The sequence below is a fragment of the Nicotiana tomentosiformis genome, chromosome 8 (assembly GCF_000390325.3).
Source record: "Nicotiana tomentosiformis chromosome 8, ASM39032v3, whole genome shotgun sequence".
NCBI lineage: Eukaryota > Viridiplantae > Streptophyta > Magnoliopsida > Solanales > Solanaceae > Nicotiana > Nicotiana tomentosiformis.
The window spans coordinates 12,469,046-12,541,134 of record NC_090819.1 but is presented as its reverse complement, the minus strand read 5'-3'; the positions used below and the strand labels follow the sequence as shown (position 1 = coordinate 12,541,134).

Below are 72,089 nucleotides of genomic sequence, written 5' to 3'. Positions count from 1 at the left end.
TTGGAATCAAGTTTCGAGTTAAAAGCCCAAACAAAAGGAATAAAAAATAAATAGAAAAGTCCATGCCCCAAAAGTACAAACTAGGGCAACTCTTAGAAAGTTCAAGTGAAAAAAAAAAGAAAAAAAATCAGTAAAAGGTCCATGCCCCTAGAAAATAAAAGTTGGGGCACTTGTTTTGAAAAATAACAAAGAAACAGAAAGAGATAAAAAAAATAGTTAGGTCAGATATTTGAATTACGTTTGACCTGATTCCTTACAAAAGGGATACGTAGACAGCCTTACGCGGTTCGGTCCAACCAAATAAGAATTCCAAAAAACAAATCCAGTATCTAAAACTGGGGCATGACTTTGTTTTAGTTTTTTTTTTTGAAAGAGTCGATTTCAAAAGTTGTGAGTGTAAAATCCATCATTTTTAGTCTACCTTGAGCATTTATGCCGTCCTTTATCTCTAACCATATCCAAAAGTCTTTCAAACAAAACCTCCTGATCAGTTTTGAGAATGCCAAGGGAAATCCGCAATAAGTAATGGTTGTCATATGGAGGACATGGTCATGGTTCTCACTCAAGGAATTAAGAAAAAAAATGGAAAAAAATGAGAGAGTCTTACTAGTGAAAACCCTCACAGACACTGTAAGACGACGGTAAATAGAGATAAATAAATGAGAGAGACTTGTTGGTGAAAACCTCTCGGGGCACCACTGGTCAAAAGTAAGTCGTGAAACTGATGCAAAGAATTAACACAAACAAGTCCGACTTCAAGGCCTGAAGGAATAACGAAAGGAATGATTAGATCAGTTTGATAGATCAGGCCGTTGAGTCCAAAATTCATATCATGATCATTAAGGCTAGTTAACTCATTAAAAAAAAAAAGCCTCTTCCTTCTTTATATATATAATAATAAAAAAAACCTTTCCTTCTCTCCTTCCTGATGAAGGCATCTCTTGTAAATATTATTTCTTCCCATCATTATATCCTTTGCTTTGAGTCAGTCCTTGTCAAAACAAGTAAGAAAGGATTTCAAAATCTGCTACCAGCTTTTCAGTTGCACAAAGCAAATTCTGGCCAGAACATTCAAGATAACATTATCAGAGAGGTAACATGCATACATAGTTGTTACTGTCGACAGGTCTTGAGGATTCGTGCAATACAAAGGTTCCCCCGAAAGAATATTTCTGTCTACCTACTTGTCAAAAACAAGCAAAGAAAAGATCGCAAGATTGATTACGGGTTCCCTGTAGTACTCAATAGAGACTATGAAGTGTGCACATCATGCAAAAGGCACATACCCAGTTGCGATTCTCTCTGACAAACAAATTTCTCGAAAAGCAAAAAGTCATTCAAGATATCAGAAAAGATCACCTAAGCAAAGATCTCCAGTTGGGATAAGGCTAATTGAGCCACAAACACAATCAGGGTTGGTACAGAGAGCGAAAGTCTCTTGAAAGCAACAACAGAGTCTACCAGCACTGTAGTCAACTACCAATACAGTCGGTCTTCCTGAAGCGAATGGGCACAAAGCCAAGCTGCCAAAGTCATCAAGAGCACAAACCGACCACCACTTTTAAAACTCACAATTTTTCTTTGTTTGAAGCAGGAACAAAGCAGTGCAGAATGGCGATTCTTAAAGGACGAATATCACCAAAGGTAAGTTTCTGCAAAATCTCCATTTTCTTTTATGTAGCTTAACTCAGGTAGAACATTTTTACTTAGGGGGTCCAGCTCATATTTCTAGGTAGAAGTACTCTTAGCTCAGGCTGTTTTACGTAGCTTAACCCAGGTAAAACCTTTTTCGCCTAGGGGATCCAACTCATATTTTCGAGGTAGAAGTACTCTTCGTGCAGGTTGCTTTACGTAGCTTAACCCAGGTAAAACTTTTTTCACCTAGGGGGATCCAACTCATATTTCCGGGTAGAAGTACTCTTCGCTTAGGCCGTTTTATGTAGCTTAACCCAGATAGAACCTATTCGCATAGGGCGATCCAGCTCATATTTTCGTGTAGAAGTACTGTTCGTGCAGGTTTGTTTTACGTAGCTTAACCCAGGTAGAACATTTTCGCCTAGGGGGAGTTTTGGGTAGAAGTACTCTTCACCCAGACTTGCTTTTCGTAGCTTAACCCAGGTAGAACCTTTTCTCTTAGTGGGATCTAGCTCATAGTTCTGGGTAGAAGTACTCTTCGCTCAGGATGTTTTACGTAGCTTAACCCAGGTAGAACCTTTTCGTCTAGGGGGATCCAGCTTATAGTTCCGGGTAGAAGTACTCTTCGCTTAGGATGTTTTACATAGCTTAACCCAGGTAGAACCTTTTCGCCTAGGGGGATCCAGCTTATAGTTCCGGGTAGAAGTACTCTTCGCTCAGGATGTTTTACGTAGCTTAAGCCAGGTAGAACCTTTTCGCCTAGGGGATCCAGCTCATAGTTTCGGGTAGAAACACTCTTTGCTCTGGATATTTTTCATAGCTTAACCTAGGTAGAACCTTTTCGCCTAGAGGGATCCAGCTCATAGTTCTGGGTAGAAATTCTCTTCGCTTATGATGCTTTTCATAGCTTAACCCAAGTAGAACCTTTTCGCCTAGGAGGATTCAGCTCATAGTTCCAGGTAGAAGTACTCTTCGCCCATGCTTGTTTTTTATAGCTTAACCCAGGTAGAACCTTTTTCGCCTAGGGGATCTAGCATATATTTTCGGGTAGAAGTACTCTTCGCCCAAGCTGATTTTCGTAGCTTAAGCCAGGTAGAACATTTTCGCCTAGGGGAATCCAGCTCATATTTCCGGGTAGAAGTACTCTTCGCCTAGGCTTATTTTTCGTAGCTTAACCCAGGTAGAACATTTTCGCCTAGGGGGATCCAGCTCATATTTTCGGGTAGAAGTACTCTTCGCCCAGGCTTGCTTTTCATAGCTTAACCCAAGTAGAACCTTTTCGCGTAGGTGGATTCAGCTCATATTTTCGAGTAGAAGTACTTTTCATCCAGGCTTGCTTTTCATAGTTTAACCTAAGTAGAACCTTTTCACCTAGGGGGATTCAACTCATATTTCCAGGTAGAAGTACTCTTCGCCCAGGCTTGATTTTTGTAGTTTAACCCAGGTAGAACCTTTTCGCCAAAGGGGATTCAACATTTTATCAATAATAAAGGGTACCAACCTATGGTTACATTTCCTTTTCAATAATACAGGGTACCAACCCCTAGTTACATTTCCTTTTCAGTAATACAGGACGCTAACCCCTGGTTACATTTCCTTATCAGTAATATAGGGCGCCAACCCCTGGTTATATTTCCTTTTCAGTATTACAGGGCGCCAACCCCTAGTTACATTTTCTTTTCAATAATACAGGTTGGCAACCCCTGGTTACATTTCATATCAGTAATATAGGGTATTAACCCCTAGTTACATTCTTTCTCAGTAATATTAGATGCCAACCCCTGGTTACATTTCCTTTTAGTAACATAGGGAACATCACTCCCTAGTTGATTTGAGCTTAAATGCAGGGTACATGACTCCCTAATATCTTTATTAATATAGGGTACACTATTCTTTAGTCGCATTTCTCTAACATAAGGTACACAAATTCTTAGTTGAGACATCATTTTGACAAGAAGGGTACACCATTCCAAAAACCAAAAATCATCTTCATGTTTTTCCAGGGTATACCATTCCCGATATTTTAGTGTTTTTAATAAAGAAGTAGTTTAGAATTTTGTTACAATAACTCACAAAATTTTTCTAGTGAAAATTGTGGCAGAAAAATTTCGTTCGTTCATTTTTTTATGTCTGAGCAGGTTTTACCTCTAGGCACAGGGTTCAAGATGACCAAAAGAAGAATTCTCAATCCAGAATAAAGAAAAAAAAGGAAAATAAGTGAATCCAAATGCAGAAGCAGATGAAAGGATGTGGACTACTCAAGACAGGACTGAAGTCACGAGCATTGCATTTTCTGTTTTGATCAGAAGAAGCCATAGAAAAATGAACTAGCACATGCAGCTAGCAAGCATCAAGGTTCAGATCAGTGTCTGCGTGAAGAACCAGTCAAGACTCAAGATCAAGTTTTAGAAGACTTATAGATATGAATCTAGTAACTCATAGCTGATAGGATTGTTTAGTTTCTTTTGATTTTGATGTAATAATAGGAATACAGACCTGAGCCTCGACGGAACCTCACTCGACTCTCCAACTCAACATTCCATCATTTTCCTTAAACTACACGCGATCTGATTCCCTTATAACCCGGGATATGTAGGTTGTCCAAAACCAGGACTCGGTTGCACTCTTTTCTCTTATCTCTTCCATTTTGAATAATGGTATAGCATAAAATTAGCCATATCGCTCATCTTTTCTTTGCTTGAAAACTCTTCATGTTTTCAAGCAAAGAGGGGCATGCTGTGAGCACCTAATTTTTCACCATACTTGAATTTTCCCCACTCATCTCCCCAATACCTAACTTCCCACTTCCCCCACCCTTACACTTTAACAACTCACACTCCCACTCTCTTTTACTAATATAAACGCACACAACAAAAAGTCAAAAAAGGGAGGAGGAAAGAGGGAGACAACAAGGGAAAAGGGGCGTGAAAAGATGAGGAAGGCATCATCTTACACCCTCAAAAATAAGCCTCTAAAACTCATGAAAAGCTGGTCACTTTCAGCTATAAAAAAATAGTCCATAAACCAGCTCCAGAGGACCCCAAAATCATCTCAAAAATGCTGCCAAAAACACATCAGTTTTCTCCCAAAAACACCCAACAACAGCCACGAAATCTGCTCGAAATCACCCCCTCCCAAAATAGCTCCAAAACAAAACCATTATTTTTTGAGAATTTTTGAAAAGAAAGACTTCTAAAGAAGAAATAAAATATATTTTTTTCAATTTCATTTTGTTTTTTTGGAATTTGAAAGAAGAAACTTCTAAAGAGGAAATGAAATATTTTTGAATTTTTAAAATTTTATTTTGAATTTATGAAAGAAAGACTTCTAAAGAAAAAAGGAAATATTTTTGAATTTTGAATTTTCTTTTCAATTTTCGAAACAAAAACTTCTGAAAAAGAATGGAAATATTTTTGGATTTTGAGAAGAAATTAAAAGAAAATATTTTTGGATATTTTTAAAAATTTGTGTCTCAAAGAAAGACTTTTCTAAAGAAGGAAGTAAAGGAAAATATTTTTGAATTTTGAAAATTGGGGCCGGAACCAATGAGGTTTGCCTACGTATCTCACATCCAGTGAGAATCAGACCCGTGTAGTTCGGTCCAAGGCTTGATATATTTTGACCACTTTTTATTTTTTTTATTTATTTATAGTAAAACGGATTATTTGTACAAAACTGGGGAAATAATTTATTTTTTTTAATTTTCTAAAGCCAGTCCACAATGCAAGCAAGCCTTCCAAATGATGCAGCAAGTAGCACATAAGTGAACATGATGGTCTCAAAAATGATACATGTCTTATACAGACCCGACCCCTGTATCGAGTTTTGCTAAGTGAAATGCACATGATGCAACAAAACGATCCTATTAGGGATAACCAGGAATGTGGCTTGTTGTTATAGGTTTTAAAAATTTTAGGGGATGAGGTGTATCTAGACTGGTCATAAAATGAGCGGACAACTCGAGTTGGGAAGGGGTAGCGTACCGGGAGCAATAATCCTCCCCGTTCTTAAATATGGGTGACTAATAATCCTTCACCGGGAACCCAGGTCCATCGGTTTTATCTCAAAAATGAATGGGGCGTGTATCCGCGATTCCCAGGGTTATATTCAGAAGACTCAGAGGGGGTATGTGAGAAGACAATTTATATGTACAATTCAACAATATCGAAGCGGTAAAAAGTGGACAAGTTACACATTAGACCCAAATAAATCACAATATCTACAAAAATTAATAAAGCCAAATAAATTCAATGTACAAGCTCGAATTCTTGAATTCTCCAGCGAAGTCGCCAGAGCTGTCACGCCTATTTGTACTTCAAAGTCAGACAAAACAGAAAATTGACTAATGATCGGAGCTTGAAACCTCGTCGTTCAACTAATTTCGTAAAAAGTAACTCGACAACAGCAAACCCAGACCAAATATAGGTCAAAACTCTAGGGTGGAACTCAAATACTCGAATGGAGATAAGCAGCCATTAGTTTGGATTCCACAACTCTTTTGAAAAAACGGGAAATAGAATTAGCTTTCAAATCTTAATACAAAAATTAAAAATTTACAAGAGTAAAGAAAGAGAAGGGGGCGGCTAGGGTTTTTTGTCTAATGGGGATCAGTTGTCTTATATAATGTGTGTGAGTGTAAAAATCTTGGATAGAAGGAAATAAACTGGAAGAAGCCATGTGGTCCCACCAGAGGAACATTTTGTGATAGAGAAGAATAAATTTTTATTAGGGAAAGAGGGCCCATGATTTTTTGAGTGGAAATATGGAGAAAAATCAATTTAAGGGGTTCCCAATTGAACCTTCTTTTCTCTCCTCTTTGACTTTTCTTTTGCTTTTTCACGTTTTTCTTTCTGTTTTCTTCTTCTTCTTCTTCTTTTTGTTTGTTTTCAATTCTATTCTTCTGAAGATGAAACAAAATTATGAATTATCTAAACTAATGGGACATTAAAAGAAAGAAATTTATTTAAAAATCTAACTACTATTCAGTTAGCAAAAAATGTAAAATACTTTTGTGATTTTCAATTTTGTCAACTAAACCTACTAAAAAGTAAAATAAAATAAAGGCTAAAATATGTAGATTAAATTCGAAAAATATTTACATACTAAAACGTGATAAAAAATTCAAGCATAGTCAAAAATTAGGTGCTCACAGCATGCCCCTCTTTGCTTGAAAACATGAAGAGTTATTAGGCAAAGATAAAATGAGCCATGTGACTAATTTTTTACCAAACCATTATTTGAAAAGGGAAAGAAACAAAAGAAATAAAAAAGAAGAATGCAACCAGTATATTTATGTTTAGAATTAGCGGTATATATTTATAACAAAATTCTAAACTACCTTTAATTCCATTTCCTTTGGTAACACAGGGTACTACCTCGTGGTTACATATCTTCGCATAGCTAGTTTATACTATTGTTTTGTCTTTCTTTCAGTAAATTAGATAGTTTATAGCTTATCTAATAACTCACAAAATTTTCTTATTGCCAGACTGGGGCAGAAAAATTTTGTTCGTTTTGTTCGTCTTTGATGGCTTTTGCAGGCTTCGCCATATAGCACAAGCGACGATTAAAGCTTGCAGTTTCAGTTTCTCATTAGAAGAGAGAAGTCTTTCGATCACAAGATAGTTGGAGTTAGCTTTGATAATGTGTCAGCAGCCCAGCTTCTCAAGATTCATTTTCTCAAATTTTGATCCGGAAAGCAAGCAATCGAGAATGAGCCATAATATTTTCTTCAAATAGCATCAAGATCTAATCTAAGGTCAACACAAGCGAGTAGGTCAAGAATCAAGATTTGACTTCAGAAGACACATAGATAGGAATTTTGTAACTCTTAGCTTGCAGGCATATGTAGTTCTCTTATCTTTTCCTTTTGATGTAAGCAGCAGTAACAGTAACAACAACAACAATAGCAAGCAGTAGCAGTCTTAACTCTAGTGTCCCAGCTACCAAAAGTTTTCCAGAACTATACTGACCTGATTCCTTTATAGCCAAGGATATGTAGGCAATTTCAGAAGCAAGGTTCGGTCAACTTTTTAAAAAAAACATACTTTCATTAGAGTCATATGTGAGCAAAATTAGTCATGACACTCACTATCTTTGTACGAAAACTCTTCATGTTCTCGAGCAAAGAGGGGCAGCTGTAAATGCCTAATTTTTGCTCTTGTTTTTTTCTTCTACATTATAATTTTTAGGATTATTATGTGTGTATTTTTAGGCTTCTAAAGTTAGATTATGTTAAAAATTTTGATACGGGGGTTAGAGGATTGGGTTTTATCATTTTTAAAGCCAAAATTGGCCCAAATATTGGACCAAAATCAGCGGCCCAACAGCCCAAGACCTGGTCCATATGCTTTGGCCTGGAAGGCTTCAAAACTATGTAGTTTTGTGTTGTTCACTAACATTAAATCCCACCCATCCATTCCCTCATGATCCAACGGTTCTCATTCACTCCCTATCCCCAGTATTTAAAGCCTAGAATAGTCAAAATTTTGCCTCATTTCCCTTATTACTCTCCTCCCTCTCTTCTTCCTCTCTCTTCTCTTTCTCCTCTATGTCACACCACCCACTGTCGTTGTCCTCCGCCGTTGAAAATCGCCCAACGGTGGCGGCCGTTGTCAAAATCACACCAAAATTTCACCGCTTCTTCCTCTCAACCTCTTCTTCATGAATCCAAGCCTCAAATCCTTCAAATCTCTACCAATCTCCACAGATCTACCTAAATCTGGAAAAAACCTTAGCCGTTGCTGCCTCAAAATTCCTCGAGTTTTAACCTTCCACACCCTGTAATACATACATAAACGGATAGATCTCATTGATATCTATTATTTCCTACCTATTTTAACCCTAAAATCCTCGTCGACGCCGGCCAGCCACCCTCACCGCCGACCCGCCACTACTGCCGCACCACTCCTCCTCTGTTTTAGCCTAATTCCGAGCCAAGAACATTCATTTCCTTATGGTATGACACCAAGTTCATTGGATTTGGTGTCTACCGAAATAAAATAAGTGTTCCATGGTCGGGCAGCCACTTCTTGGTAAGTTGAATACTTCCTTTTCCTATTAGTGTATGTGAATCCAATTGTCATTGGCAAATACCAAGCAGCACCTATCAAGCTCTCACCAGGCGCCAGGGTATATTGTCCATAGGCTAAAATGAATTCCAAACATCTCCACCGCAGAGTTGAAGTCTGCATCGTCCTCCAAGTGTCGCTACTATATGATCTCCATATGTAGTGAACTGATTTTGTTCAAGTATTAATCATGTGCTCACTCATCAAGATTAATATGTGGAAGAGGAGCCTGGCTTTAGGCAGGCTTTGCAAGGCAAAAGCCAGGCTTGAGCTGGCTTTAGGAAGGCTTTACAAGGCAAAGGCCAGGCATGCGCTGGCTTTAGGCAGGCTTTGCAAGGCAAAAGCCAGGCTTGAGCTGGCTTTAGGCAGGCTTTGCAAGCCAAAGGCCAGGCGTGAGCTGGCTTTAGACAGGCTTTACAAGGCAAAAGCCAGGCATGGGCTGGCTTTAGCCAGGCTTTACAAGGCAAAAGCCAGGCATGATCTGACTTTAGGCTGGCTTTACAAGGCAAAAGCCAGGAATGATCTGGATTTATGAAGACTTTGCAAGGCAAAGGCCAGCCTTTGAGAATGTGCCTTTTTGTGATCTTGTAATCTCAGATCCTTCCCTACTAGAACCTTTAATGTAGTCATCATTCAAAACATTGCTAAACCATCCTCAGATTGAGCTTGAAAGCATGCTAATACCACTGAGAAATGATTCAACAATCTCCAAAAATACCATATGATGGGTTCAGCATTTTCCTTAGCATTTGGACATATCAGTTTGTACAGAGTCCAATCTTGTGAAGCCATCAGTCTGGGGTTCTTCTCTTTGCTATCCTAATCCTAAGGTTAGGTGATTGAGATTTGTCTAGATTGATCAACCTTCTCCCTGCACTAGGCAGTTCAGAGAATGAATGAAACTCAGATGTACCTGCAAAAGAGAACGCAATGTTAGCTATAAAATCCGCCACTGAGTTGCCTTCTCTGAACACATGTTGAAAGATCACATTGAAGTTGTCCTTCATCTCTATAATTTTCTTCACATCCTGTGTAATTACCCAAGGAGGATCCCATTACCCTTCTATCACCTTCTTCATCACCAATGAATCAGTCTCCAGTATGAGAGGGTAAAAATCATGCTCCACACAATATTCCAACCCTTGAAGAATAGCCTTAGCTTCAGCCACCACATTAGTTGTCACTCCCAGGTCTACTGCCCTAGCATACACCACATCACCTTCATCATCCCTCACACAAAAGCCTAAGGAGCTAGGTCCAAGATTGCCCTTTGAAGCTCCATCAGTATTACATTTGTACCAGCCATGACAAGGAAGCTGCCATGTTACTCTTGTAGTGATCAATATAGGTTTATATCCTTCAAACTATTGAATCATGTCTGGCCATAACAATGGAATATTAGGGATCCAATCATACCTCACCCTTGCTAATTGATGAAATGTCCTATTTATCTCATGAATCACCCTATTTGTGGACATTGAACCACCATGTTTACCTGTATTTCTTCTCTTCCGAAGCTCCCAAGTGATGATAGCTGGTACTGCTTGAAATAGTGGCTTTAATTTCGGACAACACTGAACATACCACCAATGCCTTATAATCTGCTTCAATTAAATCAATTGCATAGAAATTCCAGCAGCCCCCATGAACAAGTTCCATACCTTAGAGGCAGTAGGACTTGTGACAAATATATGCTTAATAGATTCTTCTTGGGGCTGCTGACAACACCAACACCTAGACATCACCATTTGCCCGTGCCTCCTCCACATGTCATCGGTGGCTATTTTCTGCCTCCACAATCTCCACAAGAAGAAGGATATCTTGAATGGCAAACCTTTAATCCACGTTAACTTGAATTCCTGATTAGGATCTGTCCTATGCCTTAATATTTGCCAAGCACTGCTAACACTGAACTTGCATGAAGGAGTTGGCATCCAGTATGGCTTATCCCAATATCCCTCACTGCCTTCATAGTGCACATTTAGCCTTATATGTTCTGCAATTTCCTCATTGAAAGTTTGATCTAGCAGCTGATCATCCCATGTTTCCCCTTGCCGCAGTTCTGCCACCTCCTGAAGACCTTCATTGATTGGAAAGTCTTAGGGTAATACATGATAAAGTGCACTCAATCCAGTCCAATTTTCATGCCAAATATTAGTTGTTCCACTCTTCAATTCCCATACGATCTCATGTTCTACTTCTTCCCTAGCATTCAGCATTTGTCTCCAAACATGAAACCCTTCCCTAAAATGCACCACAGATGGTGGCTCCTTCTTGCAATACTTATTCCACATGAAATTAGACTACAAAGATTTTATGGCTCTATTTAGTTAAGTTGTTTGTTAGACTGTTATTGATTAAACATGATCTTTAGTGTATTAGTTAAATCGTTCACTTAGTTAGTCGATTATTTAGTTGTTGATCGTCGTCGTCCGATTGTTAATGTGCTTGTCTAATTTATATTTTGAGCATTAGCTTATGAATTCAGTTGTTTGTTCTATGTTTAGTTTGCACAAATCAATTTGTTTTAATCTAGTTAGTTTGAGTTTTAGTTCCATTTGAAGTCTTGTTTCTATTTTGTCAATTCTTAGTTGTTTGAGTTTGTTTGGTTCAAAATCAATAGGGTGGTATTTATGTTGTTAAAATCTGAAGTTTAGATGGGTTTGATCATGACTTAGGGTACTAGTGGCTTATATTTTACTAGTAAGGTGGCTAGAATGATATATTTTCTAGAACTACGGGACTCGGAGAATGCCTTATATCTTCTCTCCGGTCAACAGAATTCCTAACCCGAACTTTATTTTTGCGGACCGATAAAAATATAGTCAAACCTTCCTTTGACTAGGGATTCAAATAAAAGGTGACTTGGAACAACGAAAAATTAACTCCAAGTGGTGACTCTGTAAATAAAATAATCCCTACTCAAATTTGTCACTTCAATTGAAAAAACTCTTTAACCCACAATCCATAACATATATATATATATATATATATATATATATATATATATATATATATATATATATATATATATATATATCTTATTTTTGGGGGTAAAAAGGGGTGTGACAACTATTATGCACAAGAATAAAGAGAAATCTCTTCCTTGCAAACATCTTGTCTTTTAAAATGTTTTCCTTTGCATTTCTTAAGGAGTTCCCTGCTTCCGATCCCCTAAAGGAAACGAGCCCAAGGGCTTCCTTAACCTGAGTATGAATAATCACTCTCTCACTCGGGGATTGCTGTCCGAAAAATAAACTCGAACGATATTAGACCTTGGGGGTATAAGATCTATTAGGCAACCCCTGAATTTTATAGGCTAAGGCCACCCCCACTAGGGGACTGCCATCTAAGGAAAACTCGGATAACTGGGGATAATGATATTAACACGGGACAACACCCAAACTATAAAGGCTACGACCACATAAACATGGCTCGGAGACGTCCGAAGCCCGTAAAAAATAAGGCCTTGAAATTTCTTAACCGATTCCAAATGCTACCCTCGACAAACTATGACTTAAAAAAAAGGTCTAAGTACTTTGGGGAAAGAAAATTTTCGGTCACACCGAACCCCCACGATGCCTTAAAACGAAATAGTTGAAGGTAAGGTTTCTTCGAGTCTATAAACAAAAACCAATTGTTTCATGCCAAGGCATTTAGATCTTTGCAAATAAAAATAAACAAGGCAAAGAGAAAATTTGAAAGCTATTGAAATGAAAAGGCCTTATATTCATAATAAGAAATTTCTTTTTACAAGGGTCGAATGGCCCCGATATAAAACTTTACAACGGCCAAATCAGCCTAAAAAAAACAAAAGACAAAAAAATGCTTAAAAAGATCCTAAGTGGCCTAGTCTTTGCCGGGGGCCGCATCATTACCTTTGGGGTCTCCGCTACCTTCGGACTCATCCGAATCGTCAGATCCCTCGAAATCCTCATCCTCAGGATAAGCCAGCTTCCTGGACTTGGCTTCGGACACCTTGGCATTCTTGATTTTGGCCAACAGGTCAAAACCCTGAGCTCGAACTCCCTCGAGGGCCTCCCTTCAGGATTGCCACTTTATATGCTCCACCAAGTTACTCACTTGATCCTGAGCCGCCTCGGCATCGGCCTTATGATGGGCCACCCTCTCATCAGCCTCGGTCTTAACCACAACAATCTCCGACTTGGCCACCTCAAGTTCCTTGGCCAGAATTTCTTCGCCGGAGATCGCCGAGCTCAGTTGAGACTGGAGCTCCTCGATATTTTTGGCTTGTACCAAGGCTTTTTCTTTTGCAGCCAGGAGCTAGAACTCAGTCGAAGCCAGTTGTTCTCGGGCAGTCTTCTTTTATGAGGCCAGACGGTCCATGTTTTTCTTCCATTCTTCGGCCTCAACTTTCACCGTGTCCACCTCCGCCTGGAGCTGCTCGATCTAGTAAAGTTTCTTTTGAACCTGCAAGTTCGGGTCGTTAGCCACTGCGTCTGAATCATCATCACTAACTTCAAATACTCATCTTACCTGATCGACCAGGTTGACATGTTCCTTCCGAGCCGCTTCTAACCCGCCCTGGAGCTTCTCACTAAGTAGCTTGTAAGCATCCCTCTTCTCAGTAAGATCCCGGGTTTCAGCCTCGTGTTTGTTTAACTCTTTCCAATATCGGAGAAAAGTTTCGTGATGAAGCACCGATGCCTGCGACCACAAAGAAGAATGTTACGATTATTTGCAATTTAATCTAAGTACATAATAAAAAGGCATTCGAATTTACCCGATTCAATGCATGTTGAGCTTCATTGAAAATACATAGGGCCTCCACCTCATCCATTTTGGCCTGATCCTTTTCGGTCACCAGGCAACGAAGATAGCTGGCAACCCCCACGGGAGCGAAGAGAACCCGGGCATCCTCCTGTATGGATATGATGATTGATCGCTTCCGGTCAGGATCTGCACTCGGGGCTGGGAACCGGTCTACTAATCTCGGAATCGAAGAAGATCCGCTGGCTCCCAAAGATGACATGTTCTTTGGTACCGGTAAGTCACCTAACCCGGTGACATCCTCCGAGGCGGTAGAATCTAAGCCATCGAAGAAGTTGTTGAAAGAATCTGCCGCCCCTTGAGGCCCATCATTTGTGCGTCCTTTCAGCATCTGGGCCTTGTTTATCATGGAGTCGGTGAATGATGGTGACCTGAAAAGATCTATCACCCCAGGCGTATCATTCGGGGCATTTCCCTCAGCCCGAGGAATACCAGGCGTGGTCTCCTTGTCGACCTCCACAGCTCAGGGAAAAATGGCCTCGTCCTTCCCTGGTTCGGAGGCCTCGGCCACTGCCACCTCATCGGTTATCCTGGTTTGAGGCAACTCGGTATCGCTTCTCAATCGGGTCATCAGCTATGAGGCTTCTTCTTCTTCTTCGGACTAGTCCCTCAGTCGACTGAGCGAATCTGATGGGGCTTCCCGAGCGCTGGCACTTTCCTTGGATTTGCACACCAGCCTCCTTTTTTGTTTTTTCTTCTCCAAGTTCGGAGAACTCGGAGCCCTTTTTCTCTTCTTCCCTTTATCCTGCCTCGGAATAGATGGTTCGGGGATGACGTATTCGTCACCGAACGGGGGACTCATTTCGACATCTTTGGGAAGACCTACAAAGGAAGAAAAAGTGAGAATGAATATAGCTAAGAAAACTAAGTGTTAATTCACTCAGTAGAGAAATCTCACCGTGAGCACGGGCCTCCCACCGTCCCTTCTAAAGTTCGTGCCACGCGCGCTTGGAATATGGTTTTTATGACACGATGCCCTCGACCCACTCCTTGAGTCGAGGAACGGCATCCGGCATCCGAGCAATAGTTGCATCACAAAGAATCAATAAGAAGAAGGGCAAAAGAAAAATGATAAACAAAATCTTAAAGTCAAGGTTATACTTACGCTTCATGTTCCATTTCTCAGGAAATGGCATGTCCTCGACGGGGATTAAGTCTGAGCTCTTCACTCGAACGAATCAGCCCAACCAGCCTCGGTCCCAATCCTCATCGATACTCGAGAATGTGGCCTTACTGGCCCGACGGACATGTTTTATTAGCCCCCCTCGATAGAGTCGGGGACTGTACAGACGTATGAGGTGATCGATGGTGAAGGGACACCCCTCAATCTTGTTTACAAAGAAGCGGAGGAGAATGACTATCCTCCAAAAGGATGGATGAATTTGGCCTAGGGTCACCTCGTACCTCTTACAAAAGGCGATGATGACCGGGTCCAAGGGGCCCAACATGAAGGGATAAGTGTAAACACTCAGGAAACCCACCACGTGGGTAGTGATCGCCTCCTCGGGCGTAGGCACAACCACATGCTTACCAACCCAGTTGCAATCCTCCTTGACCTTGGAGAGGAAGTTGTCGGTGACCGAGCATATATATCTCGAGACTGGCTCGCACCGACCTGGGACTGATGAAGTTTTCTCGACCTTAAAATCAGCACCAGTCGGGCACCCCGCAGGAACGAACATCTTCAAGGGAGGCTCCGGTGTCGTTTCCTTAGTAGCAGCAGAAATATTTTTCTCTTCAGTCGGTCGCGAGGCAGAAGGAGTTTCATTTTGGGGAACAGACTTAGAAGTCTTCGCCATTTTTTTATGAAGATTAAGAAGAAGGAGTTAAAAGGGTACGCTTGAATAGTTCAGACAAAGGAGAAACCCTTACAAAGCTCTCAAGAAATTGGGGAAAACACTAGAAAATGCAAAGTTTCTTTAAGAACAAGAGTAGAAAAAGATTGGATGTAAAGTTTGAATGAATGAAGGAGGAAGTATTTATAGTTTGCAAACGACGGTTCAAAACCTATAGTGGCCGACCAGCAACTGACGAATATTTAATGCCATTTAGATGTGACTGATGAGACGTTTCGCCCATTTTGTCGTTTCTAGCGCAAAGTATAGAGACAAGGATCGGGGGCTCATATCGTTTCTCGTTGTTTACTCTCCGAAAAATGAGGGGATTATCTGTATACAGTAGAAACCGAGCTCATCTATTGCATGATAGATCGGGGATGAAATATAATGGATTGAAGATCGACCTTAGGTTCCACCGAACCTAGGCACGAGGTTAGAATATGCGTCTTCAAGATTATCAAGTTTGTAACCCCGGAACTGACCACGACTTCGAATTAATTCGAGAAAACATTATCGACGGCCGAAATATCTGTAACCAGTCGGATATCACGACGGGAATCTCGGCATGTATCAATGAAACCGATTAATTAGCGAATCATGAGATTTTTTGCCTTATATGGAATTGTACCTAAAGTAGGACTCCTCTACTATATAAAGGGGTATGATTATTTGTAAAGAACATGGTAACACGCATCCCAAAGCAATAAACTGTTATTTCTAGTCATCTCATCACTCTGTTCCGGCACCGATTGCAGCATCTTTGACTCGAGGGTGATCAATCTTCAAGGCCAAGATTACTCAACATGTGAGGTTTGCATTTACTTGTTTATCATTAATTTCAATTTAAATCTGATTTCTCATTTTGTATCAAGTTAGATCATGTATCCTTAAAACCGCGTACAAATTCAATTGCTATCCGATTTTGAGGGTAAACAATATTTATTATACAGATTAATTTAAGGAATACAATATATATATATATATATATATATATATATATATATATATATATATATATATATATGTACAATTATGAAGCAAGACATCAATATGACAGAAGTTACTTCTATAAGTATTGTCACACAAACAAAAGGTGATCGCATTGAATAAAGAAAAGAAAATATTCTTACAATGAATATCCCAAAAGGGTCTTTTCTCTTTTTGTTAGAGATCATTTCTACAATCGGCTAGTAATTAAAGGTGACCAAAGTGGAAAAGTGAGGACAACGATAAGCAGAATGATAAGGAGAATGGCAATGCAAGTACATTTTCTTGAGCTTTTCTGCAACACCCTAGCCTCTTGGAGTTGATCAGTTCCTCTTCTAACAAATGAACTTGCATGTGCCACATGACTCTCTATATCATTTAATTGTTGTCCCTGTGCTTCCACTAGTGCAGCCATGTCTAGGAAAATTTGATGTAGCTCAATCAAGTTCTTCTCAATTTCCTTCACAGCATCATGTCGTTCTTGAATTTCTGATATGGTGTCCATAATCTGTCCCCTTCCTTGTTCTTGAATCGCCTTTTGGAGAAATGACTCGCTCTCTCCACTTGATATCAAATTCTCTATTAGTTCATCGTCTGCTTTCTCTCCTGTCACGGTGAAGTACCTATTGAAGATATAAATAAGTAAACAAATAGTTCGATTGAGAATGGATATTGATCTAGTTTCAGGATCTATGAACAAGAGATTCCAAAATGTCTATTTGAGAAAATAGAAAGGTAGGGTGAAGCAACTTGAATTAAGGTTGAAAGCTAAGCTGCTCGTACTCGGGTACGGGTATCCGATACGGGTGCAGATGTAGAGGTTGGATCATTCATGATCTAAATTTTAGAATCCGGGTACAAATTCAAGTAAGGATACAAGTGCGAGGTTTCGGCTAAAAATAATTCAAATATAAGAATATGTCTAAATTATGAGATATTATATGACAAACATATATGGTAGATGAGAAAGAGAAAATATTAATTAAAATGAGAATTCGAAAAGGAGATTAAAAAAAAAAAGAACTGACATAGAAATTTCTATATACAAGGTATTCCATTTTCTTTAGTTTCACCCTATCTTTTGTTTTGATTTAACAAATTATTGTATCTGTCCTGAATTTCTCCGTCGATTTTGGTCAAAGTATCCAAAATTGGTTGACTAGATCTGGTAAGGATCTCTTACCCACACTCACACCCACATCGTGTCGACATGGGTACGACACCGAAAGTGAAAAGTGCGAGCAACTTAGGTTGCAAGGCCCCTTATTTCACTAAACTAGAAAGAGAGAAAGTTGACTTTGATATAAAACACCGTTTCTATTAGATTAGTTTCTTAGTGAAAAATAAGACATGAAGCAAGGGCGTAGTGCATTTATTTTCTTGCTCGATAACGCCCCTATCCCTGTTATTTATATTAGAGTTATAAAGGATCTAGCAGAGAGCCTTTTGACAACCTTACTAATAGATAGGGAATATGCTCGAGGATAAGAGCTTGCTCTCTCTAATAATTTAAACTTTTAGATAAGATTGTTACACCATTTACTAGTACCTTCTTGCCACCGTTTCCTTGTATTCTGAATTCATTCTTGCTCTCAATGCTTGGAAATCATCCATGAGAACTTTTAATTTCTTTCCTAAACCGCTAACTACAGAAGTCCTCGTTCGATCAGCAGAGGATCCTGGACCACAACCTGGCATTTTCCTATTAGCTGCATTGGATCTTTCCAAAGCTTCAAGCTTTCCTTTGATGATCTTAACTCGTTTCAAGACCTGTGTCACATCATTATCCATTCGAGACCTTATTTCCTTTACAGTTTTAGCACTATGCACGGTTTTGCTCTCTTCATTTGATTCTTGCAATCTTTTATAAAGCTTCTCAACATCCTTCATATCTTCTTTCACATTCTCTACATCTTCAAAGAATTTAGCAAGATCAATGCTTTCATTCTGGGAAGGGTCGGGGCCGGACCTTCCGGCCCCGGCTTCCAGATCATCCATCTGGACTTGTTGTTTCAGGTCCTGATATTTTTTTAACGAAGGAGAAAACAAGTCATTCATCTTTTCGCCACCTTAAATAATTTCCTTTCCTCTATTTTTTTCAAAGTGTAATCTAAACTAAAGTTGGTTTTATCTTGTCTAAGCCTTCTCTCTTCAATCCTTATAATATTTGCAATTAGAATGATAGGCTTGTGGCCATGTCCAAAGGGGTTATGAATTGGTAGAGGAAAAAGAAGAAGAGAAGGTGACAAGAGAAAAGCCTTCATTAAGAGACAATAACAAACCAAATTCATTTGTTTGGTGAAGATTTGAAAGTCATATTATTAGAGGTGAACCAGTCACTTGTTAGTATTAAAATTCCAACAAAACAAACATGAGGACGGTCGATAAAACAGGAAGAATTTTTTTTTTTTTTTTGGGCCACTTGGTTTGTGACCTCTGCCTCATATTAACATAGCCGAAGAAATTGCCTTGACCTGGTCTTTATATATTTGACCAAATAGGAAATTAAAGTCATTAAACAAAAGATATTTATGGACTTCTGTTTGACCAAATAGGATATTTATGGACTTCTGTTTGGACATTTCAGGTATGACAGTACACTTTCATGGTTGAGTCTAAGCTTGATGCAGTAATTACACCTGAAAAATTCTTACATAATTATGTCATTTATATAGTAATTATTGATAAAACTCTTATGATAAACATTAATTGATAACCTGATAAAAATGATAACCAACCTATTATAATTGGTTACACTAAATTTGTAAAGACTCCGCGGATTAGAGGCAGATGTAGCATATTGCTGGCGAGTTCATCTGAACTCGGTATTTTTACTGCGAACCATAAATTTATGTGTAAAAATTCACTAAAATTGTAACAAACAGTTGATATGAACCCATAACTTTAAAAATACAATGGTTTCAACACTAAAAAGGGCAGCCCAATACACTAAGCTCCCGCTATGCGCGGGGTCCGGGGAAGTGCTGGACCACAAGGGTCTATTGTACGCAGCCTTACCCTGCATTTTTGTAAGAGGCTGTTTCCACGGCTCGAACCAGTGACTGCCTGGTTACATGTCAGCAACTTTACCAGTTGCGCCAAGACTCCCCTTCAACACTAATAACTTTAAAGGGTAAACAACTTTAAATTCTGAATCCAGCTCTGACCACCCATGTTATACAAAATCTTGATGGTGTGTAACACGGTATTGGAGTTAATATATACTCCCTCCGTTTTAATTTATGTGAACTTGTTTGACTAGGCACGGAGTATAAGAAAAAATGAAGACTTTTGGAATTTGTGGTCCTAAATAATTCAAAAAGAGTCCCGGAGTATTTGTGTGGTTATAAAAGTTTCTCATTAAGGATAGAATTATAAGTTTAAATAAAATTATTTTTAAATTTAAAAACGGGTCATTCTTTTTAGAACGCACCAAAATGAAATGGAACGGAGGTAGTATTATGTTACCATAGGCACAGACTATGCGTCACTTGGCGATTTAGAAAATTTCTGGCTAATCATTTTTTTCTAATATAAAAGCACCAACAAATGTAGGGGAGGCTCTAATTTTTTTTTTTCAAAAAAAACGACTCAACGGCTGATTCTTCCTCAGCAGTGTCTGTCATGTTCTTGAAACTATTTATCCAACGCCATTACAGCTCTATTACTTCCCTCACAAATCCACCCTCTAAAGAATCCGAAACAATCCAACTTTGCAGGTCAGGATTACTTTCCCAAGCTCTAAACCTTCTCAACACCATAAGCTCTGCTAATAGAATCTCCTCAAAACCAATACTATACGCCACATTAATACAAGCATGTACGAAAGCCCATTCATTCAATCACGGGCTTCAATTCCACTGTCACGTCATCAAAACGGGCCTCGAAAATGACCGTTTTGTCGGGAACAGCTTGCTTGCTTTGTATTTCAAATTGGGTCCCACTTTTGCGGATACTCGTAGGTTCTTTGATGGAATGTTGTACAAGGATGTTGTTGCTTGGTCTTCGATGATAACTGGGTATGTTAAAATAGGAAAGCCTAATGTTTCTTTGAAATTGTATGGAGAAATGATTGGTTTGGGTTTTGAGCCAAATGGGTTCACTTTATCTGCTGTGATTAAAGCTTGTTCTGAAATTGGGCTTTTGAAATTGGGCCGTGGGTTTCATGGTGTTGTGATTATCCGTGGATTTGATGAGAATAATGTGATTGTGAGCGCATTGATTGATATGTATGGAAAGAATTGTGAATCAGGTGATGCAGTTAAGATGTTTGATGAATTGCCTGAACCAGATGCTGTTTGTTGGACTTCGGTTATTTCGGGTCTCACGAGGTGTGAATTGCATGAGGAGGCTTTGAGGTTGTTTTATTTAATGCATAGGAAGAATGGGTTGTTGCCCGATTTGTTTACGTTTGGAAGTGTGCTGACTGCACTGGGTAATTCGGGTAGGCCGAGGCAAGGTAGAGAAGTTCATGCTAAGATTGTAACAAGTGGACTTTGTGGGAATGTTGTTGTGGATAGTAGTTTAGTGGATATGTATGCGAAATGTGGGCTGGTTAGTGATTCTCAGCGTGTTTTTGACCGAATGGCTAAGACGAATTTTGTGTCGTGGTGTGCGTTGATGGGCGGATACTGTCAAAAGGGTGACTTTGACGCTGTTATCGAGCTTTTTAGGATGATGGGGAAAGTTGATCTTTATAGCTTTGGGACTGTTCTTCGTGCCTGTGCCGGGTTGGCAGCTTTGAAGTCGGGGAAGGAAGTTCACTGCCAGTATTTAAGGAGAGGTGGCTGGAGTGATGTTATTGTGGAATCAGCTCTAGTTGATCTATATGCAAAATGTGGCTTTGATAGTTACGCCTATGTTATTTTTCGCCAAATGAAGGTTACGAATTCCGTTACCTGGAACTCAATGATATCTGGATTTGCTCAGAATGGGAAAGGCACGGAAGCCATTGCAGTATTCGAGGAGATGATTAGTGAAGAGGTCAAACCGGATTACATCAGCTTTATCGCAGTTCTTTTTGCTTGTAGTCACAGTGGTATGGTTGATGAAGGGCGAAAGTATTTTCTCTCAATGATTAATGAGTATGGTATCAAACCTCATATTGAGCATTATAGTTGCATGGTCGATCTTCTTGGTCGGGTTGGAGAGATAGAAGAAGCTGAAAGCTTGATTCTAGGTGCAGAATGCAGAAACGATTCTTCCCTTTGGGCTACCCTACTTGGCGCTTGTACTAGCAGTACAAATCCTACTGTTGCGGAGCGTATTGCAAAGAAAATGATGGAACTAAAACCTGATTATCATTTGAGTTATGTTCTTCTAGCAAATGTGTACAGAGCAGTAGGCCGGTGGGCCGATGCTCTTGAGATTCGGAGGCAGATGCAAGAAAAAAGAGTGAATAAGATAACTGGGAAGAGCTGGATTTAAACGAATACTAACAGCTTATAGCCTTTTCAGTGAAAAGAAGTACCGGTATATGCCCCTACGAAGAAACATTTCTGAAAGTGCTCAAGATGATAATGCAGATACATAGCACAGTTATCATGTATTCCTCGTTTACATGGCAAGTTGTTGTCTGAGTATCCAGCATTATAAACGCGTGCACGGACCCGGCACATGATATAGAAACTTCTCAACCCATAATTATGTCCGTGCACGCGTTTTCTAATGGCTCAAAGTGTATTATCCGGAACATCTTGGTCTTAGTCTTATAGGAAAGGAGATTTACTAGCGACACAAGCCTTCCAACGACATGTCATGAGAATGTTTTCAGCAATGTGCAACATTGTAGAAATAGAATTATCGAATTCTTTGAGATTATTAATAAACTTTGACAGCAGAAAAACAGATTTTTTCAAAGCTTTCTTCCTTTTTTATTCCGCTGGTTTAGGACGATAGATTTAGTTGAAGTAATGAGCACTGAAAATCACCTGTTGCATCTCTATCTTTCTCTGTATTAACTGAAAATGAATCTCTTGTTCAACCAAGAGCAAGCTAAATGTAATGAGCACTCTGTTCTAGAAGGACTAAATAGAGCAAATTGCAGAGCTCGTTGTAAACTTCTACTAACTTTTTATTACTAGATGCTGACGTAAATGGAATATATAGCCTGACATTTGCACAACTCGAACAGAAAACATTAGCACTTGATTTGGTAGGGTGCGCCAGGCCCAAGCAATAGTGCAAGACCAGGGCGACGCGCAAAGATCCAGATAGCAAGCTACCTTGATGGACCTTTCCCCTTAAAAAATTAAGTTAATATCGTGTGAGCCGATGGCCCACATATCAGATATTAAACTGATAAGAACAGATACTACACTTGATCTTAGCCAAAAGGCCGAGAAAGGTATGCTTTACTTTGTTCATGGGCTTCATTTTTGTACTGCCTTTCAACTCTTTGTTTTCCATTTTCTATCGATGTGGGATTGACAAATCTTATTATATATTATTCTTTTAAGTTCCCAGAAAGGAACTTCTCTGCTTTCTTGGAAGGTTACCAAAGGGCAAACTGCAGCTTGTTGAGAAGCGGAGAAAAAACCTAAAATCATACATATTCTTTCCCATGGAGCACCAATAGTCCATTTGCTTCAACAAAATAGTGCAATTTTAGTCATAACCCTACACACAGCTTTTTTAACGGATTTATTCCGTACAAACGATTAGCTATCAGTCTCTCTGTCTTACATCGTTTTTTGCAAAGAGAGTAATACCAAGAGTAGCTGAGTTTTTTGAAAACCAAATTGGCTTTTGGAACATCCGAGATATTGCCGAGGTTTTCCTCACGAAGTTTTCTTCACCTTTCAATGACGGTTCTCACCTGATTTTCGAGCTCTTTGACGGCTGCAATAATCAACCTTCTTTTAATTATATTTTTCTCTACGTGCAGAAGAGCTTATCAAGATTGATAGATATCCTCAACTTTGTATACTACAGTCAGACATTTATATAACAACATCGTCATATAACAACCATTCACTATAAAAGTCAAGTTGAATCAATTTCTATGTTAATGTTATAATATATGTTCTATAATAGCACTACGTTATAACAACTAAAAATATATTGAACAAACGAGACTATTATAAAGAGGTTTGACTGCATATTAATACGAGTTTTTCTGACAAACTTTTTCCAGTGTTGTTGCTTTGAGTTTTCACAGCATCCTCTATAGCTAGGAAAGCATTGAGGTTTTTAATTTTTTTTCACCAGATGTTCAAGCTGTCCCTTTGCACCAGCAATTAGCTTCACATTTTTACTTATTGTTTGCAATAGGTTCTTCAATAAAAGATTGAGCACTGCACCTGTTATCTTTCTTTCTTTTGGGTAAGCAAGAATATAAATTAAACAGATAGTTTCTCAGCTCTTAGACTTTCTTTATTTTCAGAATTCTTCTAATTGTTTCCTTACAGATGAGTTGCTTGGCATTACTCTCTTCGCAAAAATGATCGAAGACAGAGAGACATCAGACATAGTAGCTATTCGTTTGGAGGGAACAAATTAAAAATTATGTGACAGGCACAGGCACGTGAGGAGGCCAAAGATAAAGTATAATTTTGAGCTTTTTTGTGCAGTTATATCTTTATTAGTAGGTGCTGATGTAAATAGAAGAGAAAAGATCCAACATAGTCCATTAACATTGAGGGTAGACTTATTGGGCGTTTGGACATAAGAATTGTGAAATTTTGAAAAAAGTAAAAATCAAGTGAAAATGGTATTTGAAAATTAGAGTTGTGTTTGAGACATGAATACAACTTGGAGCTGTTTTTGAATTTTTCTGAGTGACTTGAAGTAAATTTTGAAAAATAATTTTTTAGAGTTTTTTAAATTTTCGAAGAATTCCGAAATTCAACTTCAAGTGAAATTTAAAATTTTCATAGCCAAACATTGATTTTGAAAAAATTAAAATTTAACGAAAAAAGTGATTTTTTTTTAATCTATGGCCAAACGGGCCCTTAAAATGATCCCTTGTATATTATATGGAGCACATTTAGCACTCTCAAACATAAATCATGATATCTTTCTTAACGGCAAGTGAGGTGCAAAAGCCAAAAGTGGAGCATACCTGCAAAACCACAAGCTTCCATTTTGAGGAACTGAAGAACTTAGTACACTTCTAATGACTATATTTAATTTCTTGGAAAGCTCATTCTTCCTGATCATATATAGTCGAAAGCACTTCCTCGTGCTTTTCCCGTAAGTTTACTCGAGATAAATGTTGCAGCACCACAAACTCTCAATATTAGAGTTCTTGCGCGATCTAAACCTTGCAAATTGTATCAGATCGGTAAGCATCTCCGGTATCGTATGCTTGAAATTCCTGGGAGTGCTGCTTATAATATGCTGGATCCAGGGGCGGATTTACGTTGGGCGAAGCGGTGTCTCGGAAAATTTTACTAAATACTTATAATAATTAAAATGCAGAAGCTAAAACATGTATAAATTGATTGAAGTGATCCCGCTTGACATAACAAGGTAAGTAGTTCGTTTGGTCAAGCGCCCTAGTTTTCTAGGATATATCATGGGTTCGAAAGGATGTTGCTGCGAGTTCTAATTATTTAAAAGCTTCGAGTTCTAAAGGATGTTGCTGCTTCCATAAGTTGGTCTGTTTATTTTTATTTTTTCCCTTCATTTTCTCCTTGACGATGATACCGATTAAGAACGATTTCGCAGATTAATTATGAGTTTTTGAGTGATTGTTTGGTGCCTTTTATAGAACAGAAAGTACATTTAGTATATTTCTAGTGGGGGTTATTTTGAATACATTTCAAAAAGTAAATTTTTTTTGAAGACGAGTTGTAATATGATTAAGTTGTGCTTTATTCATATAATTTGAGTTATACTTTTTTTCTTTCTTTAATATAGAGATTGACATCGCTTGTGAAAAGTCCTGCGTACGGCACTGGCTGGATCCTTTGTAAATCCCAGATAAACCTTGTAAAATGTGTTGTAACTGTGAATTTGACCAAGCCGCCGTAAAAACCGGTTTTCTGTTTCAGAATACCAAATGTTCTCCACTTACACATCAGAGAGAACCATTTCGTTCGTTCCTGATATTAAATTGTGTAATGATTCCTTTGATCACTTAAACATCAGAATGAAGACATGCTGCACATTTACAGCTCTAACAAAAAGCCACAGCATGCGTCTTCGCTGTTTTGCAACAATTTGTACCATATATGTGAACATTTGCCTCAACGGCAGGTAAATTCCACCAAAATAGCTTGGAACATGTCTTGACAAACATAGAACATTTAAACTTGATTTGGTGGGGTGCGCCAGGCCCAAGCAATAGTGCAAGACCAAGGCAACGCGCAAAGGCCCAAGATGCAAGCTACCTTGACGAGCCTTTCCCTTCAAAAATTGAGTTAATATCGTGGCTCACATATCAGATATTAAACTGATAAGAACAAATACTACACTTGATCTTAGCCAAAAGGCCGAGAAAGGTATGCTTTAATTTGTGCATGGGCCTCTTCTTTTATAGTGCCTCTCAACTTTCTGTTTATCAGTGTCTATCGATGTGGTTGGGGGGAGGCCTCGGTTTTGCAGGATAGAGGATTTCCACAGCTTAAAGCATTTTGCTCCTGATATTTATTGTATAAAGATTCCTTTGCTCACTTACACATGAGAATGAAGAAATGGAATTGTCCCAACATCCACTATCATTTTCATCTTGGCAGCACATCTACAGCTCTGCTATGAGATGCTTTAATCATTGAGCTCGAGATTATTTGATTAGCTCATAACAGGATTTTTCCATGATATGGATATTGGGATCGAAAAATAACATGGTGGTTGCATAAGCTAACAATAAATCAGATAACAAAAGAAAAATATATTAAATTAGACATAATAATTTATAATTATTTGGTCAATCGATCTACATGTGATTTTTTTACTAATATAAAAAAGAGAAAAATAAAAATTATGAGAGAATAGCCTTCCTTAAACAAAATTCTCTAAAAGACTACAGTGCATTGTGGATATTATTTTTGTTGTTGGGTGACAAGGAAGCCTCAATTTATAAAAGTACAAAACTTGCAAGAAAATGATAAAGACATATGAATGAGATTTAATCCTTTTAGGGTCTTTCCCTTTCTTCAAGAAAGAAAATACTAATAGATTAGAGATTCAGAGATAATTAAAGATCAATAAACATTTCCTTACTTTCATTTTAAATGTTTGTTCCTTCTACACAATAAGTCATAGCATACGTGGATTGCCCTTCTTTTATGTGCATTACACAATCACAATCCTTCTGAACTACTAATATTATGTTTGAAGAACTGTCATAAGCCCAACACGAACAAAAAATATTTAAACTTGATTTGGTGGAGTGCGCCAGGCATTGGCCATAGTGCAACACCAAAACAACGTGCAAAGGCCCGGATAGCAAGTTACCCTGAAGGGCCTTCCCCCTTAAAAAATTGAATTAATATCGTATGGACCAATGACCCACATATCAGATATTAAACTGATAAGTACAGATACTACACTTGATCTTAGCCAAAAGGCCGAGAAAGGTATGTTTTACTTGACATATGGGCCTATTCTTTTATAATGCCTCTCAAGTCTCAACTCTCTGTTTTCCAATTTATGTCGATATGCCTTACTATACTACTCCTACTATGACTCTTATTAGTTCCAAGAAAGGAACTCGTTTGATTTCTTTGTAGTGTAAACCATCCTATCTCTTTCCTAAATAACTTACCCCATAAAAGAAAAGGCAAAAATACAAAATTAGTCGGTCAGCCGAATTTAATTGTATTTTGCTAACCAAAAAGTATATTATATATATATATATATATATATATACCAAAAAAAAAAAAAAATCGTCGCCTATTATTTTTGGGAGCGGCTAAAAATATACATTTCTCAAAAAAATGGGGGTTGAAACCGTGTAACTATGAGTTAGTCAAGAATATTTTGCGGCTCAGAGCATGGGGTCTTATCGAAGCATTTTACTTCATTTGATTAATCGTGCTTATTCCACAACATTACACAATAACAGGAAGAGGGTGCTCATCCATATATTTGCCGTCTTTCCCTAGATTTCAATTTCATAATCATAATTCCATCCTTCCAAAGAAATATAAACCTTTGGAATTTCATAAACTCCCGATTTACATGTTCGAATTTCTCAAGTACGCAAAGAGAAGAGAAAAAGGTGTCAAAGGTAAGAACACTAATGACGGTATATATAAAGTTCAGAGATTTATTTAACATGACGAGCTTAACAAACTATTAGGCCAAGTAATCAAATTAAAACGAAGGTTGATAGAACAAAGTTTTTATTGTATTTACAAAAGATGATTAAAAGAAATACTAGAATGTCAACCTAACATAAATTTTGAATCCCCTTAACTTTTAGTAGCTCTGCCCCTGCTATAGTATACAAAGCTACCTACAAACATAACCTTCAAGGGTGAGTTTAATTCTTATATGTGTTAACACATGTAAAATTAAGATATTTTGTGCTGCTTTAATTATTACATAAAAGTAAATTATTTTTAAATATAAAAAAAATATTTTTTTAAAATAGACTAAGAAGAAAATAAATTAATATACATTGACAATATAGATTTCCCATCCGAATTGGGACAGAAGTAGTTCTGATAGATATATTATCAAACAATAAGCCCAGAACCAACACCAAAACACTAAAACTTGATTTGGTGGGTGCGCCAGGCCCAGGCAATAGTGCAAGACCAGGGCGACACGCAAAGGCCCAGGTAGCAAGCTACCTTGACGAGCCTTCCCCTTAAAAAATTGAGTTAATATCGTGTGAGCCGATGACTCACATATCAGATATTAAACTGATAAGAACAGATACTACACTTGATCTTAGCCAAAAGGCCGAGAAAGGTATGCTTTACTTACCGCTTGAGTCTCGTATTCTCTAATGCCTCTCAACTCTCTGTTTTTCATTTTCTATCGATGTGGGATTGACAAACCATATTATATTATTCTTCTTAGTTCCCAGAAAGGAACTCCTTTGCTTTCTTTAAAGGATATCAAAGGGCAAAGTGCAGCTTGTTGAAAAGTGGACCAGCCTCGTAGATTCATATCAGAAGCATGATTTCTGAAAATGAACCACTGTAAACTCTTTTATCTTAAGTACTACTGTGTCATTTATGAAGATGATGCAATTCCTATGTTTTTAGTATATTTCCAGTTTGTTGTTAGTATATTTTTCAGTCTTAATCAATCCGGGAATTAGAAATACTAGAGTCGTTATATTCTCCGTCCATATTTATGTGGCGGAGTTTCGATTTCAAGAGTCAAATGAGTTTTCCTTTGACCGTGAATATTTCATATGCTTTTTTGATATTTTAAATTGTTACTTAGTATGACTTATAGTACTTCGTGGTTTTCAAATATATAAATTTTATGTCTGAATTTACAATCAAAATTAAAAAGTTTGACTTTTGAAACCACATAAATTGGGACAGTGGGAGTATTAATGTTTTCTGTTCGAGTTGCGCTTATGGGTCTATTAATGAAAAACTAGAGATAATTAGTTGGTATATGTGATGTCAAATCATAGTATGGATGTCGAACTTAGGAGCGTGTTCGGGTAGTGATTTGGAGGTCCGTAGTTGATTTAGGCTTGAAATGACGAAAGTTAGAAATTTGAAGTTTTAGAAGTTGAGAAGTTTGACCAAGAGTTGACTTTGTGGTTACCGGACTCGAACTTTGATTCCGGAAGTTTTAGTAAGTCCGTGGTGTCAATTATGACTTGTGTGCAAAATTTGGGGTCAATCGGACTTGATTTGATAGGTTTCGGCATCGATTGTAGAAGTTGAAATTTTTTAGTTTTCATTAAACGTGAATTAAGGTGCGATTCGTGTTTTTAATGTTGTTTGATGTGATTTGAGACCTCGACTAAGTTCGTATCGTGTTTTAGGACTTGTTAGTATGTTTGGTTGAGGTTCCGGGGGCCTCGGGTGGAGTTCAGATGGTTAACGGATCAAGTTTGGAATTAAAAGGCTAGTGAAGTGCATCGGGTCTGGTGCGATCGCACTTGCGAAGTTTTTATCCTAGGTGAGAGCTCGCAGAAGCGAACAGGGAAGCGCAGAAGCGGCCTGGAAAGGGGTGTGCAGTGGTCGCAGGTGCGAAGGTATTTCCGCACGTGCGTGCAAATGCGGCGTATGGGCGCAGAAGCGGAGCTTAGTCACATCTTGTATCCTTGATTTAGGCTGCTTAGCATGAGTGCTGTGAGCCGTGGGTTTCATGGTGTTGTGATTATCCGTGGATTTAATGAGAATAATGTGATTGTGAGCGCGTTGATTGATATGTATGGAAAGAATTGTGAATCAGGTGATGCAGTTAAGGTGTTTGATGAATTGCCTGAACCAGATGCTGTTTGTTGGACTTCGGTTATTTCGGGTCTCACGAGGTGTGAATTGCATGAGGAGGCTTTGAGGTTGTTTTATTTAATGCATAGGAAGAATGGGTTGTTGCCCGATTTGTTTACGTTTGGAAGTGTGCTGACTGCACTGGGTAATTCGGGTAGGCCGAGGCAAGGTAGAGAAGTTCATGCTAAGATTGTAACAAGTGGACTTTGTGGGAATGTTGTTGTGGATAGTAGTTTAGTGGATATGTATGCGAAATGTGGGCTGGTTAGTGATTCTCAGCGTGTTTTTGACCGAATGGCTAAGACGAATTTTGTGTCGTGGTGTGCGTTGATGGGCGGATACTGTCAAAAGGGTGACTTTGACGCTGTTATCGAGCTTTTTAGGATGATGGGGAAAGTTGATCTTTATAGCTTTGGGACTGTTCTTCGTGCCTGTGCCGGGTTGGCAGCTTTGAAGTCGGGGAAGGAAGTTCACTGCCAGTATATAAGGAGAGGTGGCTGGAGTGATGTTATTGTGGAATCAGCTCTAGTTGATCTATATGCAAAATGTGGCTTTGATAGTTACGCCTATGTTATTTTTCGCCAAATGAAGGTTACGAATTCCGTTACCTGGAACTCAATGATATCTGGATTTGCTCAGAATGGGAAAGGCACGGAAGCCATTGCAGTATTCGAGGAGATGATTAGTGAAGAGGTCAAACCGGATTACATCAGCTTTATCGCAGTTCTTTTTGCTTGTAGTCACAGTGGTATGGTTGATGAAGGGCGAAAGTATTTTCTCTCAATGATTAATGAGTATGGTATCAAACCTCATATTGAGCATTATAGTTGCATGGTCGATCTTCTTGGTCGGGTTGGAGAGATAGAAGAAGCTGAAAGCTTGATTCTAGGTGCAGAATGCAGAAACGATTCTTCCCTTTGGGCTACCCTACTTGGCGCTTGTACTAGCAGTACAAATCCTACTGTTGCGGAGCGTATTGCAAAGAAAATGATGGAACTAAAACCTGATTATCATTTGAGTTATGTTCTTCTAGCAAATGTGTACAGAGCAGTAGGCCGGTGGGCCGATGCTCTTGAGATTCGGAGGCAGATGCAAGAAAAAAGAGTGAATAAGATAACTGGGAAGAGCTGGATTTAAACGAATACTAACAGCTTATAGCCTTTTCAGTGAAAAGAAGTACCGGTATATGCCCCTACGAAGAAACATTTCTGAAAGTGCTCAAGATGATAATGCAGATACATAGCACAGTTATCATGTATTCCTCGTTTACATGGCAAGTTGTTGTCTGAGTATCCAGCATTATAAACGCGTGCACGGACCCGGCACATGATATAGAAACTTCTCAACCCATAATTATGTCCGTGCACGCGTTTTCTAATGGCTCAAAGTGTATTATCCGGAACATCTTGGTCTTAGTCTTATAGGAAAGGAGATTTACTAGCGACACAAGCCTTCCAACGACATGTCATGAGAATGTTTTCAGCAATGTGCAACATTGTAGAAATAGAATTATCGAATTCTTTGAGATTATTAATAAACTTTGACAGCAGAAAAACAGATTTTTTCAAAGCTTTCTTCCTTTTTTATTCCGCTGGTTTAGGACGATAGATTTAGTTGAAGTAATGAGCACTGAAAATCACCTGTTGCATCTCTATCTTTCTCTGTATTAACTGAAAATGAATCTCTTGTTCAACCAAGAGCAAGCTAAATGTAATGAGCACTCTGTTCTAGAAGGACTAAATAGAGCAAATTGCAGAGCTCGTTGTAAACTTCTACTAACTTTTTATTACTAGATGCTGACGTAAATGGAATATATAGCCTGACATTTGCACAACTCGAACAGAAAACATTAGCACTTGATTTGGTAGGGTGCGCCAGGCCCAAGCAATAGTGCAAGACCAGGGCGACGCGCAAAGATCCAGATAGCAAGCTACCTTGATGGACCTTTCCCCTTAAAAAATTAAGTTAATATCGTGTGAGCCGATGGCCCACATATCAGATATTAAACTGATAAGAACAGATACTACACTTGATCTTAGCCAAAAGGCCGAGAAAGGTATGCTTTACTTTGTTCATGGGCTTCATTTTTGTACTGCCTTTCAACTCTTTGTTTTCCATTTTCTATCGATGTGGGATTGACAAACCTTATTATATATTATTCTTTTAAGTTCCCAGAAAGGAACTTCTCTGCTTTCTTGGAAGGTTACCAAAGGGCAAACTGCAGCTTGTTGAGAAGCGGAGAAAAAACCTAAAATCATACATATTCTTTCCCATGGAGCACCAATAGTCCATTTGCTTCAACAAAATAGTGCAATTTTAGTCATAACCCTACACACAGCTTTTTTAACGGATTTATTCCGTACAAACGATTAGCTATCAGTCTCTCTGTCTTACATCGTTTTTTGCAAAGAGAGTAATACCAAGAGTAGCTGAGTTTTTTGAAAACCAAATTGGCTTTTGGAACATCCGAGATATTGCCGAGGTTTTCCTCACGAAGTTTTCTTCACCTTTCAATGACGGTTCTCACCTGATTTTCGAGCTCTTTGACGGCTGCAATAATCAACCTTCTTTTAATTATATTTTTCTCTACGTGCAGAAGAGCTTATCAAGATTGATAGATATCCTCAACTTTGTATACTACAGTCAGACATTTATATAACAACATCGTCATATAACAACCATTCACTATAAAAGTCAAGTTGAATCAATTTCTATGTTAATGTTATAATATATGTTCTATAATAGCACTACGTTATAACAACTAAAAATATATTGAACAAACGAGACTATTATAAAGAGGTTTGACTGCATATTAATACGAGTTTTTCTGACAAACTTTTTCCAGTGTTGTTGCTTTGAGTTTTCACAGCATCCTCTATAGCTAGGAAAGCATTGAGGTTTTTAATTTTTTTTCACCAGATGTTCAAGCTGTCCCTTTGCACCAGCAATTAGCTTCACATTTTTACTTATTGTTTGCAATAGGTTCTTCAATAAAAGATTGAGCACTGCACCTGTTATCTTTCTTTCTTTTGGGTAAGCAAGAATATAAATTAAACAGATAGTTTCTCAGCTCTTAGACTTTCTTTATTTTCAGAATTCTTCTAATTGTTTCCTTACAGATGAGTTGCTTGGCATTACTCTCTTCGCAAAAATGATCGAAGACAGAGAGACATCAGACATAGTAGCTATTCGTTTGGAGGGAACAAATTAAAAATTATGTGACAGGCACAGGCACGTGAGGAGGCCAAAGATAAAGTATAATTTTGAGCTTTTTTGTGCAGTTATATCTTTATTAGTAGGTGCTGATGTAAATAGAAGAGAAAAGATCCAACATAGTCCATTAACATTGAGGGTAGACTTATTGGGCGTTTGGACATAAGAATTGTGAAATTTTGAAAAAAGTAAAAATCAAGTGAAAATGGTATTTGAAAATTAGAGTTGTGTTTGAGACATGAATACAACTTGGAGCTGTTTTTGAATTTTTCTGAGTGACTTGAAGTAAATTTTGAAAAATAATTTTTTAGAGTTTTTTAAATTTTCGAAGAATTCCGAAATTCAACTTCAAGTGAAATTTAAAATTTTCATAGCCAAACATTGATTTTGAAAAAATTAAAATTTAACGAAAAAAGTGATTTTTTTTTAATCTATGGCCAAACGGGCCCTTAAAATGATCCCTTGTATATTATATGGAGCACATTTAGCACTCTCAAACATAAATCATGATATCTTTCTTAATGGCAAGTGAGGTGCAAAAGCCAAAAGTGGAGCATACCTGCAAAACCACAAGCTTCCATTTTGAGGAACTGAAGAACTTAGTACACTTCTAATGACTATATTTAATTTCTTGGAAAGCTCATTCTTCCTGATCATATATAGTCGAAAGCACTTCCTCGTGCTTTTCCCGTAAGTTTACTCGAGATAAATGTTGCAGCACCACAAACTCTCAATATTAGAGTTCTTGCGCGATCTAAACCTTGCAAATTGTATCAGATCGGTAAGCATCTCCGGTATCGTATGCTTGAAATTCCTGGGAGTGCTGCTTATAATATGCTGGATCCAGGGGCGGATTTACGTTGGGCGAAGCGGTGTCTCGGAAAATTTTACTAAATACTTATAATAATTAAAATGCAGAAGCTAAAACATGTATAAATTGATTGAAGTGATCCCGCTTGACATAACAAGGTAAGTAGTTCGTTTGGTCAAGCGCCCTAGTTTTCTAGGATATATGTAGAGAAAGGGGTCACTTAGTTTGTATATAGAGCAGGGGCATTTTAGTCTATTTATCAGTAGAGTTGTTAGTAGATTGTTAGAGGCGGTTAGTTAGTTCTAATAGTAACTAATTATATAAATACAGAGTTGTAGCCCATTGTTTCATTGAATGAAAAAGATACCGATATTCTTCTTCCTTCCTCATTTCATTTCATCTCTTGTCTTAGCTAGGGTTCTTCATCTCAGATCTGCTAATTCAGCATGGTATCAAAGCCTTAAGGCTAGTGATTTTAGTCCTCATCGATTCAAGCTGAAGCTTCGTGTGTTGAGCGGTTAGATTTGTGATTGAAAAATTCGCCATAGACATTCTCGCCCTAATTGTTGTCGAAGCACAACTAAGAAGCCATGGAAGATACTGCTCCTGCGAACACATCTGTCACTGGAGCGGGTATAACTGCTGACGCTGTGGACGAAAATCAAACTGCGATGATTTTTTGGTCGATTTACCTCACCATCACCCTCTGTACCTTGGACCAGCAGATACGATTGGAGCTCATCTCATTTCGTTTCAATTAACAGGTACTGATAACTATGCTCTTTGGGATCGATCAATGAGAATTGCTCTACGAGGAAGAAACAAGCTAGGCATTGTAGAAGGAAAATAAAAAAATGAGAAGTTTCGAGATAATCTGTGGGAACAGTGGGAGAGATATAATGCTATTGTACTCTCCTGGTTGATGAATGTTGTAGCTCCTCAACTTATTGGAGGAGTTGTGTTTGGATCAAGTGCACATGCAGTGTGGGAAGATCTCCGAGAGAGATTCAGCAAGGTAGATGGATCTAGGTCATACAATTTGCACAAGGAGAAGATTGCGACTTTGTATCAAGGTACCTCTTCAGTCTCTGTGTACTATACAAAATTAAAGGATCTGTGGGATGAATACGAAACTCTAGTACCTACACCTAGTTGTGAATGTGAAAAATCTAGAGACTATGTAGTACACATGAGAAGGCAAAAGTTGTATCAATTTCTAATGGGCCTGAATGAGTCATACTCTCTAGCAAGGAGTCAGATACAACTAATGCATACTTTACCCTCAGTGAATCAAGCATACTCTATGATCATGAGAGATGAGAGCCAAAAATCAGTAGCTGCTATAGCAGGAAACTTAGGCACAACTACTATCACTTCTGAGAACTTTGAGCCTACTGCTTTGCTCAGTTCTAGATCTAGAAGCTCTCAAAGCAACAACTTTCAAACTAGTGGTCCTAATGTGCAGTCTGGCAACTTTTATCCTAATAGTTATCCAGGACTATGGAAAGGCTATGGTGAGTTTTGTGAGTATTGTAGGAAGAAGGATCATAACAAAGAAAATTGCTACAAGATCATTGGTTATCCACAAGGACCTAAATCCAAGAAGAAAGGGGGAGCAGTCAATTCCTCTGCTTACAATGTCTTCACTGACGAAACAGATCAAAAGTGTCAGGCACAACCACAATTCATAATGCAGACTCCAGGACTTCATAACAGTGGACAGTGGAAACAAACATCTCAAACTCCTGCTTATTCATTTACTAAGGAACATTATGATCAAATAGTGCAGATGCTAAACAAAGTTATTGGAACCATTCCCTCAGCAAATATGGCATCTATCAGTAGTGCATGTTTAGTGGATAATAAAGCTCATGGCTGGATTATTGATACAGGAGCTACCAACCACATGGTGTCTGATCCTAATCTGTTGTCTAAGGCAGAAGAAATCAAACCTAGTAATTATAAGCAAGTTCATCTACCTAATGGAGAAGTAGCTAATGTTACACACATTGGTACTAGTATACTTTCAGTATGGAGCACAATAGAAAATGTGCTATACATTCCTCAGTTCAGATATAATCTATTATCAGTGTCAAAACTAGCAAGGTTTGAGACATGAATACAACTTGGAGCTGTTTTTGAATTTTTCTGAGTGACTTGAAGTAAATTTTGAAAAATAATTTTTTGGAGTTTTTCAAATTTTCGAAGAATTTCGAAATTCAACTTCAAGTGAAATTTAAAATTTTCATAGCCAAACATTGATTTCGAAAAAATTAAAATTTAATGAAAAAAGTGATTTTTTTTTAATCTATGGCCAAACGGGCCCTTAAAATGATCCCTTGAATATTATATGGAGCACATTTAGCACTCTCAAACATAAACCATGATATCTTTCTTAATGGCAAGTGAGGTGCAAAAGCCAAAAATGGAGCATACCTGCAAAACCACAAGCTTCCATTTTTAGGAACTGAAGAACTTAGTACACTTCTAATGACTATATTTAATTTCTTGGAAAGCTCATTCTTCCTGATCATATACAGTCGAAAGCACTTCCTCGTGCTTTTCCCTTAAGTTTACTCGAGATAAATGTTGCAGCACCACAAACTCTCAATATTAGAGTTCTTGCGCGATCTAAACCTTGCAAATTGTATCAGATCGGTTAGCATCTCAGGTATCGCATGCTTGAAATTCCTGGGAGTGCTGCTTATAATAGGCTGGATCCTGCGACGAATTTATGTTGGGCGAAGCGGTGTCTCGGAAAATTTTACTAAATACTTATAATAATTAAAATGCAGAAGCTAAAACATGTATAAACTGATTGAAGTGATCCCGCTTGACATAACCAGGTAAGTAGTTCGTTTGGTCAAGCACCCTAGTTTTCTAGGATATATCATGGGTTCGAAAGGATGTTGCTGCGAGTTCTAAAGGGGTTATTTTGAATACATTTCAAAAAGTAATTTTTTTTGAAGACGAGTTGTAAAATGATTAAGTTGTGCTTTATTCATATAATTTGAGTTATACTTTTTTTTCTTTCTTTAATATAGAGATTTGTGTATTGTTCCACTCTAAATGGTGACACCGCTTGCGAAAAGTCATGCGTACGCTGGATCCTTTGTAAATCCTGAAATCCTAGATAAACCTTGTAAAATGCATTGTAACTGTGAATTTGACCAAGCCGCCGTAAAAAATATCCGGTTTTCTGTTTCAGAATACCAAATGTTCTCCACTTACACATCAGAGAGATCCATTTCATTCGTTCTTGATATTAAATTGTGTAATGATTCCTTTGATCACTTAAACATCAGAATGAAGACATGTTGCACATTTACAGCTCTAACAAAAAGCCACACAGCATGCGTCTTCGCTACAATTTGTACAAGTTTTACTTGATAATAACATATATGTGAACATTTGCCGCAAGGGCAGGTATATTCCAACAAAATAGCTTGGAACATGTCTGACAAACATAAAACATTTAGACTTGATTTGGTGGGATGCGCCAGGCCCAAGCAATAGTGCAAGCCCTTAAAAAATTGAGTTAATATCGTGTGAGCTGATGACTCACATATCAAATATTAAACTGATAAGAACAGATACTACTGGTTGGGCCTCTTCTTATTGGTTGGGCCTCTTCTTCTATAATGCCTCTCAACGCTCTGCTTTTCAGTTTCTATCAATGTGGATTGACATACCTTATTATACTATTACACTTCTTAGTTCCCAGAAAGGAACTCCTTTGATTTCTTTGTAGTGTAAACAATCCTTCTCTCTACTAAATAACTCACCCCAGAAAAGAAAAGGGGCTTGAAACCCTGTAAGTTAGCCAAGATTATTTTGCGGCTCGCAACATGTGCCTTATCAGATCACTTTATTTCATTTGATTACTCGTGGTTATTCCACAGCTCGAACGCGTGACCTACTGGCCACATAGCAACAACTTTAACAGTTACGCCAACTTTAACAGTAAGAGGGTGCTCATCCATATTCTTGCCATCATTTCCCAGATTTTAATTCCATCCTTCTGAACTATATTTTCCCTGTTATGGTGTTTGAAGAACTGCAAAAAAGTATAAATTTGGCAATACAAAGACAGACGTCGTAAGTGTGTATCAGGAGTTAAAGACATTAAAATGTGATTTTTGCAAAACTTTCTTCCTTTTAATGCCGATGGTTTCCGGATAATAGATTTAGTTGAAATGTTCTAGTTGCATTTTGAAATTGAATTGTTAGTCACCTTGAAAGTTGAAAATTTACCAGAAATTCAAAGCTGAAAATCCATCTTATTGAGATGAGCAGGGTAGTTTTGTAATTTCTCATGTACTTAGATAATAAATCTATATAGCTGGTAACAAACAAAATAATAACATCTCTCCTCCTTCTCTCTCCAGAACCATCTCTGCAATTCATTTTAGGTCACGAATTCATCATAGCTGGCACACTGCATTTCAAGATATCTGTTTTGAAAGAAGACATGTCGTTAAGACCAAACAAGCAGACAAAATTAACACTTGATTTGGTAGATTTTGATAAATTGAACAGAAGTCCAACACAAACAAAAAATTCTACACTTGATTTGGTGGGGTGCGCCAGGTTCGTGCAGTAGTGCAACACATAGGCGACGCTTGAGAACCCAAGTAGCAAGCTACCTTAATGAACTCTCCCCCTTAAAAAAGTGAGTTAATATCGTGTGAACCGATGACCCACATATCAGATATTAAACTGATAAGAACAGATACTACACTTGATCTTAGCCAAAAGGCCGAGAAAGGTATGCTTTAATGTGTGCATGGGCCTCTTCTTTTATAGTGCCTCTCAACTTTCTGTTTATCAGTGTCTATCGATGTGGTTGGGGGGAGGCCTCGGTTTTGCAGGAGAGAGGATTTCCACAGCTTAAAGCATTTTGTTCCTGATATTTATTGTATAAAGATTCCTTTGCTCACTTACACATGAGACTGAAGAAATGGAATTGTCCCAACATCCACTATCATTTTCAGAACTTGTTGGTACCAAACACACTCACGCAAGTATACGCGGTCGTCAAGTAATAAAGAGACTAAAAGTCGGATGTCGAACCCACGAGGACTTATGATTAACTATTAACTAAATTAGACTATCATAATTATCTAAACAAGAATTAAACCTAAAAATATTTGATTCTAAACTAATTAAATAAAAAATATAAATAATGAACTTTGAACAGAGAAAGAGCAGATTTTTATGATATCAATGTAATGAAAACGATCTAGGGTTATGGGCTATCTAACAATCCTATTGTATTCTTAAATTGAATTGGCCGACTAATTTATCTAGCTTATTGGTTGACAGGGTTAATATTGCTCATAAAAATCTGTCGAGTTTTTACTCGCCTATTCAAGCTAACCTAACGCCTATATGTCTATGGAGTTAAAATCAACAAGAACGCATTTATAATTTCTGTAAATCAACCAAGCAAGGCAATTAGGTATATGTCTATCCTAACCACGAATCTGTTTCCCGATGCCCGAGTTCAAGAACTTGCCCTACTCAATCCTGTATGCAATATAGAATTCCCACTTTCGAGTTCAATTCTAGATTCGTAGATAATATTCAATTGGTGATCAAGCAATCAAATAAATAAGCGCAAGATTGAATAAATAAACTAATATGATAAATCAAGAAGTCAAAATCAATATCCGAATAACAATAGTCATGAAAGAACCACAACCCTAGAACGTGAAGTTTAGCTCCATATAGACATGGTAGCCAAACAACAAATCATACAAAGAAACATAAAAATTACTAAGTTTGGTAGGAGAAAGATGAAACTTGATGAATTCCGGCCTCCACAGCTTTGTCGTGGCTTTTTTCCTCTTCCCAATATGTTAGATGCTCTAAAAGAGGCGTTTTTAGCTTATATATTGCGTACAAAAGTCGTGGGCCAAAGTTCTCATATTCCTAATCCGACTTGGCTATAGGGATTGATGCTGGGGTGGATGCGTCGCATCCACCTCGTCCTCCACTTCTCAGCTTCGCATGCTAGGGTGGATGCGTCGCATCCACCTTTTGTTCCTCCTTCTCAGCTTTGCCTAGGTGCGGATGCTATGGCGGATGCTATGTGCCGACTTCACTGCTAAGGGTGCACGAAATCCAACCCCTCTTCCTCTACCTAGAGCACCTTTTCTTTATATTTTTGTACTCCAAACACCCTAATTCATCACACACAACTCAATTAGTCATAAAACCAATAATTAAACCATGTTGGGCATTTTAAAGATCAAATAGCATCAAAAAGCGGTTAAAATATGGGTAAAGTAACATCAACACATATCGAAATATGCCCAACATCACCACCCCACACTTAAACCTTTGTTCGTCCTCGAACAAACCATCACTATAGTAGACGAAACAAAATTAAGCTCTTATCATTCAAAGCATACTACACCTATGACCATGGTCATTTGCCACAACTAGGCTCTAGAATATGCATCATATGCACTTACCTTTACTTGTGTCATTCTTTTAAAAATATTCAAACAAAGACAACATGCTCACAACAATCCTAGCCTCAAAAACCGACTCAATGTCACAATGCACTCATGGCTTGAACACCCAACATCATAGAGAAGTCCAATAACGTTACCTATCCCTCGTGAAACCATGTGCCCTCACAACAAGAACAAGAGAGCGAGTTCAATCCACACATTCGAATCTCATGATCAAATATTTTAATGACTCACATATATCAAAGAAAATCGCTCACTCTCACAGAGAAGTCACATGCATGCAATTGGTACCATATGCTTGCCCTTAATGTAAATCTCTACTAATGTAAGCTCGCTCGATCTAAAATCAATTAGGACTTTTTCATGATTGTAATGTGGGCTAAGGGAAAGGTAGGATATATTTTAGGAATAGTGACTCAACCTCCTAAGCACTTTAACACATCACCAAATAACTTAAGCGCAAATTCTTCAACACCACTTCAATTTCACAAATAATATCACCCCAATAATATTTTCTCTTTCTTTAAGCACTACTTTAATTCATACCCACTAGCAAGAACAAGACAACAATTTATTCATCTATATTTTTCTTTCTTTTTTTCCAGATTTTTCTCTTCTTTTTTTTTTCTTTTAATTTCCGCTAGTGGTGTATTATTTTACAAAATAAGTGCACCCTTCTTTCTTTCATTGGTTCCACTCAAAAGTCACCCCACACTTAGTCCCTTCTTACTTCTTTTAGCGCTCATCTAACAATTAAAGTGCTTTAAGAGGTAAAAAGATCAAAACAATATCAATTAAAAATAAAAAGGGTATAGGCTTGTAATGTGGGTACCAAATAAAAGGTCTACAGGCTCAAAAGGGTTAACTAGGGATAGATTTTATTTATGATAAGTACTAAGCTCAAAGAGATCAAAGAAAGCCTAAAATCATTTTTCAAACCGAGCATCACCTAAAATTTCGCTTCAACTCACATACCGGGCAAGTTCTAGACACAAGTACAATACATGGACAACACAAAAACCTCACCACACATGGCACATGACTCACTAAAGACGATCACATTCCGACTCTCAAGCAATGCAAGTATTCACGGAGCCACGAGATATTAAGTATTAAACACAAGGTGAACATAAGTCATGTAAACGAGACATAGGCGCCACAAAACATGCTATCCAATTTAACAAGGCATCATCAATAAATTCAAATCATACAGAAGATACTACACATGCCAAAGCATAAATATGTTACTATCAAACAAGTCAAAGGCGCCTAGGTTCATCATTCTTGCTCCTTTTATTCCCTAAATTCCTAATCTACTCAGAAAGAAAAAAGCTACCTGGTTCAAACTACATCCCATGGAAAAGAACCGAGGCACAAAGAAAAATCACAGGGGATTATTACTACCTAAAGAAAGCTAAAAGACATATTTTGAATTTTTGTTTAGACTTTAATCCCTCAAGAAAATTGTCTAGGAGATCAATCATCGGGAAAAGTCCAATTTTTCTACTTTTTTCGTTTTTTTTTTTTCACAAAAGCTACTACACTTAAGAATGAGTACTACAACTAAGCTAAAATAGCACAGAAACTCATCCAAACGATCTCCTCACCCCACACTTAAAATTTTGCAATGTCCTCGATGCATACTATAAATAATAAGAGGGTAAACGAGACTCCCTGGTAAGTCAAAGGCCGAAGCAATAGCGGCTCACGAGGTACTCAGACTTTTCCCAGATATCGTCCTTTGTGTGGGCACCCCACACTTAGTCCTCACCATCTAGCTCGCTTTTGCACTCTTCTAATGGTTTTGCTTCCTATGCTCATAATCCTACAAAATAAAAATAAATACTACAAAATAATAAAAATAAAATAAAATAAAATGTAAACAAAAATAAAAGAAAGCAGTAAAGCTGGGTTGCCTCCCAACAAGCGCCTGATTTAACGTAGCGGCACGACGTGAATCACTTTTTGCCTCCACCTCGAACTTATGAATTGAGCCCCTAACATGGCATCCAGTTTGCGGCTATGCTCCAGTGGTGGGGCTACAATGATAACCAGGCCAAGTAATAAATTTTTCACTCTACACTTCTCGGCCTTTAGATGAGGAATGTATTTTTTGCTTTTTGGCATGACAAATTCAAGAATACAAGCACTCTCATCCTCACTCTTTGACTCCCCCATAGGCTCAGATGTCTTGATTACTATCTTACTATCTAAACACAATGTGGAAAAATGATTGGAATGAGGACCAATACGCCCTAACTCTAGAATTGTATTACTCTTTACATCCTCATATTTACATACACAAGAATCTTCAAATATAACATTATCTACTTCCTCACATGGCTCTAGTGTACTTTTCTCAACATGGGCATTATCAACAAAAATATTCTCGAGTGATTGGTTCTCCACTTTTAGCTCCTCAATTTGGCGTATAAGCTCATTTTCAGCTTTACACAACTCATTACTGTTTTGTTGGGCGTTAGACGCATCAACCTTTGTATTCAATTGAGCCTCTAAGTAGTGAATAGTAGTACCAAATTTATCGATCTCTTGTCCCAATTTGGCTCTTCCTTCTATAAAGTATCTCATCTCATTTGTAATTTCCTCACGTTGAGCCTCATATATTTCTAATCTTTCGGATTGTTCCACCAGCGACATATGGCTCAAAATCTCCACTTTTTCAAAATTATCTGTTTGCTGGTACTCGCTCTCTTCATTCAATTCTTCCATATTGGCCTTCATTCTTGTGATTGCTGCCCTCATTCTTTTCATATCTTTTTTGAGTTCATCCTGTTGCTCTGCTACTTGCCTCAGAATATCCCTAATATATGCATCAGGCTCCATATCCTGCACTTCATTGCCCCTATCAAACTCAGAAACATCATTAGAAAGATCATAATAAGGGCTCAGAGAAGGATGAACAGGATTAGGACAACCATCCCAATGGCCATTGTCGGGTCCAAACACACTCACGCAAGTATACGTGGTCGTCAAGTAATAAAGTAGTGAATAAAGTATCGTTCCCACGAAGACTTATGATTAACTTTTGACTAATTCAAACTCGAATAGCTTATTGATTCAAGATATTTCTAACAAAATATATAATTTTCTAAATTACTACCTAAAGACTATCAAATAATGAATTGCTAAGAATTAAACACAACACTTAAATAGTTTTGAATAACAATCAATAGGATATAATATTCCAGGGTCACGGGTTATCTAACATTCATGTTGCATTCTTAGTTTAAAATAACTAAATGATTTATCTGAATTGTTGATTCACAGGGTTAATTTCACTCGTAAGAATCTGTCGAGTTCTTACTCGCCTATTCAAGTTAACTTAATACCTATATGTCTATGGAATTAAGTTTAACAAGAACGCATTTACAATTCCTGTATTGCAACCGAGTAAGGCAATTAGGTATATGTCTATCCTAATTGCGAATCCGTTCCCCGATGCCCGGGTTTGAGAACTTACTCTATTTACTTCTATATGCAATCTAGGGTTCCCACTTTCGAGTTCAACTCTAGATTCGTAGATAGTATTTCACTGTTAGCTACTCAGCAAAATAATTAAAAACAGAATTAAATAAATAACCCAATATGATAAACTCAACGTCGTCAAATTAAACTTCAAACATCAACATTCATGTATACCCATGACCCTAGAACAATAGGGTTCTTAGCCACTCATATTCAGGCAATCATCCAAAATTTCATAAGAGTGCATAAGAATCAATCAAAGAAAGAGAGAATAAGAACTCAAGACGAATTCCGTGGTTTTAGAACTTGGTTATAGCTTCTCCCCCTTCTTCTGATCTCTCCTCCCTAAAAAAAGCGTTTTTAAGCTTATATATTGCGTCCAAAAGTCGTGGGCTAGAGTTCTCCTAACCCTAGTCCAAATCGGCTTCAGGGGTTGATGCTAAGGTGGATGCGACGCATCCACCTCGTCCTCCATTTCTTAACTTTGCATGTGAGGGTGGACGCGACGCATCCACCTTCTCTTCTACTTCCCAGTTTTGCATGCGAGGGTGGATGCGACGCATCCACCCTTCTCTTCTACTTCCCAGTTTCGGATGCTATGGCGGACGCTATGGGCCGACTTCACTGCTAAGGGTGCACGAAAGATGATGTTTTTCTAGGTTGGATGCGACGCATCCAACCCTTCTTCCTCTGGCTAGACCACCTTTTCTTCATATTTTGCACTCCAAACACCTTAAATCGTCACACATAACTTAATTAGTCATAAAACCAATAATTAAACCATGTTGGGAATTTTAAAGATCAAATAACATCAAAAAGTGGTTAAAACATGGGTAAAGTAATATCAACACATATCGAAATATGCCAAACATCACTACCCCACACTTAACCTTTGTTCGTCCTCGAACAAACCATCCTATAGTAGACGAAACACAATTAAGCTCTTATCATTCAAAGCACACTGCACCTATGACCGTGGTTATTTACAACAATTAGGCTCTAGGCTATGCATCACATACCCTTCCCTTTACTTATGCCCTTCTTTAAAAATATTCAAACAAGTCAGCATGCTCATAACAGTCCTAGCCTCAAAAACCGACTCATTGTCACAATGTACTCGTGGCTTGAACACCCAACATCCTAGAGAAGTCTAATAATGTTACATATCCCTCTTGAAACCATGTGCCCTCACAAAAATAAAGAAAGTCAAATCAATCCACACATTCGAATCTCATGCTCATATATCAACGAAAATCGCTCACTCTCACAAAAAAAATCACATGTATGTAATTGGTACCATAAGCTTGCCCTTAATGTAAATCTCTACTAATGTAAGCTCGCTCGATCTAAAATCAATTAGGACTTTTTCATGGTTGTAATGTGGGCTAAGGGACGGGTAGGATATATTTTAGGAATAGTGACTCAACCTCCTAAGCACTTTAACACATCACCAAATAACTTAAGCGCAAATTCTTCAACCCCACTTCAATTTCACAAATAATATCACCCTCAACAATATTTTCTCTTTCTTTAAGCATTACTTTACTTCATACCCACTAGCAAGAACAAAACAACAATTTATTCATCTATATTTATTCCAAATTATTATTATTATTATTATTATTTTTTTCTCTTTTTTTTTTTTTTTCGCTAGTGGTGTATTATTTTACAAAACAAGTGCACCTTTCTTCCTTTCATTGGTTTCACTCAAAGGCCACCCCACACTTAGTTCCTTCTTACTTCTTTTAGCGCTCATCTAACAATTAAAGTGCTTTAAGAGGTAAAAGGATCAAAACAATATCAATTCCAAATAAAAAGGGTATAGGTTTGTAATGTGGGTACCAAATAAAAGTCAATAGGCTCAAATTGGTTAACTAGGGATAAATTTTATTTATGATAAGTACTAAGCTCAAAAAGATCAAAGAAAGCCTAAAATCATTTTTCAAACCGAGCATCACCTAAAATTTCGCTTCAACTCACATACCGGGCAAGTTCTAGACACAAGTACAATACATGGACTACACAAAAAATCTCACCACACATGGCACATGACTCATTAAGGACAGTCACATTCCGACTCTCAAACAATGCAAGTATTCACGAAGCCACGAGATATTAAACATTAAGCGCAAAGTGAACATAAGTCATGTAAACGAGACATAGGTATCACAAACATGCTATCCAATACATGAAGGCTTCATGATCAATTTCAAAACATAGGAGAGGCCCTACATATGCCAAAGCCTGAATATGCTACTATCAAACAAGTCAATGGCGCTTAGGTTCATCATTCTTCCTCCTTTTATTTCCTAAATTCCTAATCTACTCGAAAAGAAAAAAAAACTACCCGGTTCAAACTACATCCCATGGAAAAGAACCGAGGCACAAAAAAAAACCACAGGGAATTATTACTACTTACAAAGATACTATATATATATATATATATATATATATATATATATATATATATATATATATATATATATATATATATTTATTTATTTTTTTTACTTCAAGAATAAACTGAGAGTTACTCCATATAGATGAATTTACTGCTATTATATGCCATTAATCCAGTGAATATTTTAGTACATTCATCCATACAACAAAATATGAATAGCCCCCCACCCCACACTTAGGAATGTGCGTTGTCCCCAATGCACACAAACAAGGTAAAGTAGGGTGAGAAGAACTCCCTCAAGTCAAGGTGGAGGGCTCATCCGCAGTCTGTGGAAGAGCATCTGCATCCATAGCATTCATCATGACCCCCTCGGCCTTTCAACATCATCCTCACGCATAGGGAGAACTGTCATTGTCCTATCATCAACAACTGGAGCTGATTCTGTAGCAGGTGTTACAGAGACCTCAGTAGGCCTGTTGTGTGGAGCCTCAGTGACTATAGGAGGAACAGGAGTGGATGGTCCGGCAGTGGATGATGCAATCAGCTGTGAGATGTCTGTACCTGCACATTGAACCAGAGCTCTGAGGAGTAATGATATCTCCTTCATCATCGTGGCCTGCTCGGTCTGAACTCGGCTTAGATCCGCACGAGTCTGTCTCAACTCATCCCTAGTGGCACTCAACTCGACACGAGTCGCTATCAGCTCAGCCCTGTTCTCTTGCATATCTGCTTGCATCTGCTCAAATAATTGTTGAATGGTGAGCTTAGAAGACCTTCCCTTGTTCGGCTCTAGAACATGAGTGACATCGTATGGTCCTGGAGCTTTAGCCTCAATGTCGTCATTCTCCTTGTCCCATAGTACTCCCATCTCTGTCAAGAAAGCCGATAGGGTATTAGCAAAGAACAGCCTCCACTTGTAATTCATCCTGGTGCGCTGCATTTGATCATGCATGATGGCTCCTAAGTTGAGCGGTATCCCCTCTAATAAAGCATATAATACTAGTGCGCGGTGACGAGGGACATCAGTTTTGTGTTGGCATGGCATCAGGCGGTTACATATGAAATTTAAAGCCACACGTGCTAACGCACTCATGAATTCCTTGGCTATAGAGTGGTACTCCATACTCCCATGCTTCCATTCTGCATCCTTCCTGGTAGGGCATAGGACAGACTTAATGTGTGCATAATCTGGTGTTTTGCATATGGAGTCAAACCTATCTGTAAGTGTGTGTGGCACCCTTAAGAAGTTATTCAGAGCTTCAGCTGACACATTAATATCTACCCCTCTTACTCGCACAATGTTTCCCCTGGCGTGACGCCAATTGGCGTAAAGCTCTCTAACAATGGTGAGGTTAGCTTTGCCGTGACCTTTCAAGATGGGTCCCCATTGTTGCACCTCTCGAATTGATTTTAGAAACTCTGAGTACTTTTTCTTAAGTGTTCCGATGTTGATCGGCTTTTCCGGAATATACTTCTTTGAAACCAGTATCTTCTTATAGGCTCGGAATGCCTTCTCATTAACAAAGTTTTTCTCCCAAGCAACTCGGTCTATGGGTTCACCCTGATCTTCATCACTCATGTTGACATGTAGGAGGTCATTATCCGAATCGGATTCGGACTCAGATTCTGTAGTAATCTTCTCCTTCCCTTTATCAGTCGGATCACTCTTTTTGGAGGCTTTTCTTTGGTATGTCACAGGCTCTCTTATCTCTATTCCTTTGTTGGGTGTAATACCCTTCTTCACTGTCCTCCTGACTAATGTTTCCTCTTCCTCTTCCTCTGAATCATCACTTAACTGCCTAGGCAGCAGTTCCATTTCCTTCTCCGTCCGCTTCCTTTTTTTCTGTGGATTTGGGTCGCCTGCTGCCCTTCCGGTAGGCTTTTTGGGCGGTTGCTTGTTACCATCTTTGTCTTGTTGCTTGGATGGTTTACTCACTGCTGTCATTTTACGAATCTAAGTACCTGCAATGCAAAGAAATCAACAATTAGCATATGAAACAGCGAAGTTCAGCTTTAAAGCAGTTGCAACAGCTTGCACGTCCAATTATTCGTAAAGTCATGCCATTCAATACTTCATGGAATTATAGCTCATGGCTTTCAGCAAGTATGTGATAACTCTCTTTAATTTTTTACAAATAAGCATTGCGCTATATAGATATCGTTATACCCAATATGAGGTCTATCCTAGCAACGCTCACTAACCACGGTCAATTTCACATAGCACCACACTCGACCCCACACCTATTCTCAAGCATATACCAATGTTGCTCGGTTACTCAGACTTCACCGACGCCTAAATTTTCCTCATGGACAATTCGTCGAACATGTGATATGCAACAAGTGTGCCTAGTTCATTCTATCAGTTGGGTAATGCGACTACCCTCCCAAAATTTGACGAGATGAAGGGAATTATAGTTTATCATCTCGCAACCATTACAACTACCCAGAACGACAGCCCTAAACCCCAGGCTTTGTCAGTTCCTTTCTTAATTATATGTGTGATATTTGAAATTGCAAAACCTACTTGTTGCTACCATTGAGAGAGGGAAGAGAGAAGAATTAGGAGAGAAGCCAAAGACAGAACGAAGAAGATGATGCGTACCTGTCGCGTTTGTATGCTTCGCAAGTTGAATTAAAGAGATTTGTATGCGTTTGTATGCGTCGCAAGTTCGATTAACGAATTTGTATGCGTCGCGTTTTTTACTTTTTTTTTTTTAAGATGTGTTAAAATATATAGTACTTACCTGTGCGTGCGAGCTTAGACGCGACGCATCCCCTCTTCTTCCTTCAAAATTTGTTGGACGCGACACGGACGCGATAGGCAGACTTCACTGCCTTGATCAATTGGCCCGTCAATTTTTTTTATGCTGAGGGGGATGCGACGCATCCGCCTCGTTTTCTCATATCTGGACAAAAAATTTTTTTTTTTATTTTTATTTTTTATACATACAAGATCTAATTCCTACAAAACAATGAACTAACTAACTTGGGTGGCCTCCCAAGAAGCGCCTGATTTAACGTCGCGGCACGACGCAACATGTTCTTCATGCCTCCACTAAATCCATCGTGGTCTTGTGATGTGCAATGTCACCACCCCAATAGTGTTTTACTCTTTGGCCATTTACCAAGAATGTCGCCTTGGACCCCTTATCACACAATTCTATCGCACCATGAGGTTTCACACTAACCACTTCAAACGGACCCGACCATCGAGATTTAAGCTTTCCTGGAAAAAGCTTTAGCCTTGAATTAAACAGTAGAATTTCTTGACCTGGTTCAAACTCACGATGTTGGATATGCTTATCATGCCATTTTTTGGTCTTCTCTTTATACAATTTGGCATTTTCATACGCATGCAATCGAAACTCATCAAGCTCGTTGAGTTGTAGCAATCTCTTCTCACCGGCCAAGTCCATCTCCATATTTAGCTTTTTAATCGCCCAATATGCTTTGTGTTCAAGCTCGACGGGCAGATGGCAGGCCTTCCCATAAACCAACCTGTACGGAGAAGTACCTATTGGGGTCTTGTATGCAGTGCGATATGCCCATAATGCGTCATCCAGCTTCCCGTCCCAGTCCTTTCTATTCATACTTACTGTCTTTTCCAAAATCTGCTTTACCTCTCTGTTGGAAACTTCTACTTGACCACTCGTTTGGGGATGATAGGCAGTGAAAACTTTGTGCTTAACTCCGTATTTTGCAAGAATATTATTCAGCAATTTGTTACAAAAGTGAGTTCCCCCGTCGCTTATCAACACTCTTGGAGTCCCAAAACGTGTGAAGATGTGCTTCTTCACAAAGCTTACCACTACCTTTGCGTCATTAGTAGGAAGAGCAATGGCCTCCACCCACTTAGAGACATAGTCGACCGCCACCAAGATGTATCTGTGCCCGTTAGAATATGGGAATGGTCCCATGAAATCAATCCCCCAAACATCAAAAAGTTCTACTGCCAGAATATTTTGCAAGGGCATCTCGTGCTTCCTCGTGATAGTTCCGGTTCTTTGGCATCTATCACAATTTTTAACGAAGGCATGTGCATCCTTAAACAATTTTGGCCAATAAAAACCTGATTGTAGCACTTTTTGGGCGGTTCTATCCCCGCCGTGATGACCTCCATATGGCGAAGCATGGCAGTCATGCAGTATAGCCTTCATCTCTTCCTCAGGAACACACCTTCTCACCAACTGATCTGCACACTGCCTATATAAGAATGGCTCATCCCACATGTAGAACCTTACATCATGTAAGAATCTTCTTCTATTGTCAGGTGTCCATTCTAGTGGCGTCACCCCACTTGCAATAAAATTCACATAATCTGCATACCATGGGGCTTCACCTGAGGTGACTGCTAATATTTGCTCATCCGGAAATGTTTCTTTGATTGACCCTCCTTCAGCTACATGGTCCCGACTTTCTAATCTGGACAAATGATCGGCCACTTGATTTTCTGTCCCTTTTCGATCTCGGATCTCTAAGTCAAATTCTTGCAAGAGGAGGACCCAACGAATCAGCCTCGGCTTGGCGTCTTTCTTTTCAAATAAGTATCTGATAGCTGAATGATCTGTGTAGACGATGACTTTGGTTCCCACTAGATAGGATCTGAACTTGTCAAACGCCCACACCACTGCAAGCAACTCCTTTTCAGTAACTGTATAATTCATCTGAGCTGGATTCATAGTTTTGCTTGCATAATAAATGGAGTGAAAGACTTTATCCCTCCTTTGCCCCAACACCGCTCCGATTGCTATGTCACTTGCATCGCATATCAACTCAAATGGTTGTGCCCAATCGGGGCCAATGATAATTGGTGCAGTCACCAATCTTCCCTTCAGCTCCTCAAATGCTTTCAGACATGCATTATCAAACTTGAAGGTAACATCTTTCTCTAGAAGCCTGCACAAAGGAGAAGAAATTTTCGAAAAATCTTTAATGAAACGACGATAAAAACCTGCATGACCCAAGAAACTGCGAATGCCTTTGATGGATGTCGGTGGGGGCAATTTTTCAATCATCTCCACCTTTGCTTTATCCACCTGTAGACCATCTTTTGAAACCTTGTGCCCCAAAACTATACCTTCACGTACCATGAAATGGCACTTTTCCCAGTTTAGCACCAAGTTCGTCTCTTCACACCTAGCTAGCACTTTATCAAGGTTCATCAAACAACTATCAAAAGAACATCCAAACACAGAAAAATCGTCCATGAATACTTCTACAAATCTTTCAACCATGTCAGTAAAAATAGCCATCATACACCTTTGAAAAGTCGCAGGTGCATTACAAAGACCGAAGGGCATTCTCTTGAACGCATACGTGCCATAAGGACATGTAAATGTAGTTTTCTCTTGGTCTTCTGGGGCTATAGCAATCTGATTATACCCCGAATAACCGTCCAGGAAACAGTAGTATTCCTGCCCAGCTAATCTATCAAGCATTTGGTCAAGAAAGGGAAGGGGAAAGTGGTCTTTCCGGGTGGCATTGTTCAGTTTTCTATAATCTATGCAAATTCTCCATCCAGTGACAGTTCTTGTAGGAATTAAGTCATTATTTTCATTAACTACTACGGTTATCCCCCCTTTCTTCGGCACACATTGAACGGGGCTTACCCATTTACTATCAGAGATTGGAAATACAATACCTGCATCAAGCCACTTAATCACTTCTTTTCTTACCACTTCTTTCATGATTGGATTTAGTCGGCGTTGGTGCTCTACACTTGGCTTGTGTCCGTCCTCCACGAGGATTTTGTGCATGCAGAAAGCTGGACTAATGCCTTTAATGTCAGACATTGTCCACCCAATTGCTCGCTTGTGCTCACGTAGCACCCTTAATAGCTTTTCTTCCTGTAATTTAGACAAGTGAGAAGAAATAATGATAGGTAAAGTGTCAGAACTTCCCAAATAAGCATATTGAAGGTGAGGGGGTAGGGGTTTAAGTTCCAATTTTGGAGCTTTTTCAATTGACGGCTTTGGTGGGGGGCCACTTGGCCTATTCAGGGGCTCAAACGGGATTATTCCTTGCATGTAAGCACATGATGCATCTAGGATATGCATCATCTCCTCAACCTCATCATCCATCTCCAAGCTATCAAACATCATGATTGCTTTTTCTAGATAATCGTCTAGATATACACTCGTGTCAAGAAGTTTCTCATCCACCTCCATAACAGATATCATAGAGAGCTCCTCATAGTGGCGGGGAAGTTGGATTGCTTTGTAGACATTGAAGACTGCTTCCTCGTTGTCCACTCTCATAATCATTTTCCCTTCTCTCACTTTAATTATTGCATCGCCAGTAGCCAAGAGAGGTCGTCCCAATATGATTGGAACTTGTTCATCAGCCTCGAAGTCTAGAATAATGAAGTCAGCTGGGAAGATGAATTTTCCAATTTGCAGCAGCACATCTTCAATCACTCCTTCGGGGTAGGCTATGGACCTATCAGCTAATTGCAACATCACAGTGGTTGGTCTCGGAGCTCCCAGACCCAATTGCTTAAACAAGGATAAAGGCATCAGATTTATGCTTGCACCCAAATCACAAAGAGCACGTCCCACGTCAATATTACCGATTCGCACTGGAATGGTGAAGCTGCCAGGATCCTTAAGCTTTTGGGGAAGCTTGTTTTGGACCCTTGATGTGCACTCCTCAGTAAGTGCAACCGTCTCGAACTCAGTCAATTTCCTCTTGTGAGCCACTATGTCTTTTATGTACTTAGCATACTTTGGAATTTCACGAAGTACATCCACTAATGGAATATTTAATTGAACCTGACTCAACATAGAGAGAAATTTGTTGAACATGCGATCGTCATTCTTTTTCTGCAATCTTTGGGGGAAAGGTGGTGGTGGCCTTGTAACCTCCATTCGCTCTGAACTTGCATCATTTTCCTTTGACTCTTGTATTGCCTTAGGTGTCAGCTCCCCCTCAGGTATAGGTTTTTCCTTTATCTTCTTTGGCACTTCCTCTAGTTCCCTCCCGTTTCTAAGTGTAACTACATTAACTTGAGGGTTCTTCTCTGTATCACTGGGAAGTGAGCCTGTAGGTCTAGTATTTTGGTTTGCTGCTAACTGCCCCATTTGCCTCTCAAGATTTCTGAAATCGGTCCTGAGCTGTTGATTGTCTAGCAACAACTTTTTCAGCAAGTCATTCGTACTTTCTTCCATTTGTTGGGGTGGCTTCTGAGGTTGAGTAAAATTTCCTTGAGGCCTATACTGATTCTGATTCTGTTGATTTCCGCCCCATGAGAAGTTAGGATGATTCCTCCAGTTTGGGTTGTAAGTGTTCCCATATTGTGCATGTTGATTCATAGAACCTCTGTTTTGTTGCCCCACATAGTATATAGATTCAGGATTCGTGGGGCACATGTCAATCATATGACTGTCTCCGCATAGTTCGCAACAAATAGACATCTGCTGTACATGTTGCATTTGTTGTGTTGTCATTCTATTCATCTGATTTGCCAATTTTGCTATATCGGCTCTCATGGCGGAAAAGTCATCAAGCTCAATCAACCCGGCTGCCTTCTGTTTAATTCCCCTTCTTGAATCCCCCTCTCCTTGCCAATTATGGTCATTAGCAGTGAAGTTATTTAGCAAGAGTTGTATTTCACTATACGGCCTTGCCATGCAACTACCCCCACAAGCTGAGTCAAGATTCATCTTTGATGCTTCATCTAACCCATCAACAAAAGTGTGACCCAATACCTCATCAGTTTGACAATGATGCGGGCAGTCTCTGAGTAGCTTCTTGTATCTTTCCCAAGCTTGACGAAGTGTCTCGCCATCCCGTTGTTGGAACCCAAGAATTTGGCTCCTCAGCGACTTTGTCTTCTTAGTTGGGAAAAACTTGATCAGGAATTTCCTTGCTAGATCATCCCAAGTGTGGATAGAGTTCGCGGGCTCCTTTTGCAACCATTCCTTAGCTTCCCCCAACAGTGAAAAAGGAAATAGTGTCAGCCTGACATAGTCCTTGGAAACGTTCGGATAATTGTAAGTGTCCGTAATTTCCAAGAAGTTCTGAATATGCCTCTGCGGGTCCTCATGAGATAGACCCACATATTGTCCTGTGGACTGAATCAGCTGTACCATGTACTGTTTGAGTTCAAAATGCCCAGTGATATCAGGCTTCACAATAGCCTGAGTCATATTCGCAAGATTGGGCCTTGCGGCTTCAATCACCGGACGCTCTTCATTGCCTGCCATCTCTATTGGCTGTGGTTGAACTGCGATGTCCAACTCTCTTTCTATTGTCGTTCTAGCTTCGAGTTCCCTTCTCACTCTATGTAGTGTTCGCTCGATTTCTGGATTAAGAGGAATGAGGTTGTTTGCACTTCTACTCCTCTGCATTCGAGAGAAGATCCTGCGTTGACACAAACAAGGCAAACTGAAAATTAAAACTTGAAAAAATATCTAATAAAAGCTTAACTTGGTCACGTAGCTAATTTCTAAGTCCCCGGCAACGGCGCCAAAAACTTGTCGGGTCCAAACACACTCACGCAAGTATACGTGGTCATCAAGTAATAAAGTAGTGAATAAAGTATCGTTCCCACGAAGACTTATGATTAACTTTTGACTAATTCAAACTCGAATAGCTTATTGATTCAAGATATTTCTAACAAAATATATAATTTTCTAAATTACTACCTAAAGACTATCAAATAATGAATTGCTAAGAATTAAACACAACACTTAAATAGTTTTGAATAACAATCAATAGGATATAATATTCCAGGGTCACGGGCTATCTAACATTCATGTTGCATTCTTAGTTTAAAATAACTAAATGATTTATCTGAATTGTTGATTCACAGGGTTAATTTCACTCGTAAGAATCTGTCGAGTTCTTACTCGCCTGCATAAGAATCAATCAAAGAAAGAGAGAATAAGAACTCAAGACGAATTCCGTGGTTTTAGAACTTGGTTATAGCTTCTCCCCCTTCTTCTGATCTCTCCTCCCTAAAAAAAAGCGTTTTTAAGCTTATATATTGCGTCCAAAAGTCGTGGGCTAGAGTTCTCCTAACCCTAGTCCAAATCGGCTTCAGGGGTTAATGCTAAGGTGGATGCGACGCATCCACCTCGTCCTCCATTTCTTAACTTTGCATGTGAGGGTGGACGCGATGCATCCACCTTCTCTTCTACTTCCCAGTTTTGCATGCGAGGGCGGATGCGACGCATCCACCCTTCTCTTCTACTTCCCAGTTTCGGATGCTATGGCGGACGCTATGGGCCGACTTCACTGCTAAGGGTGCACGAAAGATGATGTTTTTCTAGGTTGGATGCGACGCATCCAACCCTTCTTCCTCTGGCTAGACCACCTTTTCTTCATATTTTGCACTCCAAACACCTTAAATCGTCACACATAACTTAATTAGTCATAAAACCAATAATTAAACCATGTTGGGAATTTTAAAGATCAAATAACATCAAGAAGTGGTTAAAACATGGGTAAAGTAACATCAACACATATCGAAATATGCCAAACATCAGCCATCTTGACCACCACACATATTACAAATATTTCACTCAAAGGATTGAGATTGTGCGCACAAATCGGTCTCGGAAATATTCTGACAATTTTTCCACCAGTGGGGTCTTCCACAATATGGACAAGGATCATCAAAATAAGAATAACCATCATTCGAATAATTTTCATTCCAAGATGCCATGTTAAAATAAATAACAAATACTAACTAAACTAAAAAATGAATAGATAGAAAAAATGTCTAATCTAGAAAAATAGCTAATTTCTAAGTCCCCGGCAACGGCGCCAAAAACTTGTTGGTACCAAACACACTCACGCAAGTATACGCGGTCGTCAAGTAATAAAGAGACTAAAAGTCGGATGTCGAACCCACGAGGACTTATGATTAACTATTAACTAAATTAGACTATCATAATTATCTAAACAAGAATTAAACCTAAAAATATTTGATTCTAAACTAATTAAATAAAAAATATAAATAATGAACTTTGAACAGAGAAAGAGCAGATTTTTATGATATCAATGTAATGAAAACGATCTAGGGTTATGGGCTATCTAACAATCCTATTGTATTCTTAAATTGAATTGGCCGACTAATTTATCTAGCTTATTGGTTGACAGGGTTAATATTGCTCATAAAAATCTGTCGAGTTTTTACTCGCCTATTCAAGCTAACCTAACGCCTATATGTCTATGGAGTTAGAATCAACAAGAACGCATTTATAATTCCTGTAAATCAACCAAGCAAGGCAATTAGGTATATGTCTATCCTAACCACGAATCTGTTTCCCGATGCCCGAGTTCAAGAACTTGCCCTACTCAATCCTGTATGCAATATAGAATTCCCACTTTCGAGTTCAATTCTAGATTCGTAGATAATATTCAATTGGTGATCAAGCAATCAAATAAATAAGCGCAAGATTGAATAAATAAACTAATATGATAAATCAAGAAGTCAAAATCAATATCCGAATAACAATAGTCATGAAAGAACCACAACCCTAGAACGTGAAGTTTAGCTCCATATAGACATGGTAGCCAAACAACAAATCATACAAAGAAACATAAAAATTACTAAGTTTGGTAGGAGAAAGATGAAACTTGATGAATTCCGGCCTCCACAGCTTTGTCGTGGCTTTTTCCCTCTTCCCAATATGTTAGATGCCCTAAAAGAGGCGTTTTTAGCTTATATATTGCGTACAAAAGTCGTGGGCCAAAGTTCTCCTATTCCTAATCCGACTTGGCTACAGGGATTGATGCTGGGGTGGATGCGTCGCATCCACCTCGTCCTCCACTTCTCAGCTTCGCATGCTAGGGTGGATGCGTCGCATCCACCCTTTGTTCCTCCTTCTCAGCTTTGCCTAGGTGCGGATGCTATGGCGGATGCTATGGGCCGACTTCACTGCTAAGGGTGCACGAAATCCAACCCCTCTTCCTCTACCTAGAGCACCTTTTCTTTATATTTTTGTACTCCAAATACCCTAATTCATCACACACAACTCAATTAGTCATAAAACCAATAATTAAACCATGTTGGGCATTTTAAAGATCAAATAGCATCAAAAAGCGGTTAAAATATGGGTAAAGTAACATTAACACATATCGAAATATGCCCAACATCAGCAGCACATCTACAGCTCTGCTATGAGATGCTTTAATCATTGAGCTCGAGATTATTTGATTAGCTCAGAACAGGATTTTTCCATGATATGGATATTGGGATCTAAAAATAGCATGGTGCTTGCAGAAGCTAACAATGCTAAACTTAGTGTACAATAAATCAGACAACAAAAGAAAAATATACTAAATTAGACATAATAATTTATTATTATTTGGTCAATCGATCTACATGTGATTTTTTACTAATATAAAAAAAAGAAAAATAAAAGTTATGAGAGAATAGCCTCCCTTAAACAAAATTGTGGATATTGTTTTTGTTGTTGTGTGACAAGGAAGCCTCAATTTATAGAAGTACAAAACTTCTCTTGGAAGAAAAGGATAAGACATGAATATGATTTAATCCTTTTAGGGTCTTTTTCCCTTCTTCAAGAAAGAGAGTCCTAATAAATTAGAGATTCAGAGCAAGACGATCAAATAAAGATCAATAAACAGTTCCTTACTTTCATTTTAAATGTTTGTTCCTTCTACACAATAAGTCATAGCATACGTGGATTGCCCTTCTTTTATGTGCATTACACAATCACAATCCTTCTGAACTACTAATATTATGTTTGAAGAACTGCCATAAGCCCAACACGAACAAAAAATATTTAAACTTGATTTGGTGGGGTGCGCCAGGCATTGGCCGTAGTGCAACACCAAAACAACGCGCAAAGGCCCGGATAGCAAGTTACCCTGAAGGGCCTTCCCCCTTAAAAAATTGAGTTAATATCGTGTGGACCAATGGCCCACATATCAGATATTAAACTGATAAGTACAGATATTACAGTTGATCTTAGCCAAAAGGCCGAGAAAGGTATGTTTTACTTGGCACATGGGCCTATTCTTTTATAATGCCTCTCAAGTCTCAACTCTCTGTTTTCCAATTTATGTCGATATGCCTTACTATACTACTCCTACTATGACTCTTCTTAGTTCCAAGAAAGGAACTCCTTTGATTTCTTTGTAGTGTAAACCATCCTATCTCTTTCCTAAATAACTTACCCCATAAAAGAAAAGGCAAAAATACAAAATTAGTCGGTCAGCCGAATTTAATTGTATTTTGCTAACCAAAAAGTGTATATTATATATATATATATATATATATATATATATATACCAAAAAAAAAAAAATTGTCGCCTATTATTTTTGGGAGCGGCTCAGAGCATGGGGTCTTATCGAAGCATTTTACTTCATTTGATTAATCGTGCTTATTCCACAACATTACACAATAACAGGAAGAGGGTGCTCATCCATATATTTGCCGTCTTTCCCTAGATTTCAATTTCATAATCATAATTCCATCCTTCCAAAGAAATATAAACCTTTGGAATTTCATAAACTCCCGATTTACATGTTCGAATTTCTCAAGTACGCAAAGAGGAGAGAAAAAGGTGTCAAAGGTAAGAACACTAATGACGGTATATATAAAGTTCAGAGATTTATTTAACATGACGAGCTTAACAAACTATTAGGCCAAGTAATCAAATTAAAACGAAGGTTGATAGAACAAAGTTTTTATTGTATTTACAAAAGATGATTAAAAGAAATACTAGAATGTCAACCTAACATAACTTTTGAATCCCCTTAACTTTTAGTAGCTCTGCCCCTGCTATAGTATACAAAGCTACCTACAAACATAACCTTCAAGGGTGAGTTTAATTCTTATATGTGTTAACACATGTCAAATTAAGATATTTTGTGCTGCTTTAATTATTACATAAAAGTAAATTATTTTTAAATATAAAAAAAATATTTTTTAAAATAGACTAAAAAGAAAATAAATTAATATACATTGACAATATAGATTTCCCATCCGAATTGAGACAGAAGTAGTTCTGATATATATATTATCAAACAATAAGCCCAGAACCAACACCAAAACACTAAAACTTGATTTGGTGGGTGCGCCAGGCCCAGGCAATAGCGCAAGACCGGGGCGACACGCAAAGGCCCAGGTAGCAAGCTACCTTGATGAGTCTTCCCCTTAAAAAATTGAGTTAATATCGTGTGAGCCGATGGCTTACATATCAGATATTAAACTGATAAGAACAGATACTACACTTGATCTTAGCCAAAAGGCCGAGAAAGGTATGCTTTGCTTACCGCTTGAGTCTCTTATTCTATAATGCCTCTCAACTCTCTGTTTTTCATTTTCTATCGATGTGGGATTGACAAACCATATTATATTATTCTTCTTAGTTCCCAGAAAGGAACTCCTTTGCTTTCTTTAAAGGATATCAAAGGGCAAAGTGCAGCTTGTTGAAAAGTGGACCAGCCTCGTAGATTCATATCAGAAGCATGATTTCTGAAAATGAACCACTGTAAACTCTTTTATCTTAAGTACTACTGTGTCATTTATGAAGATGATGCAATTCCTATGTTTTTAGTATATTTCCAGTTTGTTGTTAGTATATTTTTCAGTCTTAATCAATCCGGGAATTAGACATCGATATCAACTAGGATCACAGATAATAAATTTACAAGGATTGTCCATACTATGATTTGATATCACATATACCAACTAATTATCTCTAGTTTTTCATTAATAGACCCATAAGCGCAACTCGAACGGAAAACATTAATACTTCCACCGTCCCAATTTATGTGGTTTCAAGAGTCAAACTTTTAAATTTTGACTGTAAATTCAGACATAAAATCTTTAAATTTTGAAATAAAATTTATATATTTGGAAACCACGAAATACTATAAGTCATAATAATTAACAATTCAAAATATCAAAAAACATATGAAATAGTCACGGTCAAAGGAAAACTCCTTTGACTCTTGAAATCCGCACTCCGCCACATAAATAGGGACGGAGAATATAACGACCCGACCGGTCGTTTTGAGTGTTGTAGCCTCGTTCCCCCCATTTACTGCTTAATTGTTGCTATGTGACTTACCGGGATAACTGGTTCGGATCCGGGGATATTTTTGAAGGAGTTGAGACACTTAGTCTCAAGGTTGGAAGCTTAAGTTGTAAAAGTTGAGCGGATATTGACTTATGTGTAAATGACTCTGGAATGGAGTTTTGATGGTTCTGATAGCTCCGTTGGGTGATTTCGGACTTAGGAGTGTGTTCGGATAGTGATTTGGAGGTCCGTAGTTGATTTAGGCTTGAAATGGCGAAAGTTGAAAATTTGAAGTTTTGGAAGTTGAGAAGTTTGACCAAGAGTTGACTTTATGGTTACCGAACTCAAATTTTGGTTTCGGAAGTTGTAGTAGGTCCGTGGTGTCAATTATGACTTGTGTGCAAAATTTGGAGTCAATCGAACTTGATTTGATAGGTTTCGGCATTGATTGTAGAATTTGAAATTTTTTAGTTTTCATTAGACGTGAATTACGATGTGATTCGTGTTTTTGATGTTGTTTGATATGATTTGAGGCCTCGGCTAAGTTCGTATCGTGTTTTAGGACTTGTTAGTATGTTTTTGTTGAGGTTCCGGGGGCCTCAGGTGGAGTTCAGATGGTAAACGGATCAAGTTTGGAATTAAAAGACTGATGAAGTGCACCGGGTCTGGTGCGATCGCACTTGCGAAGTTTTGATTCGCAGAAGCGAACAGGGAAGCGCAGAAGCGACCTGGAAAGGGGTGTGCAGTAGTCGAAGGTACGAGGGTATTTCCGCACCTGCGTGCAAATGCGGCGTATGGGCGCAGAAGCGGAGCTTAGTCACATATTGTATCATTGATTTGGGCTGCTTAGCATGAGTGTTGTGAGCCCGAGAGATTGGAGAGATTGATGACTGAGTGAGGCCGAGGGCATGTTTATGAGTAACATTTATGGGATCGGGCTGTACACCGCAGCAAACTTTATTGATGCATGTCAGGATTTGTCTTATTATAGCGCTTGGGCTGGATCTGCCCCTCTGGAGTCTGCATACCCACAGTAAGAGCAGTTGCTATTGATTCATTTGTATTGGGCTAGATCTGCCCTGGATTTATTTGCATTTGGGTTGGATCTGCCATAGACTTATTTGCATTTGGGCTGGATATGCCCCGTACAGTGCTGAGTGATTGAGTGTGATAAGTGAGAATTGAGACAGTCAGGTTGAGTACTCCGAGAGTGTGAGTACGCGAGGCTTTTGTTGTGTTGCATCACATACGATATGCATATTGGCATGTATATATAGAGATGCCATATTCCTCATATCATTCATACTTGGCATATTTTATCTGTTTTGAGTTAAATTGTTAAACCGGGAAGCATGCCTAAATTCTTGTACCGTTACCTGCAGATTATGAATTTCTGAGATATTACTGTCATATTTTTCATAAATTTTCGTGTTGTTAATTCCGGATGTGGGCTGTAATGTTCGAGCGTGTCACTACTTCTTCTTTTTTAAGTAACTATACCACTCGGCAGCACTTGCCTAGTGGCTAATATATAAATAAAATCCCAAAATAGGTCCAAAGCTTACAAGATGTCCAAACCAAAATAGAAGTTGCATGAAGCTACTAGTTATTAAAAAGATAAGAAAAAATAAAATCTAATGAACTAGCTATTACACCATGATAAGTTGAATGTTTCCTTCTCCTATTAGTGTATATGAATCCAATTGTCATTGGCAAATACCAAGCAACACCTATCAAGCTATCACCAGGCGCCAGGATATACTGTCCATAGACTAAAATGAATTCCAAACATCTCCACTATAGAGTTGGAGCCAGCATAGTCTTCCAAGTGTAGCTACTATTTGATCTCCATATGCAGTGGACTGATTTTGTCCAAGTATTAATCCTGTGCTCACTCATCAAAATTAATGAGTAGAAGAGGAGCCTGGCTTTAGGCATGCTTTACAAGGCAAAAGCCAGGCGTGAGCTGGCTTTAGGCAGGCTTTGCAAGGCAAAAGTCAGGCTTGAGCTGGCTTTAGGCAAGCTTTTCAAGGCAAAAGCCAGGCATGAGCTGGTTTTAGCCAGGCTTTGCAAGGCAAAAGCCAGGCATGAGCTGGCTTTAGGCCGGCTTTGCAAGGCAAAAGCCAGGAATGAGCTGGCTTTAAGCAGGCTTTGCAAGGCAAAGGCCAGGCATTGAGATTGTGCATTTTTGTGATCTTGTAAGCTCAGATCCTTCCCTACTAGATCCTTTAATGTAGACGTCATTCTAAACATTGCTAAACCATCCTCAGATTGAGCATGAAAGCATGTTAATACCACTGAGAAATGATTCAGCAATCTCCAAAAATACCATATGATGGGTTCAGCATTTTCCTTAGCATTTGGACACATTAGAAGTAGGATAAATTGTACCATCCCACACCTACTTATCGCATTTTTTCTGTACACTATCAAAGCACCCCTAGAATGAGCATGGGACCATGCTAATACCATTGGAAAGTACCTTAATAGCATACTCAATAAGACAAATAAACATACAGGTTTGTGCAGAGTCCAATCCTGTGAAGCCATCAGTCTGGGGTTCTTCTCTTTGCTATCCTAACCCTAAGGTTAGGTGATTGAGATTTGTCTAGATTGATCAACCTCCTCCCTGCACTAGGCAGTTCAGAGAATGAATGAAACTCAGATGTACCTACAAAAGAGAACACAATGTTAGCTATAAAATCTGCCACTGAGTTGCCTTCTCTGAACACATGTTGAAAGATCACATTGAAGTTGTCCTTCATCTCTATAATTTCCTTCACATCTTGTGCAATTACCCAAGGAGGATCCCATTCCCCTTCTATCGCCTTCTTCATCACCAATGAATCAGTCTTCAATATGAGAGGGTGAAGATCATGCTCCACATAGTATTCCAACCCTTGACGAATAGCCTTAGCTTCAGCTACCACATTAGTTGTCACTCCTAGGTCTACTGCCCTAGCATACACCACATCACCTTCATCATCCAAAAGCCTAGGGTGCTAGGTCCAGGATTGCCCTTTGAAGCTCCATCAGTATTACATTTGTACCAATCATGAAAAGGAAGCTGACATGTTGCTCTTGTATTGATCAATATAGGTTTATATCCTTCAAAGTATTGAATCAAGTCTGGCCATAACAATGGAATATTAGGGATCCAAGCATACCTCACCCTTGCCAGTTGATGCAATGTCCTATTTATCTCATGAATCACCCTATTTGTGGACACTGAACCACCTTATTTGTGTCACTACTTTCAGTCCAAAGGTTATATTTTTTATTTATTGAGTTGGTTGTACTCACACTGCACCCTACACTTCGTGTGCAGATCTAGGTATTTCCGGTCACGGCGGTTGCTGATTCACAAAGTTCAGTCATTCAGAGATTATCGAGGTAGTTGTGCTGGCGTCCGCAGACCTTGACTCTCCTCCCCCATCCCTCAGTTTACTTATTCAGTTTTTGTATTTCTTAGATAGTGTATCAGGCTTAGTATTATGTAGATGCTCATGTACTCAGTGACACCCTGGTTTTGAGAAACTTCTGTATTGAGTTATGATATTTTATCCCGTTTTATGACATTTTCACTTATTTAAATCTGTTTTAGTATACTTTAAATTTGGAAGTGTTGGTAATGTTTGAGTTGTCGGCTTGCCTAGTACCATAATATGCGCCATCATGACAGGTTGAGTTTTGGGTCGTGACAAGTTGGTATCAGAGCCTAGGTTACATAGGTCTCACGAGCCATGAGCAGGTTTAGTAGAGTCTTGTAGATCGGTATAGAGACGTCTGTACTTATCTTCGAGAGGTTGCCGAACGCTTAGGAAAACATCACATTCTTATATTCTTGTCGTGCGAATTTGTTGATTCCGGGAACTAAACTTCTGTTATTCTATTTTTTCACAAATGGTAAGGACACGTGCTATCGGACCAGACGGACAGCCACCAGTACCACCGGCTAGGGCCACGAGAGGTCGGGGCCGTAGTAGGGGTCGCGATAGGGGCCGAGGTACAGCTCGTGCAGCAGCTAGAGCAGCGCCTGCAGATCCTCCTATTGCTCCAGCTCAGGAGCAGGTTCCATATGTGATTGAGCCAGTGAGGCCAACTCAGGCACCAGTTGTGCCCATTGTGATTCTAGGCCTTCAAGAGGCTTTGTCTCAGATATTGACTGTGTGCATTAGCCTTGCTTCGGAAGTTTCTGTTCAAACCGCGCCAGCCACTTCTCAGGCCAAGAGAGGTACTCAGACTCCTATCGCCCGTACTCCAGAGCAGGTGATGCAAGGACTTCAGACACCGGGGTACTACCAGCCCAGGTGGGTCTCGTTATGAGTGATGATGAGCAAAAGATACTAGAGTGATTTGGGAGACTCCAGCCTCTATCATTCAGTGGGGCTGAGTCAGAGGACTCCCAGGACTTCTTGGATAGGTGCCAGTGGATTCTTCATAAGACGGGTATTCTAGAGACCAGTGGGGTCTCATTTACTACTTTTCAATTTACTGGGGTTGTCTTCAGATGGTGGGAGGCCTATAAGAGGCTTAGGCCAGTTGGTGCAGCATCACTTTCATGGCACGAGTTCTCCGTTCTCTTCTTGGAGAAGTTTGTACCATAGACCCGTAGGGAGGAGCTGCGTAGGTAGTTCGAGCAGCTGCGTTAGGAGGGCATGTCTGTGACCTAGTATGAGATAAGATTTTCAGAGTTGGCTTGTCACGCAGTCTGGTTGGTTCCCACCGAAAGGGAGAGGATTAGGAGGTTCATTGATGGCCTCAACTATCAGTTGAGTTTTGTTATGACTCGGGAGAGTGTATTGTCACGACTCAAACCGATGGGCCGCGACAAGCACCCGGTACCTTACTCAAACGAGTACCAACGTAACGTATCTTTCTTACTACATCATCATATACACGTGACATACAGGCCTAATAGGCCAACATGATCATTTATAAACTCAAAACACATGCCGACAAGGCCGTACAATCTTTCACGTACATGACATATGTCTACAAGCCTCTAAGAGTACATAAATGTTATAAAGGTAGGGACATGGGACCGCCATACTAATCAGTACATGCCCTAATCATACCGACCACATAAGCAACTCCGGAGCAAATGGAGCGCACCAACACCTTCCGCTGAGCTGATAGCCTACTTGGAGGACTCTCGACCTGTCTATCAGGACCTGCAGGCATGAAACGTAGCGTCCCCAGGCAAAAAGGACGTCAGTACGAATAATGTACCGAGTATGTAAGGCACATAAATAAGTACATAACAGACCTGGAAGAAATATAGAGTAAATGGCTCAACCTGTAAGTCTGGATAACTCTGTAAATCATGAAATACTCATAGTGTCATGCATATGTGCATGAATGTCATGTCGTACATTAGGTACATATTTCATAACATTATCAGACCTCTGAGGGCATCCCATCATATCATCTCGGCCGCTGTGGGCAAAATCATCAACGTATACTAGCTGATCAGATGGTGGTGCGTATATAACGCCATAACCTTTTCCCATATCCCATATACATATAATATACGCGTATATAACGCCATCTGGTCATGGGTCAATGTACATGTATAAATGCATGAAATGCATAAGAAATACGTTAATAAGATTTTCTCGGAATGTCATAAAAATAATATGTCTGTCGGATAAATTTTATCAAATACGTATTTTTCTGAGACCCATGAACAGAATATATAATAATAATTCACATGGGGAATCAAGAATATAGACACCCCTAATATTTCTATGAATAAAGTCGTTTGTGGAAACTGTGCATTTGCTCGTTTCTGTTAGTATCATTTGGGTCATGCCAAAAAGAAAGAAGGGATAGCCTTAACATACCTGGAGTAGGAAAATATCCGTATGATATTCTTGAAAAAGATTATACTGTGCTTTCTTAGAATTGCATCTTTCACATAATCGGATCTTTTATGAATTTTCCGAAGCAATTTCACGTTTCCATCTCTTGCGTTCTTGGTCACTACTAGATTTGCCTTGATTACAAGATATCATATTTTAGCTTGGAAGAATCATTAATCCTTGTAGTGCTTTTTGATGCATAACTCACGCATCTAATTCTCAAGACTGGAAAATATATTTATTCCCAATAGTTGGTCCAGCAAAATGAGTCCAATATTCAAGTTTGGTCATTTTATGCCACCACCTACTTAATCACTTGATTAAAGGGCAATTTGCTGCCAAGATTTTGACATCCCCGTGGAAGTGTTGTCCCCCTAATATTTATCCAAATCTTTCTTAGATAATTGCAAATTTCACGCTTTATTGCATTATGAAGTCTGAAACGAATTCTTTAAGTTCAATCTGTCACTTTGCCAAGCATTTCCCTGTTTCATCTAATGATGTAGAGAGATTATATCTTTATCAAAATGAGTGGGCCCCACTTTTTGGATTACTTGGCCAAACAATTCTCAGATCTTTCCACCTAGCTTTAAAGACTTGCTTAGTCATTATTTAATCCTTACTTACTGCCACTTTTTTGCCTCTTAGGCTTATCCAATCCAAGATCCTAATTAAGTATTCACTAATTTTTAATATCCCACTAAAATTAATAATTACCCAATTATCCATACAATTAAGAATTATCTCAAATTACATAAAATACTACTCATTTTTAATACACTTTATATACCTTACTATCATAGCCACATGGTACCTTGTATGGTACTAGTCCATAAATATCGGGTATTATCGCTCGGCCCGTATTTTATCCCAAATCGACAACCTTTAATGAAACTCATTTTCTTCTATTTGCTTACCTTCTCTCCTTCACGAATTTACTCACCATGTGTTTGAAATAGCATAATACTTATAATCTCAAGAAAATCTAATCCTCGAACTTACATCGATTAACTTACGACGAAACTTTAACACACGAAAATGCGGGATGTAATATATCATTGCCGAGCTTCCATCAATTTACTTATGGCGTACTTTCACGTACGAAAACATAGGGTGTAACATCATTCCCCCCTTTGGAACATTCGTCCTCGAATGTTGACTGATGCACTTATCATTCTCATAACCCATAGCTCTTTGCGATTACTTTAATACTCTTCTTACCATTTAGGTAACTGTTCTGCGAATAAATCCAAAGGTCAGTGCATTCCCCCCTTTAGGTCTCCTTCCCCCACCATGTCTTGTGACCGGAATACTTCCAATCTCGTAATTATTGCTACCTTCTATCATGCAGCCTGTACGATTCTGACCTTGTAAGTGCGCCTATGCGACACCTCTCTCCTTTTTCCTCCAGCTATTAGCCAATCTCCGGGCCTCACTTTCTACACATATACAGAGCTTGATAAAATGTCTCTCTGGCATCTATAGGTATATTGAAGTTCTTCGCTCGATACTTTGTTGAACTTATGAATATTGCTATACCTTATTTCATAGATCCGTTTATCCATCCGTATGACTTTATTTCATCTAGGTGGGTCATACTATAGCATGACTACCTAACTCCAGGTTACTTTCGTTACTTATCCCATATGTATAAATCTAAGTCCTTTAATGCTTTCTCATCACTTGTTCATCTTAAGAATGACGGCCTAATCTCACATCATACTTTGGTTCATCCACTGTTGATTCACCTCAATGTTGATCTATTATCTACCACTGATAACTTGATCTCTTATGTAACACTGCCGCTAGGGGTGATACTAACCGTATTTTATAGCATCCCAATATGACTCACCTTACATGGGTATTTTAATCCCGTACAATTCATGAAATCCTCTTTTAAGTCATTACTCTATCGAGGGCCCAAACGTCATCCTTTATCTATCATAATCACACCCTCATTCCACTCTAGATGCTATTAGTCTTAAAATCCTTTGAGTCCATTCAGGCTATGCTGAACTTTCTATAACTTAGAGAAACTATTAGCTCTCTTGTTTCCATGGGCTTAATCTCGAGGACTTATCCATTCTCGTTACCTTCTTACTCCCCATTTCTCATCCTTGCTCCTGTCATATAAATTCGTTGTTTTACTATACTTTAGCTTGCGACCTATACATATCTATTTATACTATTCTCAACCTTCCTTCAACTTACTTGCACCATAGATTTCGTTGTGTTATTCTGGAACATCAAGCAAGACATCACATTATCTCTAACTCTTCTTTGCTCTCTATACTAGATGTTTCGGTACTTAGAAGCCATAGACTGGAAGATATGCCACTGAAGATGCCGCTATCATTCCTGGATATTGAATCCCCGCACTTCTAACCTTCTATACGAAGTAAGGACTATTCACAACCTTCTATATTTGAGTATCTCTTACGTTGTCCACCTTTACCTTACTTATCTTAAAGTCTCACATCATATCTTCTATCTCTTTCATGACCTCCCTTCCTTATAGGTATAATTCATATCCACAACTTGAAACTCTCTTATAATACTTGCACCTCTGGTGCATACACAATCTCATACTGGTACTCTTCTAACTGGCTCTATCGTATAGTCGTTATGGAATATGGTAGTTTTGTTGTACTATCTCTCTTGTGCCTCTTATATTAAGGATGATCCTACAATGTTCTCAATCACGTTTTCTATAATTGTCTGGGTCCAATAATCAGACTCCTGATTTACTTGTTTGATATAACTCTTCAGTTTCCTCTTCCTTCTGATCAGCCTTTATGTAGGCTTAAGCTATCTTCCAATCTATGACTCATGGCATTTAGTTATTACTTTTAGCCTTTCATGGACGCTATGGAAAACCACGATACAATCTTCTAATGATTCAATCCTTTGTCTATGATCTGGACCCAATTCCTTCTTTTAACTTATACCGGAGTCTTCTACGGCTGATCATTAATCGAATAATTCCTTTTGTTCCATCTCAGTTTCCTTCAAAACGTAAGCAATTGCTTTTCCTGGTCTTTGCCTTTTGTTGCGTGCATACTTAGCTTATCTAAGTTCTCACATATGCTGAGATTTTTGTGCAACTCATATGGTCTCGAATATTAATTTTGGTTTTTACTCCCCGCTCATTGGCCATGGTAGGTGCCACTTTCTTATGGAGTGCATACAATGTTGTTGTGAGACTGTTGTTATAAGACCATTCCCTCCTTAGGGCACTGAGATTAGGTTGAAGCCTTCTTCCTTACTTTCTCAGCTAGTCTTTCATTGTAGTATTTAGGGAAGACCTTCTGACTCTTGTGAAGCTACGAGCTTATTACATCGTATACTGGACGGAATTTTTGATGTTCTTCCTTGCCTATAATTATCCGTAGTTTCTTATTTCCATGCCCTTGTGCTTGTAGGGTTGCTCCTGAACTGAAGTTTTGACTGTCTTCCTAGTGAGACTATCTTTTATTTCCATAACACTCATATGTACCTTTAACCACCCCAACTCCTATCTAAATATTTCTCAATGATCACGATGTCATAACTGCAAGGCTGAATTCACTATATTGGTTTTTACTATGTTTATCTTACACGATCTGCTGACTCATTTGTAACCTCCTGTTTAGCCATAACTAGGTTCTTCATGATCAATTACTAACTACTTGTTGGCCCATTCTCATCTCAATATTCCGCGTAATCTTTCTTGGGTTATTTCCTTTGCCTTAACTTACGTCTCGTACTAGCTCCTTATTTATTAATAACAGCTCGGGCAGGAACCCTTACTTCCTCTCTTTGACGTCGTGCTTGCACAATATTCTAGAATCATAGCATATCTGTAGGATTTGGATAAGTGCCATCTCATTCCTCTTTTATTTTTATCGCATTTTTCCTTTACCATTCCATAGTCACTAGAACCACTTAATTCCGATTTAATTTCATATCACTCCATATTTCCCCCTTTAGGGGAGTACTAAGAACTGAAGCCACGAGGATCTACCTATAGATGTTTTACCTCTTCATCTTTGGCATCGTTTCACAACATCAATGACCCTTACTCGCCTTGCGGCAATCCTCTGTACCAAGGATAACAAATTTCCTTACTCGCAATGGTGACACTTAGTGCAACTGGCACATACAATCCCTTAAGCTTAACTTTGCTCATATTGCTTGCTTTAGGGAAACGTCTTCCTGAATGACCATTCTCTAAATTTTTCATGAATCTTCTTCTGTTGTCCACTCTATTATCGCCGGAACGAAATCTAAAATTCTCATGATACTGACTATTATCCAATCACTCAGTCCCTAATTCATGTTTAGTTTATCTTGTTCACCAGCCCATACTGATTTTTATTGTTCTGGGGTCTAACTTTTCCTCCCGGTAGTCGTGTTGGAGTCACGAACTTATTTCTTGAAATAAGGATATGACTTTATGGCCTATATTCTTTTGTTGTCTCAAGGCCTGTCACCTCTCGTCTTTTCCTTCAATTGACTATAGACTCTGTAATACTATCATCTTTTTGATCCACCGTTGTCATCCATGTATCATATCTTACTCATAATGCTTCGTCAACTCTTTTCTTATTTTTCGCTAACATTTATGTCTATCACTTTATTCTGAAAACTCGAACAAGATATTCTTTTGCTTTTATCCCCTCTTGCTCCATCCACTGGCTCCTCGAATTGCCTAACATTCTCTTTTTACTAGGGATGGGAACCACACTAAGGTAGTAGTTATCCCTTTCAGGCTTCCCGTGCTTATCTTTGTAGTACTCATATCTAGCTGTACTATTTTAGGGTGCACCATCAAGGTGTCTCACGAGGAGATCCATCACCACGTTTGCACTATCCATCGGAAATGTCAACCAACTCTACCAATCTATCCACTATTTTGGGTTACTATATCCCTAGTCGGATCCTCATAACTCGTCCTTCTCTTAAACTATGTCTTTTAGCTCCCATAAGGCATAACTGAGATCGGTGTGGCCGATTGTACATACATTGTCATTGTTGAAGGTAACTCAAAATGCTTATATCTCTCTTCCTGAATGGTAAATAATGATAATCTTTATTAACTAGGTATCTCGTACCCTTCTTCATCTTGCTTCTTTTACTTGTTGAAACTTGTATTTATCTTCTGAATCTCTCATTGTCTTTCACCATAAAGATGGATAAATATTATTGCCTTAAGGTTCCTTATCAAGAGGCTTATACGTCTTAGTATACACATGATCTGCTGAATACCTAATATTTATCCATCATATGCATGATGCAAAAATTGAGTTCCTCTAACTCAACTCTTCCATAGCTATATCTCTTACCAACCGTCTTTCTGGATGTGGGCATCATTGTACTACGAATAAGATAGAGTTTAGGAAATTGAGTTTTTACAACTGCGCTCTACCACACGATCTAGAGTAAGAAGAAAGAGTGACAGTCCTAAATGCCTTGTAGCCTCCTGCTTATAAGTGTGGTGCACGACACACCCATAAACAAGACTCTACTAGACACGGCTTATAGACTCCCTACGACAAAACTTCTCTGATACCAATTTTGTCACGACTCAAACCGATGGGCCACGACGAGCACCCGGTACCTTACTCAAACGAGTACCAACGTAATGTATCTTTCTTACTACATCATCATATACACGTGACATACGGGCCTAATAGGCCAACATGATCATTTATAAACTCAAAACACAGGCCGACAAGGCCGTACAATCTTTCACGTACACGACATATGTCTACAAGCCTCTAAGAGTACATAAATGTTATAAAGGTAGGGACAGGGGCCCGCCATACTAATCAGTACATGTCCTAATCATACCGACCACATAAGCAACTCCGGAGCAAATGGAGCGCACCAACACCTTCCGCTGAGCTGATAGCCTACTTGGAGGACTCTCGACCTGTCTATCAGGACCTGCAGGCATGAAACGTAGTGTCCCCAGGCAAAAGGGATGTCAGTACGAATAATGTACCGAGTATGTAAGGCACATAAATAAGTACATAACAGACCTGGAAGAAATATAGAGTAAATGGCTCAACCTGTAAGTCTGGATAACTCTGTAAATCATGAAATACTCATAGTGTCATGCATATGTGTATGAATGTCATGTCGTGCATTAGGTACATATTTCATAACATCAT

General features: G+C 38.7%; 3 protein-coding genes, 1 long non-coding RNA gene, 7 other non-coding genes and 1 pseudogene across 11 annotated transcripts; 2 read left to right on the top strand and 10 right to left on the bottom strand.

Moving 5' to 3' along the window:
• Positions 1-16,409: 16,409 nt before the first annotated feature.
• On the bottom strand, positions 16,410-18,614 carry LOC104097673 (syntaxin-124-like). Its single transcript, XM_009604277.4, has 2 exons — positions 17,871-18,614; positions 16,410-16,944 (listed from the first exon to the last, which is right to left on the bottom strand). Exons 1-2 carry the CDS (start codon positions 18,377-18,379, stop codon positions 16,512-16,514), a joined length of 942 nt encoding a protein of 313 aa, XP_009602572.1. The 5' UTR covers positions 18,380-18,614; the 3' UTR covers positions 16,410-16,511.
• A 1,264-nt stretch (positions 18,615-19,878) lies between these two features.
• LOC104097674 (pentatricopeptide repeat-containing protein At1g03540) lies at positions 19,879-22,383 on the top strand. The gene has a single exon (XM_009604278.4). The coding sequence runs from the start codon at positions 19,946-19,948 to the stop codon at positions 21,746-21,748; it is 1,803 nt and encodes a 600-aa protein (XP_009602573.3). The 5' UTR covers positions 19,879-19,945; the 3' UTR covers positions 21,749-22,383.
• Positions 22,384-22,475: 92 nt separating this feature from the next.
• LOC138898318 (U2 spliceosomal RNA) lies at positions 22,476-22,671 on the bottom strand. Its single transcript, XR_011410793.1, has one exon. It is a non-coding gene; the product is annotated as a U2 spliceosomal RNA (small nuclear RNA).
• A 2,915-nt stretch (positions 22,672-25,586) lies between these two features.
• Positions 25,587-25,771, bottom strand: LOC117278580 (U2 spliceosomal RNA; annotated as a pseudogene).
• Positions 25,772-26,652: 881 nt separating this feature from the next.
• On the bottom strand, positions 26,653-26,848 carry LOC117278579 (U2 spliceosomal RNA). Its single transcript, XR_004508943.1, has one exon. It is a non-coding gene; the product is annotated as a U2 spliceosomal RNA (small nuclear RNA).
• A 1,147-nt stretch (positions 26,849-27,995) lies between these two features.
• On the bottom strand, positions 27,996-28,190 carry LOC117276685 (U2 spliceosomal RNA). Its single transcript, XR_004506952.1, has one exon. It is a non-coding gene; the product is annotated as a U2 spliceosomal RNA (small nuclear RNA).
• Positions 28,191-28,805: 615 nt separating this feature from the next.
• On the top strand, positions 28,806-31,451 carry LOC138896775 (pentatricopeptide repeat-containing protein At1g03540-like). The gene has a single exon (XM_070182091.1). The coding sequence runs from the start codon at positions 29,530-29,532 to the stop codon at positions 30,814-30,816; it is 1,287 nt and encodes a 428-aa protein (XP_070038192.1). The 5' UTR covers positions 28,806-29,529; the 3' UTR covers positions 30,817-31,451.
• A 92-nt stretch (positions 31,452-31,543) lies between these two features.
• On the bottom strand, positions 31,544-31,739 carry LOC117277085 (U2 spliceosomal RNA). The gene has a single exon (XR_004507361.1). It is a non-coding gene; the product is annotated as a U2 spliceosomal RNA (small nuclear RNA).
• A 5,489-nt stretch (positions 31,740-37,228) lies between these two features.
• LOC138896618 (uncharacterized) lies at positions 37,229-38,524 on the bottom strand. Its single transcript, XR_011409986.1, has 2 exons — positions 37,958-38,524; positions 37,229-37,760 (listed from the first exon to the last, which is right to left on the bottom strand). It is a non-coding gene; the product is annotated as an uncharacterized lncRNA (long non-coding RNA).
• LOC117277086 (U2 spliceosomal RNA) lies at positions 38,280-38,475 on the bottom strand. The gene has a single exon (XR_004507362.1). It is a non-coding gene; the product is annotated as a U2 spliceosomal RNA (small nuclear RNA).
• A 19,315-nt stretch (positions 38,525-57,839) lies between the features above and the next one.
• LOC117278555 (U2 spliceosomal RNA) lies at positions 57,840-58,035 on the bottom strand. Its single transcript, XR_004508917.1, has one exon. It is a non-coding gene; the product is annotated as a U2 spliceosomal RNA (small nuclear RNA).
• A 1,080-nt stretch (positions 58,036-59,115) lies between these two features.
• LOC117275447 (U2 spliceosomal RNA) lies at positions 59,116-59,310 on the bottom strand. The gene has a single exon (XR_004505615.1). It is a non-coding gene; the product is annotated as a U2 spliceosomal RNA (small nuclear RNA).
• Between the last annotated feature and the right edge of the window lie 12,779 nt (positions 59,311-72,089).

Bases quoted from the DNA above. Each gene is read 5' to 3' on its own strand.
- LOC104097673 (XM_009604277.4), bottom strand. From the start codon at position 18,379: ATGAATGACTTGTTTTCTCCTTCGTTAAAAAAATATCAGGACCTGAAA. The intron at 16,945-17,870 runs GTACTAGTAAAT...TATCTTCAATAG, and splicing joins AAGGAAACGGTGGCAAGAAG to GTACTTCACCGTGACAGGAG.
- LOC104097674 (XM_009604278.4), top strand. From the start codon at position 19,946: ATGTTCTTGAAACTATTTATCCAACGCCATTACAGCTCTATTACTTCC.
- LOC138896775 (XM_070182091.1), top strand. From the start codon at position 29,530: ATGAGTGCTGTGAGCCGTGGGTTTCATGGTGTTGTGATTATCCGTGGA.